This window comes from Xiphophorus hellerii, chromosome 13 (assembly GCF_003331165.1).
Source record: "Xiphophorus hellerii strain 12219 chromosome 13, Xiphophorus_hellerii-4.1, whole genome shotgun sequence".
In the NCBI taxonomy this organism is placed as follows: Eukaryota; Metazoa; Chordata; class Actinopteri; order Cyprinodontiformes; family Poeciliidae; genus Xiphophorus; species Xiphophorus hellerii.
Window position 1 is genome coordinate 7,949,057 of NC_045684.1, and position 72,089 is coordinate 8,021,145.

The following is a 72,089-nucleotide window of genomic DNA, read 5'->3' on the forward strand; positions in this document are numbered from 1 at the left end:
GCTTGGCTGCCACACCCGGTGCCTATCTGCACTAATAAGCCCGACAATGCTGTGAACCGGAAGTGAAGGTGGGGAAAAGCATAGACATAATATGATGAGTAGACCCCGCATGGCTGCTCTGGCGTAGGAAATACGGCGGCCATCTTGGAGCGGTCGTCCCTCCTACTTGGCTAAACCAAAACAGCAGAAGATGCCTCAGCACTGCCAGATATTTGTGTTCAGATCGACAGACTAATGACGCGAGATCTTGGACGATAACGTTTCACAAGTAAGATGGACATATTACAGTTTATATTTTGTGATTAGAATATTACTATACTGTATTTATGTCCACTGACAAAACAACAGCTAATATTAGCTATCAGCTTAGTGTAATACCGGGGTTCAGCCCCGCTATGAAGGCTAACCGAGATTTTGTAAATCTTAAGTTTTAATTATTCCCTAACATTGATTTAGATTATTCCACACAAGGTGGCAAAGACTCTTATTTATATGAAATTCTTTCACTCTGTCTAAAGTAAAATAGCTCCTGTTTTTGTTTTGAAGGTTTCATAAAGACCATGTGAGGAAGAAGTGGGGAATGTCTTTAAGGAGAGACGGATTCACTGCACTGATGAATCTCAGCTGCTGAATCTCTCTTAAGCTCCTCCTCAGCTGGAAAACATGAATAAAACCTATATAGATATTATGTATATACGCACGTCCATATAAATATGTGTAGTTTAGTGCATATTATGCAGCATTTATAATTATTTAAGCATCTTTATTTCTCTCTGATTGTATTATTTTGTGTTTGTATATTTATATGAATATGTATTGATATTACTAAATAACATATTTAAAAATTATGACTGGTTGTGTGCTTTGTAAAATAATCATAATACAGAAATATCAACACATTCTATTCTGACTCTATTCTGTTTTCCCCACTAAGAATAGTTAAATATGCTCAACCTTATATCAGTCATTCAAAAATACTTTAAAAATCATTTCCTTGTAAATCTTGCTAACATTTTAATAAGGTCTACAGAAAAATTGGTGAATATCTGTTTAGTATTTAGCGAGTTATGATTGATAAATGCGCTGATACGTCATTGAGTCTGTTAAACATAAAGCTGAGTGGAACGGTCGACCGCTCCAAGATGGCCGCCTTAAATCTCTTCAGTAACAATAGGCAAGAGCGGTCCATGAGGCGTTTATTTATAGTCTATGGGGAAAAAGGGCACAATGACGTATGGGCAAAGGTGCATTCATGGGCCCAATATGGGTGGGAATTTACAGTTTTTTTATGTTTACGCTGTTTTCAACTAATACACCAAACAGTTACATAAATAAAAGAAGTTCAATGTCCAAAAAACTTGAAAATTGCTTTTATAGTTTATTTTTTCCAGTTTGACAAGCAAATAACAAAGATCAAACTTTTCATTAGTGATGTGTTGAGTAATGAAGCGGGTAAGACAGAGAACTCACCTAAACCTGAGCAGTTAAAGTTTTTATTTTTTAGTAATAAATCGTTGTCCCTGGTGACATAGCGAGTAACAAGCCAATCACAAGCCTCTTTTCTATTTGTTTCAAGTTTCTTTTGGATCCAGCCATTGTTTCATACAACCAGATTAATCAGAATTTATGTATCAGAATCACAAACATTTTAAACTTGTTTATTCCTTGTAAAGCTTCGTGTTGTTTTCACGTTGCCTATTTGGGGCCTGCCATGCAAAGCAATGGCAGGAACCTATTACTATTCTCCCAATTCTTTATTTTTCATCCGTAACCGTTAATGCGGCTCATACCGCTGCGTGCACACCTACAAATGAGGTATCAAAACGTGCAGAAAATTCACGCCATTGGAGCTATTACTTTTGGTGGGATTCGGGGTTAACATGGCGACATAATTCGCAAAAAACTACGAAAAAAACCCCCTTATAAGTCAATGGGAAAAATCCTTCAAATACCCTATTTTTGAGGATTTTCTGTGTCGTCACGAATTCACGTAGAAATGCCATTCAAATTTCATTTTGTAGATACGTCTGTGATCTCTTCGAAAGTGAAGACGGCTCGTCGATACCAATTACGGTTTGTCCACAATTTGTCTCTAAGCGACCCAAAGTTTTTCATTTTTCCTAAAATTAGAGTGAGAGTCAGGGCCTTTAGATCTCCGCTAGAGTGAGAAATGAAGAGAATTTTTCACCCCAAAATAATTTTGAAATCGCCATCACGCCCACAAATATCGCACGATTGGTATCAAAATCGGTCCTGACATTGATACGCATGTCTGCTCCGATAAAATGTTTTCGAAATTTATCTAGACCGTACGGTTTTCTGTCACGGTGCTTCAGAGCAAAGTCATTTCGACAGGATTTTCTCAGGCTGTCTCAGGCTCTCTCCCATATATTTCTCAAACATTTCAGATCTGGGCAAACCATTTCTTTCTCTCATCGCTGTAAATGCTCCGAGTGAGGTAGAGATATGAATCTCGGGACTATCGCAGAAGACACATTGCCCTCTCATACGCTTCAAACTGTTTTTGCATATGTATTACGGTTCCCGAATGGAAAGGAGTTGTTTTCAATGCTTTTTTTCAGTAAAACTGGCTGGCTCAAAGAGAGTATTCTCTGCCCCAGCCTCTCTCACTAACAGTTCACACTTTGCTGAGAAAATTATTTACCATAGCAACGGAACTCAAGAGGCTATTGGCTGCTGATTAGGACTACAAATACGCATCACTGTAGTTCTAACTATAGTGGAACCCTCAGTTGAAACAGATCAGGACTGAACTGGCCTTTAGAACTACTTGCTGCTATGGGCTGTATATAACTGATTTAACTCAGTAACTGTTACACATGGGATTAGTTCAAAACTTTAAAATGAAGCATAATAATAATTTCAAAATAAAAGCCTTGAATATTTTTAAATCAGGTAATTGCTCTGTTGAGCATTATATAACTGATTTAACCCAATGACTGTTATACATGGGATTAGTTTGGCCCTTTGAAATGAAGTTTAACAAAAATTGCAAAATAAAAGCCTTGACAAATTTTAAATCATACTGAATGGTGCACGTCCACCTTACTTAACGTTCTTGTGATTCTCCACATGCTATTGATTACATTGCAGAGTTCTTTAGCATCGATGCTAATTTCTAGCATGATAACGCCGGGCCCATACCGACGGACACGCTTTGGCAGGCCCCAGTTAAATTTCTTCAGAAATTTTCTAGTTTACATATATTGTCCAGTTGATGTCACAGTAGAGCAAATGAAGCACCGCGGTGCATCGGCTCATGAGTCGAATGATTGGATGGAGTTCCTCAGGGCTTTTAAAAATGTGGACTAAAATGAAATTTGAATATAATTTATAGTATTTGTTTAAAATCCGTTCATTTGAGAATTCTCCAAATGTCAGCTGGATATGTCGATTCATCTATATCTCTGTCTACGCTCTTGAATTTTCAAATGGATTTTTGTTAATTTCTGCCTTAAACGATTTACTTCAGTAAAGTTAACAATTACTCTTTTGCTCTATTTTCTTGTCCAGATTCCCTGAAGTGTAACGTTTATAACCAGGAGAGGAGATCCACTCTGGACCAGGAGGAGTTAGAACCTGTGCAGGTGAAACAAGAACAGGAAGAGCCTGAAGATCATCAGATAAAAGAAGAGCAGGAGGATCTGAAACACCAGCAGATAAAAGTGGAAGAGAAAGAAGTTTACTGCAGTCAGGCTGAAGAACAGATTGAATTAAAACAGGAGACTGATACCTGCATGTTGGTTCCTGTTGATGAGCAAACAGACCACACTGAATCAGAACCAAACAGGAACCAAGTCATCTTCCAGGAAGCTAAGAACCAAAATCAGGAAAGAAGAAAACCTTTCTCATGTGTCATCTGTAAAAAGCGTTTGACTTTCAAATCTGTTTTTGATGTTCATATGAGAACTCATACGGGTGAAAAGCCGTTTTCATGTGTGACCTGTGGAAAAAGTTTTAGTGAAAAAGGTCATTTAACTCAGCACATGATGATTCACACAGGTGAAAAGCCGTTTTCATGTGTGAACTGTGGAAAAAGTTTTAGTCGAAAACAGGATTTAACTCAGCACATGATTATTCACACTGGTGAAAAGCCGTTTTCATGTGTGAATTGTGGAAAAGCTTTTAGTCACAAACAGCATTTAACTCAGCACATGATGATTCACACTGGTGAAAAGCCGTTTTCATGTGTGAAGTGTCGAAAAAGTTTTAGTCAAAAACAGGATTTAATTCAGCACATGATGATTCACACTGGTGAAAAGCCGTTTTCATGTGTGAAATGTGGAAAAAGTTTTAGTCGAAAACAGGATTTAACTCGGCACATGATGATTCACACCGGTGAAAAGCCATTTTCATGTGTGAATTGTGGAAAAAGTTTTAGTCAAAAACGGCATTTAACTCCGCACATGATGATTCACACAGGTGAAAAGCCATTTTCATGTGTGAATTGTGGAAAAGGTTTTAGTCAAAAACAGGTTTTAACTCGGCACATGATGATTCACACTGGTGAAAAGCCGTTTTCATGTGTGAACTGTGGAAAAGGTTTTAGTCGAAAACAGAATTTAACTCATCACATGAGGATTCACACAGGTGAAAAGCAGTAGAAGTATTTTCCATACATGTCCTATATTGAGGTTCACTAAAGAACTGATTTGGTTTAAAACTAGAATGAAAGACTGGAGGGGTTTCATGTCTATAAAGCTGAAAGTTGTTGTATTTGTTAAATGTGTTCATTTGGATACTTAGAGATGTGCAACCATGACACATTTTCCTTCAGAGATGCTTTCTTGTTCTTTTTGGTATATTCTTTATCAAGAAACAATAATGTTAAACTGTATGTTATTGTATTAAAATACTGTTTATGTCAAACTGTATGTTGTGTGTGTACAACGTGAAGAGCAGAGGGCTCAGCACACAGCCCTGAGGAGTGCCAGTACTGATGCTGATAGATGAAGAGGCTTGGGGGCCCACTGACTATTTCATGCATTAACAGAGTTTGACCGGACATGGACTCCCTTCCAGAACATTCTCACATGATTGGACTTGAGGGATTGATTTGTATTATTCTGTACAATAGAGAGTTTGTGGGGTTTATTTTTGTAGTTTTTGAAATCAACAATAGAATGTACAGAATTGAGTGTTTTCAAAACATCTGCAAAAAAAGTATTTGTGATATTTTTGTCTTTAAAGTAAAATGAGATTTCTTTCAACTTATTGTAACCAGTTTTACTCTACCTAATTAAAATCTTTTCAAATGAAAGAAAACGCATTTGTACTTTAAAGAAAATGCAAGATTCACCACAAACTAATTTTCATGCATTGATTGCACAAAGTACATGTGATTATTTTTAATATTTTGCTTTTTTTATCTAGTTTTAGCTGTAATATTTTGCTCTTTTTTGCTGCATGCATTTATGTTGAAACAATTTTTATGTGTATTTATATATGTATTTTAGAAAGAAGTTAAAGTGTAACATTTCATTGAAGATTAAAAGTTTTGAGTTTTCTTTTAGTGTATGTTGTTCCTCATACTTGAACCCAGTAGATGGTGGTACTACAGCTAAACTGGTTGTAGCCACTGTGGTTCCTGTAACTGATGGGTTGCCGGTTCAAACTCCCCACATCCATCTCAGTTGTTGAGTCCTTGAGCAAGGCACCAAACCTGCCTTGCCTGCTGTTAGTCAAAGGTCCGATGGCGCCGATTGTGTAGCAGCTTCTATCAGTCTGCCCTGCTCAAAAAGACAACCATACACAAGTTATTTCAAAAAAATGCATTACAGAAACTACTGCCGATCGATTTATTCAGGCTGTTCCTTCAACTGCTATACACTCCTGTACTTCTCTGAGTGATTTAACAGACAAGTTTATTTTTACAATTCAGAAGGTTATTGACACCATTGCTCCTGTTACTACAAAAGTAATCTCTGGGAAACGTAAACCACCTTGGAGAAATTTTGAGTCAGTTAGAAAAGGGGAAAAAAAAAGAGTCCCGGAAAGCAGAACGTCGGTGGCGTAAAACTAAAGTACAAACCCATTTAGATATCTTCAAAGATAAACTGAGAAATGCAAGAGTTTTTTTTTTCCCAAATGTCATCTCTACCTCTGTCAACAATTCTCGTGCTCTGTTCTTGATTGTTGACAGATTGACAAATCCACCTTCTTCTGTTAACTGTAAATTTTTCTCCTCTGAGGCCTGTGACAAATTGACCACCTTTTTCATTAATAAAACGGTGAAAATAAGGGAGACAGTGAACTCCTCTGTGTCTGTTGTTAGGAAACAATTAACTATATTTTCCAACAAACAGGACTTACCTAGGATCACAGCAAAAAGCCCAGTGTTAATTTAACTCCCACAGAGTGGATTTTAACACTTTTTCAGTGTTTATATAGTCCACACTCTTCAGAGTTAAATTAACACTTTCAATATAGTTAAAATTTTAACACTTTATCAGAGTTACTTATTTAACTCACAAAACAGGGTTCATCCATATAATGGATAACACTGATCCAAGAACAAAATGTACCACTTTTAGTGTTGATTTAACACTTTCAAGTTTTATTTACTCCAAAAAAAGTTACTTTATGATTATGATTAATTATAATTATTAAGAAAAAATTTTGACACAAGTACATCAATTTTGAACACTTTATTTTTGCAGCTGTGTTTCCAACATTTTAAATTGTGGTACGATGAACAAGCATTCATTAGAAACGCCATAAGAGTTTTGAATATCAAAAGGCTTATGAAATTTAAGTTTTCTTTACTAAATGCCTTTCTTCACTTTGAACAATCCTGAAAGCATGATGATGATCATCAAATGTTTCTGTGAATAGCTGTTTAGATAACAAAAGAAAGGTATTGTCAACTAAAAGTACATCACTTATCTGACAAAACACTGGCATCTCATCTTGAATTGTGCTGCAAACAGCAAGTCCTGGTCTGTATTCAACACCCTCAACTCTAACCCAGCTGGTTGAGAAAACATCTCCTGATGAAATCATTTGAAGCATTTCTTTGTTGACCACATCTTCATCTTTAAGTGAAAATGGTTTGAGAGGCCCATGCTCATTTTCTTTAATACTTATTGTTTCCCAATGATAAGCTGTGGCCATCTGATGCTTTTTCGCAAGTGATTTGGTTATATTTTTAAAGTTTTTAAAATATTCTTTAAACATTTTGTGTTTAGCCTCAAACCTCATAGACCACATATGTAACAATGGACCTATTTTCCTAATGGAAGATGGATAGTGGATCATAAAATGATGCTTAGGTATCAAATTTCGATGTGAATATAAGAACTTAAAAAGTTTATGGTGTTCAACAATCAAATGCTTCAAATATATCGTCATACCCATAGGGAGAATAGGAGAAAAGACAATGTTCACAAAATGTGCTTTGAATAGCTCATCAAATGCTCCAAGAGAACCGTTTGTCTGGCATGGGATGAGGCACTTATCCATGACGACGTAGAAGCTGTCAATCTTGCTTCTCTGACGCCCAACAGCAAGGAGGTATGGCTGCAGACCCTGTTGACCCCGGAGATGCTCCTCTAAACTGCAGCATGACTAAAATTAAAAAGATATACACCAAACATACAAGACAAGAAACAAGAAACAAAACATACAGCTTTACGATACACGTTACATCCAAAATAAATGTAAGTATGCCCAGACATCTTCAAAGCTGTCATTCAAACATCTGTATTTATGCATGTCTATAAAAGGAAATAGACAGATAATTTTGCATATTTTAAACTTCAATTACCTTATGAAAGACAACAAGTCTCTCAACTGCATCACTTGCACTGATTTTTGGAGACTTCTGTCCTCCTGGTTGCGGTGGAAGGAGATGTAAGAGAAGTAACAGCGAGGCCGTTTCTTGGTCATAGCCTGAGGACAAATTTACAAAAGTTTTCAGATATAATATCAGAACTTTATGAGTCAACTATCTTCAGATATATCTAGGTACTTACTAGATGTGTTAGCAGACAAAAAATATTGTTACATTCTTAGCAGACACTGAGTTATTAGGATTGTCAGTTTTGTGGAAATATTAAAATGATAAATTATTATAATCCATGTAAAAATCTTGATAATGAAATATTTAAGGAAATAGGGAAAATACATAGAAGAGAAGTTTGGTGTGGAGATTTTAATGCTCACAATAGTCTATGGGGTAGCAAGAAGACAGATCATAATGGTGAAATAGTGGAAGAATTAATGGATGAAAGGTCATTAGTTTGTCTTAATAATGGAAAAGGTACAAGAGTAAATATACATAAAAATGCAGTTTCATGTCTTGATATTACATTAATATCAGACTGTCTTGTTAATGCATGTGAATGGGATGTTAATTGGGAGTCTACAATAGGGAGTGATCATTTTCCAGTAAGTACAATAATTGATGACAATATAAATAGACAAGAAGAGTTAACATTAATAAGATGGTGCTTTAATAAAGCTAATTGGTTTAAATTTAAAACAAAATGTGAAGAAACAAGTCATGTAGTAACATTAAAAGGTAATTGTCAGGTCTAAAATACCTATTAGAGACAATTTAACAAACACAAGAAAGACAAGAGAGTTAGATTCTGTTATACTCGCGAGGAGAGCAGACAGAGATGTGCTTTTAGTCACAAATCTCCAACCACTCTGCCACACATCTGTCTGTTCCTCTCTTTTATTGATCTTTAGGAACCCTGCCACAAGGGGCGCTGCAACTCTAAAAGGGTGGAGTCAAAGCATTCATCACATGGTTGCAGCGCTAAATAACATTCACTTCTAGACACATGTTATCTATACTCTAGATCCCTTTTGCTTCCAAGAACGGCGTTGAATAAGACACGTTGCATAGCTTCAAAGCAGCGGCTTTGTATCACAAAGAAGCACAGAGCAGAGTTTATTGTCAGGCATGTAAAACTCTGCTGGGAGCAATTAACACCTCTGTCTTGTAGGAAGTCCTGCAGGGCAACATCTGCTGAGAGTAGCTGTCACCCCTATTTCCCAGGGAAGTCTCAGGATAGAATCAAAGTTATTTAACACACAGAAACATTATCTAAATGTAACTACAAGACTACATGATACAACAAATATTTGATAATACTAATAATACAATTTACCTAACATTTCCGCCCTGTTTAACAAATATTTGTTGCACTGCTCATATAACTCCAAAAAAACAAACAGTCTCTTCAAATGATTTTCAGATCTGTGCCATCTGGTCCTCCATGGGTGAAATCGCTGTGGTAATGAGACGGTTAAACAAAGAACGCAGGCACAGAACAAAACAAGAAAAGAATAAGAAGAGGCATCATTAATTTCAACAGCAGATTCCACCATAGTCCAGATATGAGCCAAAAAAAAACTTCTCCATATGAGGGAACTGCATCCTGTGACATGGCCTGTTGCAGATTTTTCAAAACAGACATTGTCATCAAAATGAGTTTCATTAGCATCAGAAATATAAGTACAACATTCTCTAGTGTCATCTTCATCAGTGTCAGCATAATCAAACAATGGTTTAACTCAAAAATAAATTTTGCTTTGTTATTGTCCATCAGGGGAATTACTTTAATCTTTTATCAAAGAACGCAGACTTTGAATGAGATCACATCCAGACAGCACCGGAACAACAGCTGCCAACTGGAACGAGAAAGCAGAGTTCAGATTTTCCAAAAGCATCATTCATTTTGTGTATTCAACACAAACATCTTCAAGTCACTCCGTGTCATGAGTGAATCCTCCACTGCTCGTGACTCTGTGGCTGCTATCGTCGAAAAAGTGTGAAACCGCTCCTCCAAGCAGCCGCACTCCTCCTCTAACGACAGCTTGTGTGACAGAGTCCAGAGTCCCACCTGGAGCTCGGAACTCCAGGGCAGTCTGTGTGTAAAACCATGAGCAACACATCACGTGAAACCTTATCTCCTAGTTTGTCCAGTTCTGCTCATCAAGTGGTGGATGTGATCCCTTCAATTTACGTTTCTATTAGTCGAAACTATAGTTCCTACCCGATGGAAAATACCAAAACCTTGTAATCACCCGCTTCAAAAGACATGTTTCCAAAGTAACGTTTTGCCAGAATATCAAACAAATGCAGATCTTTTCTTAAAGCAATCTTGTAAAAATAGGATTAAACAAACGAAACAAAACAATCACAAAAACTTAAAAATGTAGTTGTAAAGCTTACAGTTACCATCAAAAAATGAAAATCACTGTTAATTAAACTGTCCAGTTTAAATTTTTATAGAACAAACTAGATCTTACTGGTTGTTTGTCTAAACCATTTTACATGCGTTCCTTAAACAAAATTCAAAAGAGTTAAACTTGGAGAAATTATAATGTCAATGTATAATTTAACAAATCTAGACATTTTCAGAATATACCAATTTTACCTAGGTCTTTACTTGTCGTCGAATTTAAAGTTTTATTCAAAATCGTTTTAAATGGATGTAAATCAAAACAAAAATCGAGTTCAGAAAAATCATTATAATCCCACCTGAGTACTTTTACTGATTAGTGATAACTTTAATCAATAACAGATTCTTCAAAACATTTCTTAAAGCATTCTTGCTCCATCAAATTAATGCTCTGAAAATGGCTAACACAATAATATTTTTAATTTCTATAATTTTTTCCCAAGTTAATTTACCAAAATATGCTTCAGTAATCGCTATAAATTTGTTATCTATTGGTTACAAAATATTTTAGCCCCCTTGTCAGAACATCTTTTAATGGAGAACGACTCAAATCCATTCAAAAGAAACATATATTTCACCAGACCATATCTTTCCTTTCACTTTTTTTATGTGTAACACAGATCAAACATGTTCTTCAAATTTTTTTGTTTAGGTAATATAAAAGATAAACCTATAACATATTCTCCCCCCGGATGATGCATTATCTGCTAACGCATCACATTTCTACTACTTTTAAATAACGATGTTGATAAAACAGGTTTATGATGGTCCCTGAGAAATTCTACCAAATTCAATTCTGCCTTTTTCCCAAAAGGTAAAACTCGTCAAAACAAACAAAACAATTTATGTTAGCATGCTTTAAATCTTCAAGATTACTATTTTCCCAAAACGTTACAGTTTTAAAGCTCCTTATCTCATTTTACTCTTACGATTGTCAGATATTTTATTTTACAAACTCCTCAAAAATTTTCACTAGTGTTTAACAAGGCGTGTTCACCAATTAAAACTCTGTGAAGGTTTTGCATTAACCAGCCAGAGAGACGTTGAAGAAAATTCAAAAACTATAGTCTACAAAGAAAATCCAAAAATAATAAATTGAGCCCAAACTAAAATCAACATAACAAATACAAGTCAGTTGGTAACAGAACAAACTCAAACACAAACTGACCTAACAAACAAGACATGAGGGGAACTTAAATAGTGGCTGATCAGACCATTAACACATAATAGAGGTAATTAACACACAAAAACCTAACAAATACTGGTCAAAATATTACCAAATCTACTAATGAAAGAAATTAAACTAAAAACCAAATTTCCCCCTCCCTGGGTGAACAAATGGAATGGCCCGCTAAGGAAGTTTGACACCCATATATGGACACCAATCAGCTGGAGCTCATCTGTATGATGAGCAACAGGTCCAGAGGAAACTGATAACTCAAAAGAAAGAAATTAATTTGTTATATTTAACAAATATAAAGACCGGACACTTAAAGTTAACTAAATGAGTGCATAACAAATAGCCAACCAAAAAGTCAGACCAACGAAAACAAATTCAAAAATAAAAAAAATCCAAACTACTCACTAATCAATATATAAAGTAATATTAAAGGAAAACAGTAAATCAGTGTTTGGATGCAAAAAACTTATATTTAACATTTTCCACATTATTCCTTGCTCACTAAGTATTTACTTGCTTAAACTATTTACACTAAAGAGAAAATGTTTCACTAAATCTAAGCACAAACCTGCCTTATGTAATGATAAAGACTCTCTAAAATTTATGAAATCCGTATATGCTTATATTTCACAAGTTATATTTTAAAGTCACTACACTATTCTGAGCAATCTCTATTGTCAGACCATAAAACAAATTCTGAAGCCCACCATAAAACCCCCTTTCACCTCTCGGAGGAACTGACTTATATGGCAGGAAAGAGAGCCGATAAGGATGTCAGGAAGAACTCCCAATTCTTTAAATACTTTAGTAGGCTTTGGCACGTAAAGCATCAGATATGTTTTAGTCTCTAATTATAAAATTTGAACTTAAAAAAAACCTTTCGTCGTACCACTACTGATATTTTGTCAGGAGGTACTTTTAGATGTTGGGAGCGAAAGTGATTTACATCACACCCTCTCGTTCTGTCTTGCGAAGCTACTGCAAGTGGGGGTTACTTCACACTTAAAAAATAATGGTATGCAAAAAGGCTTCACATGTTAATTAGTTGAATCTTGTGGGGTAGCAGTTACAGCCCAGCTCTGTGGCCCTCCTGGAGCGGCTGCAAGGGGGGCTGCAAGTCCCCTGATCTCTACAAAAGTTCCATATGATCTTTACCATTAACCCATAAGGTATTTCAAACTTAATATTATCCTTTAACAACAAATTTGTACAGTGTAGCAAACTTTTTCTATATTCAATCAATTTCTAGTCAACAAATGAGTTACTTCTATTTTATTCTGTCTTATTCATCCATAATTCCTGTAGATTTAATAATATTTTATCTATCCTAAAGTTTTGGTCAGTTTAAAAAGACTGATTGTGAAACTATCTAGAATCGGTTGCATACTACAATTTGTTGTTATCGGAGCAATGTCTCTTACAGTTAGAGCCTGCTTCTCTAAAGATTTTTTTATCTATATCCTCTACCCATTTAAAAAGTCCCATTATAGCTAATTGTATTTTATTTTTTTTTCCTTATTTCATTTGCAGCCCTCTCTTCTTTCTGTAGGCACTTTTGAAATGAAGTGACCTTTTGTAATACATTAAAAGTTCTTGAAAAAGAAATAAATCCATACATAGAGTAATGTTAATGTATCTATCTTACCATCCCCCCAGTTGAGACATGCAAAAACGCCATGGCTCAATATAGCAGCCCACTTATACAAGTTGTTTTTTTAACAGGAAAAATAGGAGTGTTACATGAAGAATTTTCACACTGCACTATGACTCCTGCCACAATAAGATCTTTAATTTCTAGTTTTATACCCTCCTGTGCATCTGTTTTTAAAGGATATTGCTTAACTTTTGGTCTAAACTCTGTTTTGGGTATTGTTAAGGAAATATGGCTATTTTTGATGGTTTAATATAGTTAAGCTAATGCCATGTGCGTTTAAGTAGATCAACATTCCTATCTGGACAAGCTGATGCAAGGTAGGACTTCAGAGACAAACATTGTCCTGGCAAGGCTGTAACTTAAAGCAGCCATAAAATAACATGCTCCTGAAAGGCTTTAAATTAGGAGGCCATAAAGAGTATCTTCCCCGGCTCACAGGTCAGAGGTCGGGGTTTCCCAGGAGCTTAGAGTTGCATCTGGAGTTGATCACAAACTTAGGAATCTTGGAAACACTTAGGTTTAATTTCTGATATACTTTCTTAATATTAATAGCAATAGTGTGTCAGATTAAAGTATATTACCAAAGCTACAAGTACTAATCTAGTATATGGAATGTATTTGAAAATGTACTAACTATAACAATATCGGAATCAAGAGAAACGCCTTCACTAGAAAAGGGAATGCTCAATAATAAGAATGCAGACAACTGTCCTGTTTTTGCTTTTAAGCATCAGCTGTCTCCAAAGGCGCCTTTGTTCTTATTCTTCTAATTCTTTTGTCATTCACAGGCTGTATTCGTCAAACGATTCTTCCTCCTTCTGTTTGACTCTACTTATCTCAGTGTAGTTTGCTCTGCGTTGATATCTTTGAACTGTCCTTGCTGCTAAAGCATTAACTCTGTTTGTTAATTCGTTACTATTGTGTGCAAGAACTTGAGGAGGGTTCCCTGCTAATAATGGGGTCCAGTCTCCTCGAACATGATGCCAGTCACTGCCTAAAGCAGTCATCCAGACTTGTTGAACCTCATTTCCGTTTAAATGATAAGATTCACGTATGTTATTCATGTCTTCAACAAAGCGGTTCACATCCTCTTTAAGAGGTGTGATCCCTTCTAGCGCCTTTTTTATATCCTCCAGGGTCCACGTTCTATATACTAGAATCGTGGGCGCTGCTCCATCTTCTCCTGCATTAAGATTTGCTACTTGTATCATAGGATAAAGATCAGTCGTGTGTGGCTGACTATTTGCCTCTTCTGAAGGGCAACATGGGGGAGGGAGAAAAAGCCCAGTGGGAGCTACAGCTCCCTGCACCAAAATTTCTCCCCAGTTCTTAGACCACTTAAAGTTTGCTTTTTGTGATCTAGTAATAGGTCCCTCACTACCTTTTTCCTCATATTGTGGGGGTGAGGGCAAGTCGGGGTATAGTTTTGCATTTTGTATTATTTGTTTCTCTCCTTCTGTTTTGTTATTTTGGTATTTGGTAACTTCAGCTACGTCCCCTCCCCCTCCTGCTGCTCCCTGCTCGTCTGCCTGCCTTTTCACACTTCTGAAACTTGTCTCATCATCCTCCCTTCTATAAAACATCAAATTCTTTGATTTCTGTGGGTTTTACTTTGTTTTTATTTTATTTTATCCTGCAATACTGTTAGTTTCTGTGAATTTAGACGGCCGTCAAAATTGTAGTTTGTTAACCATTTATCTAAATATTTTATTTTATGCGGATCCTGATTTTCAACATATTTCCAGTCATTTGATTTCAAACTGTGTGTTGGCTTATTCTTGCTTATACTTTGCCCATTTTTTTTTTTTTTTATACAATTTAGCCCAGTTTGTCCGACTCATAGGGAATCCTATAAACTGGAGATCTTTTCAGTAGGCCAGCAATTAAAAATACCTGTAGTGGTAACCCCCGCTTCAACTCTTTCGAGTGGGGGGTTCTTACCTCTGCATCCAAGACAGGTTTGCTGGTTACAACCCTACTGTTTTTTTTATATGAGATAAAACACCAAATGGTATTTATATCTCCAATCACACTCACAATCATACGTTTGTTGCGGAACTTAAGCGCCTGCTCCGCCGGACTCCGCCATCCGTTCCAATTACAATTTTAATGCCTGATTTAAATATTTTTATTATTGATTAAATTTTATTATTATATATCGAATTGAGGAAATTTTATTATTTTTATTTTTATCGGCTAATTGATTAAATTTTATTATTTTTATTTTTTATCTTCCAATTTATTAAATTTTACTGCAGGTTTATACTAGGCTCCGTGCGCCTTCTTTTTTTCCACGAAATTTTGGCCAAGGACTTCGGACGCCCTTCACGGATGTTATGTTTTATTTTTACCTGTTAGAGTCTAGAATTGACAGGGTTTTCTTATTCGCGCAATGACCCTCAGTCATTCGCCACACATTTAAACAAGAATCTACTCACCCTCTCCTGTCTTCCCCTCAGAGCCGTCAACCGTAAGATCCCAGCAGGCAGGCAGAGCGCCAGCCCTTGAACAGGTTCTGATAAGCTTCCACTAGGAAACTTGCCGTGCGCACGGTCTTTACTGGGGTCCACCATGCCCGCTGGAATCCTTCCGGTATATTGGCCTCCGGCTCGAAGGACCAAATAATGTCAGGTCTAAAATACCTATTAGAGACAATTTAACAAACACAAGAAAGACAAGAGAGTTAGATTCTGTTATACTCGCGAGGAGAGCAGACAGAGATGTGCTTTTAGTCACAAATCTCCAACCACTCTGCCACACATCTGTCTGTTCCTCTCTTTTATTGATCTTTAGGAACCCTGCCACAAGGGGCGCTGCAACTCTAAAAGGGTGGAGTCAAAGCATTCATCACATGGTTGCAGCGCTAAATAACATTCACTTCTAGACACATGTTATCTATACTCTAGATCCCTTTTGCTTCCAAGAACGGCGTTGAATAAGACACGTTGCATAGCTTCAAAGCAGCGGCTTTGTATCACAAAGAAGCACAGAGCAGAGTTTATTGTCAGGCATGTAAAACTCTGCTGGGAGCAATTAACACCTCTGTCTTGTAGGAAGTCCTGCAGGGCAACATCTGCTGAGAGTAGCTGTCACCCCTATTTCCCAGGGAAGTCTCAGGATAGAATCAAAGTTATTTAACACACAGAAACATTATCTAAATGTAACTACAAGACTACATGATACAACAAATATTTGATAATACTAATAATACAATTTACCTAACAGTAATATTGAAGAATGTACAAATCAAATAACAGAACATATCTTAAATGCTGCAAATTATAGTATACCAAAAATAAAAGTGAAAGGTCAGAAGAAAGTAGTTCCTTGGTGGAATAATGAATGTAGTAAAACAATTAAAGATCATAATAAAGCATTTAAAATATTACAGAAAAATGTAACAATCGAAAACAGGAAGATCAACAATGGATGCTCTAACTAGAGTCAGTAATGAAATAGAGAAAGCTTTAAAAATGAAGGAACTAATGATTATAGTATTTTTTGATATAGAAAAAGCGTATGACTCACTATTTAAAGAAGGATTACTTATAAAAATGAAACAGATGGGAATAGGTGGGAGAATGTATAATTGGATAGCAAATTTTCTGCTAGATAGAAAAATAAGAGTAAAATTTGGGAATGATTATTCAAAAGAATTTAATGTTGAAAATGGAATACCTCACGGTAGTGTAATTAGTCCAATTTTATTTAATATTATGATCAATGATATTTTCTATGATACTGATAAATGTATAAAATCTGCACTATATGCAGATGATGGGGTCATATGGATGAAGGGGAAAAATATTAAATATGTGGTAGGAAATATTAAAAAAGCAATTAGTAAAGTAGAAAAATGGTCTTATGAATGGGGTTTTAAATTATCAGCAAGCAAGTCTTGTTATATGGTTGTCACAAAGAAGAGAAATATTAATATAGAAACAATAACATTATATGGACAAACGTTAGAAAGAGTAACAGAATATAAATATCTAGGTTTATGGTTGGATAGTTCGTATTCATGGAAAACACATTTAGATAACTTAGAAACCAAGTGTAAAAAAGTTATTAATCTATTAAAGGCTGTGGCTGGAAATAATTGGGGTGCAGATAGACAGTCATTATTAAGCATATACAGGGCTCTCATGAGATCAATAATAGATTATGGCAGTATAATATATGGAGCAGCAGCTAAAACATCATTACAAAAAATAGACAGATTACAGTGTAGGGCTTTACGTATATGTACAGGAGCAGTAAAAACAACACCTATTAATGCTCTTTTAATTGAAACTGGGGAAACTCCACTGGAAATGAGGAGAATTAAATTAGCTTTAGCATATTGGATGAAAATCAAAAGTAATAAAGATGATAATGTGAATTCAATTATTTTACAGAATTGTTGGGAATATTTGAAGTTCCAAAGTAATGGATTTGGATGGATGGTTAGGAAATGGATTAAAATGTATGGATTAGAGGACAAGGAAATAGCTCATTTTAATCCAATTAGCGTTATTCCTCCATGGTTAATACCAGAGGTTAACGTAGATTTGAAAATTAATACAATGAAAAATGATTGGAATTTAAATGAAATAGGGATCAAGACTGATATTTATTTAAGAAATACATATAACAATTATCTCAAAATTTATACAGATGGATCTAAGAATCTAAAAGGATATGTGGGAATAGGAATATATATATCAGAGTTTAAAAAATGTATTTTTAAAAGAATATCAGATCGTCGGTTTTTACAGCAGAAATGGTGGCAGTTATATTAAGCTTGCAATGGGTTGAGGAGGTCCGACCAGACAGGGTGGTGGTGTGCACAGATTCCAAAGCAGTAGTAGAAAGTATTAAGGGAGAAGGAAACGATAGAAAAGATTTAGTATTAGAAATTCATCATATTTTATTTAGATTATATAGGGGTGGCATTGATGTTTGGTTTTGTTGGGTGCCAGCACATGAAGGAGGAAAAGGCAATGAAAAGGCAGATAAATTAGCAAAAAGGGCTTTAGAGGGGAAATAACAATTTCAATTCCTTTTGGGAAAGGGGAAGGGAAATCACTTATTAAAAGTAAAGAAATGGAGAAATGGCAAAAAATGTGGAATGAAGATAAGAAAGGAAGAAGATTATATGAAGTACAAAAGTCAGTTCGAACTCGAAGCATTAATGAAAGAAACAGAAGAGAAGAAATAATAGTTAGTAGATTAAGAGTAGGTCATACCTACTTAAATGACATGCTTTATACAATAGGGAGGAAAAATAATGATAAATGTGAGAGAGGTGGAGAGAAAGAAAATGTAGAACACATATTGATGAACTGTAAGTCATATGAACTCGAAAGGGAAGAATTAAAGAGAATAGTTAGAAACATAAGGCATGAATGGAAACTTAAAGGTATATTAGGAAATGAAGGAAACATAACAGATATTCACAAATTAAGGAAAGCATTGTTTATTTATCTTAAGAATACAAAATAAAAAAATAGAATTTAATAGACGTGAAGTAATGCTGCTACACACTCATGTACAGTAGGTGGCGGTATGCACCTTAAAGTTGCTTGTGATCCGCCATAATAGAAAAGAAGAAGAAGAAGAAGAAGAAGAACTCCGAACAAAGCAGCAGCGATCATTGTGGATATACGGAAACTATAGGAAAGGTTCTGATCTGGTGGAGTGAAGAAACTGTGAAACATGTTGCGGGATGTAGGAGATACGAATCAGAAGACAATATTAACTTTGGATTTGTGGAAAACTGGAATACTAATATTGTATTTGTTTTATTTAGATAAAGTGGAAGAAAAGATTTTACGTCTTTCAAAGAGAACTGGCACTGTATGAGAAATCTTTAGATGTGATGATCGTAAGATCCACAAGGTGGCGGTAATGCAATGACATGAATGAACGACAGTCATAAAATCCCAAAGAAGAAGAAGAAGAAGACAAAGAAAATGGCGCATGGTCTGTTTGGTTGAATGTTCGACTGTTTCTCTAAACGAGTTTATCAACGAGCCGTTAACTGCTGCTGAAGAAACATTCACAGAGTTTAAAGAAATCATCGTCAAGTCGGAGGAAGAGATGGATGATCATCGCAGACTGCTGGATTTCTCCCGGAGGCCCCAGATAATCTTACACCGAATAGGTAGGAACCACCAGCGTTTGGATGCAGGTTAAGGTCTAAATGTCTGCACCTTTCTGTATGAGGATCATTTTAGTAAATGTTCTTTTCCCGTATAAATGTTTTGTTAACCGGTAAATGAACGCAGGAATCACAATTACGCTGTGAAAATGGCTTATTGATGTAGAAATAAAATGACCTTTTATGGCTTTTCCTCCTTTAACTACACGAAGCTGAAGTTGGTTTCCGATTCCACCTAATTTTTCACTTCCTTTCGCATCTTTAATAGACTCTGGTTTAAAAACTGCAAGAACTACACTCTTCAAAACCTGGACTGGATTATTCTGCTCTAATAGCAGAATATTTAAATCCATGTTTGGGATTTGTGAAACTTTTTTCTGATTTGTGAAACTTTATGTAACAGACGGCTGCAGAAGATCTTTCCTTCCAACAACCATCTCCATCTACAATAACTCTTGGAAGAATTCATGAGTAACACCAACATTTAATTTCCCATTAGGATTAATAAAGTGGTTTTGAATTAGAATTGAATTGGAATTTTAAAAAACTGCATGGAACAAGTGTGAATAGTAATCTAAACTTTAGTGAAGTTTCACAAATCCCAAACATGAATTAAAATATTCTGCTATTAGAGAAGAATAATCTAGTCCAAGTTTGAAATACGTAGTTGTTGTAGTTTTGGCATTAGAGCAGTTTTAATATGAGCTGGATGCAAAGATGGGTAAAAATGGCATTTTATTGAAGTTCCACAAATCGGATAAAAGTTTCACAAATCACAGACATGGTTTTAAATATTCTGCTGTTAGTTGAAAATAATCTTGTCCAGGTTTCAAGAGTTTAGGTGTTATGGTAGTTTGGGAATTTGAGCAGTTATACTATAACAGAGATTAAAAAGTGGTGAAATCAACCTTTATTGAAGTTTCACAAATCAGAAACATGGTTATAAATATTCTGCTGTGAGAGCAGATTAACCCAGTCCAGGTCAGAAGAGTCTAGCTGTCGCAGTTTTTAAACTAGAGTCGATTAAAGATGTGGAAGGTAGTGAAAAATTAAGTGGACTCGCCCTTTAGCCATTTCCTGAATCAGAAGCTGGAATCGGAAACCAACTTCAGCTTCGTCCAATGATCTCAGGTAATTACTAACTGGAACGTGCATATATAAGCTAGTAAAGCCTTGCAATGCAAACAGCATGAAACAATAATAGAGGTGTTATTATCTGTCAAACTAAACCTCATATAAAAGTCCAATCAACAAGCCACTGCTGCATTGAGGTGATGTTTCATACGTAGGTGTAACACATGAGAAAACCCGGATCGTGACAGACGACGTGGAGTTTCAAATAATATCAAGTGGCCTAGGCTCTCCCTATTAAAAGTACACAGGCAAGTCTGGCTTAAAATTATGAAACAGAAGTAGTATACAAAATATATTTTATTTATACATACTTTTATAATATTAAAAATAGACTTTATTATTCTAATTTAAAACCCAATGAAGCACAGCAACCCAGAACAAACACTAGGAGCAGTCTGAGACTTAAAACAACTGCAAACCAAATTAGTAGCACACACCACACACTACAGGATGATCGGTTACGAAATCGCAAGCGACAATCTTAGAGAACGATCAACGTTCTAAAATTGTCGTATGGAGAGGGGGGGGGGATTGTGTAGTGTGAACTATTGCATCGGGTAGTCGATGTGCCCATCTTCTCTATTTAAATCTAATTATTACTATAGGGCAACATGATATACAGACTTTATAATCTGCCCTCTTTTGGTTGAATGCAGTATTTATTTCCACTTTGGCTTTATGTTGTTTAATTTTTGTTCAAGTAGATTTTTTATTAATGGAGACTGAGAATCCATTTTATTTATGGTTTTGGTTGTTTTGTTTTGTTCATCAGTTCCAGTGTTAAATGTTCTTTTGAAAATAAAGTGTATCTATCTTTGGCAGAAAATCGCATGCATTATTACGTCATTTCCATTAAATCAGTGTAAAATGGTCTTCAAACAATATTATCGTTTATCGCAATAATTTTTGAGACGATTAATCGTTCAGCAAAATTTGTTATCGTGACAGGCCTAGTAGCAACAATATAAAAAGCGACACTGACGTTACACAGAACCAGCCACAAGTGACACATCAAAAATCCATTTATCCTACCAGCAGCACATATATTGATGATCCTGCGGCGCCAGCGCTCATCCGACAGACATCCAACTGCACACAACAACACTCATAGCTTGGCTGCCACACTCGGTGCCTATCTGCACTAATAAGCCCGACAATGCTGTGAACCGGAAGTGAAGGTGGGGAAAAGCATAGACATAATATAATGAGTAGACCCCGCATGGCTGCTCTGGCGTAGGAAATACGGCGGCCATCTTGGAACGGTCGTCCCTCCTACTTGGCTAAACCAAAACAGCAGAAGATGCCTCAGCACTGCCAGATATTTGTGTTCAGATCGACAGACTAATGACGCGAGATCTCGGACGATAACGTTTCACAAGTAAGATGGACATATTACAGTTTATATTTTGTGATTAGAATATTACTATACTGTATTTATGTCCACTGACAAAACAACAGCTAATATTAGCTATCAGCTTACTGTAATACCGGGGTTCAGCCCCGCTATGAAGGCTAACCGAGATTTTGTAAATGTTAAAAAGTTTTAAATATTCCCTAACATTGATTTAGATTATTCCACACAAGGTGGCAAAGACTCTTATTTATATGAAATTCTTTCACTCTGTCTAAAGTAAAATAGCTCCTGTTTTTGTTTTGAAGGTTTCATAAAGACCTTGTGAGGAAGAAGTGGGGAATGTCTTTAAGGAGAGACGGATTCACTGCACTGATGAATCTCAGCTGCTGAATCTCTCTTAAGCTCCTCCTCAGCTGGAAAACATGAATAAAACCTATATAGATATTATGTATATACGCATGTCCATATAAATATGTGTAGTTTAATGCATATTATTCAGCATTAATAATTATTTAAGCATCTTTATTTCTCTCTGATTGTATTATTTTGTGTTTGTATATTTATATGAATATGTATTGATATTACTAAATAACATATTTAAAAATTATGACTGGTTGTGTGCTTTGTAAAATAATCATAATACAGAAATATCAACACATTCTATTCTGACTCTATTCTGTTTTCCCCACTAAGAATAGTTAAATATGCTCAACCTTATATCAGTCATTCAAAAATACTTTAAAAATCATTTCCTTGTAAATGTTGCTAACCTTTTAATAAGGTTTACAGAAAAATTGGTGAATATCTGTTTAGTATTTAGCGAGTTATGATTGATAAATGCGCTGATACGTCATTGAGTCTGTTAAACATAAAGCTGAGTGGAACGGTCGACCGCTCCAAGATGGCCGCCTTAAATCTCTTCAGTAACAATAGGCAAGAGCGGTCCATGAGGCGTTTATTTATAGTCTATGGGGAAAAGGGGCACAATGACTATGGGCAAAGGTGCATTCATGGGCCCAATATGAGTGGGAATTTACAGCTACTTCATGTAAACACATTTTTCAACTAATATACCACCCAGTTACATAAATAAAAGAAGTTCAATGTCCAAAAAACTTGAAAATTGCTTTTATAGTTTATTTTTTCCCGTTTGACAAGCAAATAACAAAGATCAAACTTTTCATTAGTGATGTGTTGAGTAATGAAGCGGGTAAGACAGAGAACTCACCTAAACCTGAGCAGTTAAAGTTTTTATTTTTTAGTAATAAATCGTTGTCCCTGGTGACATAGCGAGTAACAAGCCAATCACAACCCTCTTTTCTTTTTGTTTCTAGTTTTCTTTTGGATCCAGCCATTGTTTCATACAACCAGATTAATCAGAATTTATGTATCAGAATCACAAACATTTTAAACTTGTTTATTCATTGTAAAGCTTCGTGTTGTTTTCACGTTGCCTATTTGGGGCCTGCCATGCAAAGCAATGGCAGGAACCTATTACTATTCTCCCAATTCTTTATTTTTCTTCCGTAACCGTTAATGCGGCTCATACCGCTGCGTGCACACCTACAAATGAGGTATCAAAACGTGCAGAAAATTCACGCCATTGGAGCTATTACTTTTGGTGGGATTCGGGGTTAACATGGCGACATAATTCGCAAAAAACTACGAAAAAAACCCCATTATAAGTCAATGGGAAAAATCCTTCAAATACCCTATTTTTGAGGATTTTCTGTGTCGTCACGAATTCACGTAGAAATGCCATTCAAATTTCATTTTGTAGATACGTCTGTGATCTCTTCGAAAGTGAAGACGGCTCGTCGATACCAATTACGGTTTGTCCACAATTTGTCTCTAAGCGACCCAAAGTTTTTCATTTTTCCTAAAATTAGAGTGAGAGTCAGGGCCTTTAGATCTCCGCTAGAGTGAGAAATGAAGAGAATTTTTCACCCCAAAATAATTTTGAAATCGCCATCACGCCCACAAATATCGCACGATTGGTATCAAAATCGGTCCTGACATTGATACGCATGTCTGCTCCAGTAAAATGTTTTCGAAATTTATCTAGACCGTACGGTTTTCTGTCACGGTGCTTCAGAGCAAAGTCATTTCGACAGGATTTTCTCAGGCTGTCTCAGGCTCTCTCCCATATATTTCTCAAACATTTCAGATCTGGGCAAACCATTTCTTTCTCTCATCGCTGTAAATGCTCTGAGTGAGGTAGAGATATGAATCTCGGGACTATCGCAGAAGACACATTGCCCTCTCATACGCTTCAAACGGTTTTTGAATATGTATTACGGTTCCCGAATGGAAAGGAGTTGTTTCCAATGCTTTTTTTGGGTAAAACTGGCTGGCTCAAATAGAGTATTCTCTGCCCCAGCCTCTCTCACTAACAGTTCACACTTTGCTGAGAAAATTATTTACCATAGCAACGGAACTCAAGAGGCTATTGGCTGCTGATTAGGACTACAAATACGCATCACTGTAGTTCTAACTATAGTGGAATACTCAGTTGAAACAGATCAGGACTGAACTGGCCTTTAGAACTACTTGCTGCTATGGGCTGTATATAACTGATTTAACTCAGTAACTGTTACACATGGGATTAGTTCAAAACTTTAAAATGAAGCATAATAATAATTTCAAAATAAAAGCCTTGAATATTTTTAAATCAGGTAATTTCTCTGTTGAGCATTATATAACTGATTTTATCCAATGACTGTTATACATGGGATTAGTTTGGCCCTTTCAAATGAAGCATACTGAAAATTTCAAATTAAAAGCCTTGAAAATTTTTAGATCAGGTATTTGCTCTTTTGGGCATTATGTGAATTTTTTTATCCAAAGCACTGATACACATAGGATTAGATTGGTGCTTTGAAATGAAGCTTAACAAAAATTTCAAAATAAAAGCCTTGAATATTTTTACATCAACTACTTGTGTTTTGAGCATTATATAACTGATTTAACCCAATGACTATTACACATGGGATTAGTTTGGCCCTTTGAAATGAAGTTACATATATTGTCCAGTTGATGTCACTGTAGAGCAAATGAAGCACCGCGGTGCATCGGCTCATGAGTCGAATGATTGGATGGAGTTCCTCAGGGCTTTTAAAAAAGTGGACTAAAATGAAATTTGAATATAATTTATAGTATTTGTTTAAAATCCGTTCATTTGAGAATTCTCCAAATGTCAGCTGGATATGTCGATTCATCTATATCTCTGTCTACGCTCTTGAATTTTCAAATGGATTTTTGTTCATTTCTGCCGTAAACGATTTACTTCAGTAAAGGTAACAATTACTCTTTTTCTCTGTTTTCTTCTCCAGATTCCCTGAAGTGTAACGTTTATAACCTGGAGAGGAGATCCACTCTGGACCAGGAGGAGTTGGAACCTCTGCAGGTGAAACAAGAACAGGAAGAGCCAGAAGATCATCAGATAAAAGTGGAAGAGAAAGAAGTTTACTGCAGTCAGGCTGAAGAACAGATTGGATTAAAACAGGAGACTGATACCTGCATGTTGTTTCCTGTTGATGAGCAAACAGACCACAGTGAATCAGAACCAAACAGGAACCAAGTCATCTTCCAGGAAGCTGCTGAAGCTGAGAACCAAAATCAGGAAAGAAGAAAACCTTTCTCATGTGACATCTGTAAAAAGTGTTTTGCTTTCAAATCTGCTTTTGATGCTCACATGAGAACTCATACGGGTGAAAAGCCGTTTTCATGTGTGAACTGTGGAAAATGTTTTAGTCACAAACAGCATTTAACTCGGCACGTGATGATTCACACAGGTGAAAAGCCGTTTTCATGTGTGAACTGTGGAAAAGGTTTTAGTCGAAAACTTAGTTTAACTCAGCACATGATGATTCACACTGGTGAAAAGCCGTTTTCATGTGTGACCTGTGGAAAAGGTTTTTGTCAAAAACAGGTTTTAACTCAGCACATGATGATTCACACAGGTGAAAAGCCGTTTTCATGTGTGACCTGTGGAAAAGGTTTTTGTCAAAAACAGGTTTTAACTCAGCACATGATGATTCACACAGGTGAAAAGCCGTTTTCATGTGTGACCTGTGGAAAAGGTTTTTCTCACAAACAGGTTTTAACTTGGCACATGATGACTCACACTGGTGAAAAGCCGTTTTCATGTGTGAAATGTGGAAAAGGTTTTAGTCGAAAACTTAGTTTAACTCAGCACATGATGATTCACACTGGTGAAAAGCCGTTTTCATGTGTGAACTGTGGAAAAGGTTTTAGTCGAAAACTTAGTTTAACTGAACACATGATGATTCACACTGGTGAAAAGCCGTTTTCATGTGTGACCTGTGGAAAAGGTTTTTGTCAAAAACAGGTTTTAACTCTGCACATGAGGATTCACACTGGTGAAAAGCCGTTTTCATGTGTGACCTGTGGAAAAGGTTTTAGTCAAAAACATCATTTAACTCAGCACATGATGATTCACACTGGTGAAAAGCCGTTTTCATGTGTGAACTGTGGAAAAGGTTTTAGTCAAAAACAGAATTTAACTCAGCACATGATGATTCACACTGGTGAAAAGCCGTTTTCATGTGTGAAATGTGGAAAAGGTTTTAGTCAAAAACAGGATATAACTCGGCACATGATGATTCACACTGGTGAAAAGCCGTTTTCATGTGTGAAATGTGGAAAAGGTTTTAGTCAAAAACAGGATATAACTCGGCACATGATGATTCACACTGGTGAAAAGCCGTTTTCATGTGTGAACTGTGGAAAAAGTTTTAGTAATAAACAGCATTTAACTCAGCACATGATGATTCACACTGGTGAAAAGCCGTTTTCATGTGTAACCTGTGGAAAAAGTTTTAGTAATAAACAGAATTTAACTCGGCACATGATAATTCACACTGGTGAAAAGCCGTTTTCATGTGTGAACTGTGGAAAAAGTTTTAGTCAAAAACGGATTTTAACTGAACACATCATGAGTCACACAGGTGAAAAGCCGTTTTCATGTGTGAACTGTGGAAAAAGTTTTAGTAATAAACAGCATTTAACTCAGCACATGATGATTCACACTGGTGAAAAGCCGTTTTCATGTGGCAATTGTGGAAAAAGTTTTAGTCAAAAACAGTATTTAACTCGGCACATGACGATTCACAATGGTGAAAAGCCGTTTTCATGTGTGAACTGTGGAAAAAGTTTTAGTCAAAAACAGCATTTAACTCGGCACATGATGATTCACACTGGTGAAAAGCCGTTTTCATGTGTGAACTGTGGAAAAAGTTTTAGTCAAAAACAGGATTTAACTAAGCATATGATGATTCACACAGGTGAAAAGCCGTTTTCATGTGTGAAATGTGGAAAAAGTTTTAGTCATAAACAGGATTTAACTCGGCACATGATGATTCACACTGGTGAAAAGCCGTTTTCATGTGTGAAATGTGGAAAAAGTTTTAGTCAAAAACAGCATTTAACTCGGCACATGATGATTCACACTGGTGAAAAGCCGTTTTCATGTGTGAACTGTGGAAAAATCTTTAGTTTCAAAGGTAGTTTGACTCGCCACGAGGCGTCACACAGTTGAAAAGCAGTAGAAGTATTTTCCATACATGTTCTATGTTGAGGTTCACTATAGAACTGATTTGGTTTAAAACTAGAATGAAAGACTGGAGGGGTTTCATGTCTATAAAGCTGAAAATTGTTGTATTTGTTAAATGTGATCATTTGGATAATTGGAGATGTGCAACCATGACACATTTTCCTTCAGAGATGCTTTCTTTTTTTTTTTTTTGGCATATTCTTTATCAAAAAACAATAATGATAAACTGTATGTTGTTGTATTAACATACTGTTTATGTCAAACTGTATGTTGTGTGTGTACAACGTGAAGAGCAGAGGGCTCAGCACACAGCCCTGAGGAGTGCCAGTACTGATGCTGATAGATGAAGAGGCTTGGGGGCCCACTGACTATTTCATGCATTAACAGAGTTTGACCGGACATGGACTCCCTTCCAGAACATTCTCACATGATTGGACTTGAGGGATTGATTTGTATTATTCTGTACCATAGAGAGTGTTTGTGGGGTTTATTTTTGTAGTTTTTTAAATCAACAATAGAATGTACAGAATTGAGTGTTTTCAAAACATCTGCAAAAAAAGTATTTGTGATAGTTTTGTCTTTAAAGTAAAATGAGATTTCTTTCAAATTATTGTGACCAGTTTTACTCTACCTAATTAAAATCTTTTCAAATGAAAGAAAACACATTTGTACTGTAAAGAAAATGCAAGATTCACCACAAACTAATTTTCATGCATTGATTGCACAAAGTACATGTGATTATTTTTAATATTTTGCTTTTTTTCTCTAGTTTTAGCTGCAATATTTTGCTCTTTTTTGCTGCATGCATTTATGTTGAAACAATTTTTATGTGTATTTATATGTATTTTAGAAAGAAGTTAAAGTGTAACATTTCATTGAAGATTAAAAGTTTTGAGTTTTCCTTTAGTGTATGTTGTGCCTCATACTTGAACCCAGTAGATGGTGGTACTACAGCTAAACTGGTTGTAGCCACTGTGGTTCCTGTAACTGATGGGTTGCCGGTTCAAACTCCCCACATCCATCTCAGTTGTTGAGTCCTTGAGCAAGGCACCAAACCTGCCTTGCCTGCTGTTAGTCAGAAGTCCGATGGCGCCGATTGTGTAGCAGCTTCTATCAGTCTGCCCTGCTCAAAAAGACAACCATACACAAGTTATTTCTAAAAGATGCATTACAGAAACTACTGCCGATCGATTTATTCAGGCTGTTCCTTCAACTCCTATACACTCCTGTACTTCTCTGAGTGATTTAACAGACAAGTTTATTTTTAAAATTCAGAAGGTTATTGACACCATTGCTCCTGTTACTACAAAAGTAATCTCTGGGAAACGTAAACCACCTTGGAGAAATTTTGAGTCAGTAAGAAAAGGGAAAAAAAAAAGAGTCCCGGAAAGCAGAACGTCGGTGGCGTAAAACTAAAGTACAAACCCATTTAGATATCTTCAAAGATAAACTGAGAAATGCAAGAGTTTTTGTTTTTTTTTCAAATGTCATCTCTACCTCTGTCAACAATTCTCGTGCTCTGTTCTTGATTGTTGACAGATTGACAAATCCACCTTCTTCTGTTAACTGTAAATTTTTCGCCTCTGAGGCCTGTGACAAATTGACCACCTTTTTCATTAATAAAACGGTGAAAATAAGGGAGACAGTGAACTCCTCTGTGTCTGTTGTTAGGAAACAATTAACTATATTTTCCACCAAACAGGACTTACCTAGGATCACAGCAAAAAGCCCAGTGTTAATTTAACTCCCACAGAGTGGATTTTAACACTTTTTCAGTGTTTATATAGTCCACACTCTTCAGAGTTAAATTAACACTTTCAATATAGTTAAAATTTTAACACTTTATCAGAGTTACTTATTTAACTCACAAAACAGGGTTCATCCATATAATGGATAACACTAATCCAAGAACAAAATGTACCACTTTGTTAGTGTTGATTTAACACTTTCAAGTGTTATTTACTCCAAAAAAAGTTACTTTATGATTATGATTAATTATAATAATTATTAAGAAAAAAAATTGACACAAGTACATTAATTTTGAACACTTTATTTTTGCAGCTGTGTTTCCAACATTTTAAATTGTGGTACGATGAACAAGCATTCATTAGAAACGCCATAAGAGTTTTGAATATCAAAAGGCTTATGAAATTTAAGTTTTCTTTACTAAATTCTTCACTTTGAACAATCCTGAAAGCATGATGATGATCATCAAATGTTTCTGTGAATAGCTGTTTAGATAACAAAAGAAAGGTATTGTCAACTAAAAGTACATCACTTATCTGACAAAACACTGGCATCTCATCTTGAATTGTGCTGCAAACAGCAAGTCCTGGTCTGTATTCAACACCCTCAACTCTAACCCAGCTGGTTGAGAAAACATCTCCTGATGAAATCATTTGAAGCATTTCTTTGTTGACCACATCTTCATCTTTAAGTGAAAATGGTTTGAGAGGCCCATGCTCATTTTCTTTAATACTTATTGTTTCCCAATGATAAGCTGTGGCCATCTGATGCTTTTTCGCAAGTGATTTGGTTATATTTTTAAAGTTTTTAAAATATTCTTTAAACATTTTGTGTTTAGCCTCAAACCTCATAGATCACATATGTAACAATGGACCTATTTTCCTAATGGAAGATGGATAGTGGATCATAAAATGATGCTTAGGTATCAAATTTCGATGTGAATATAAGAACTTAAAGAGTTTATGGTGTTCAACAATCAAATGCTTCAAATATATCGTCATACCCATAGTGAGAGTAGGAGAAAAGACAATGTTCACAAAATGTGCTTTGAATAGCTCATCAAATGCTCCAAGAGAACCGTTTGTCTGGCGTGGGATGAGGCACTTATCCATGACGATGTAGAAGCTGTCAATCTTGCTTCTCTGACGCCCAACAGCAAGGAGGTATGGCTGCAGACCCTGTTGACCCCGGAGATGCTCCTCTAAACTGCAGCATGACTCAAATTAAAAAGATATACACCAAACATAAGAAACAAAACATACAGCTTTACGATACACGTTACATCGAAAATAAATGTAAGTATGCCCAGACATCTTCAAAGCTGTCATTCAAACATCTGTATTTATGCATGTCTATAAAAGGAAATAGACAGATAATTTTGCATATTTTAAATTTCAATTACCTTATGAAAGACAACAAGTCTCTCAACTGCATCACTTGCACTGATTTTTGGAGACTTCTGTCCTCCTGGTTGCGGTGGAAGGAGATGTAAGAGAAGTAACAGCGAGGCCGTTTCTTGGTCATAGCCTGAGGACAAATTTATAAAAGTTTTCAGATATAATATCAGAACTTTATGAGTACTCTGAACAGTCAACTATCTTCAGATATATCTAGGTACTTACTAGATGTGTTAGCAGACAAAAAATATTGTTACATTCTTAGCAGACACTGAGTTATTAGGATTCTCAGGTTTTTGCTTCTTGCGTGGTATCTCACCCATTAGTATTGTTGATGTTGATGCATTTGAGTCGAAGCTCGAGTCAGACTCAGAAGCAGATGACCATTCTGAGAACTCTGAAGAAAGAGACAATAGACATCAGTGACATTCTTTGGTAAAATCTGTATAACAGTTGATTTAATTTGCTTTGGTATCTCACCATCATAGCAGAAAACTGTCAGTACCACATTGCCTTGTCTAAGGAGGTCACTGAATATTTCTTCGTCAACTTCAGTACCTGTTTGTATGTAACTTTGCCTTCAGGTGGCAGGCAAAATCGTTCAATGACTGAAAAAACGAGGCAAGATTTAGAGCCTAATTCTGTAATTAGCTGGATTTTTTTTAACTAACAGTTACTTGATATGGATCATGTGATTAGTATAAAACATATTAATGAAAATACAATGGATTACTCTTTTTACTTACCACAAATGTGTAAAATATGTGTTAAATAGAACATTGAAAAGAATAATGCCCATGCCCCACACACGTCTTAAATAAATAACAAACCTTTCTCATGAAACTGATTAAAGTCATCCATCTGTTCCCTTGACTTTATACCCACAAGTTTATTCCTAAAGGTCTTTTATGTTTTTGCTCCTGATCTTTTACAAAAAATTAATAAGTCACTCTCCTCTGGAGTCTTCCCTCAGGCTTTAAAGACAAGTGGTTATGGGATTTTTTACGGGATAGAAATATTCAAGTAAAAATAGGATGTCAGTTTTCGAAATTATGTAAAATAGAAAATGGAACACCTCTAGGAAGTGTGGTAAGTCCAACATTATTTTCAGTTATGATCAACGACATTTTTAAAGAATTATCCATCGGTTTTGGTTAAGTCACTTTTTGCTGATGATGGAGCATTATGGAAAAGGGGAAGAAATGTGGACCATCTTATTGTTAAAATACAGGAAGGTATAGATAAAGTGGGTAAGTGGGGAGTAAAGTGGGGCTTTAAATTTTGAAAAGACAAAAGTAATGTTTTTCACAAATAAAAAAGTAGGGGTTGAAAAACAGTTGTGTTTATATGGGAAAGAGTTAGAAAGGGTTGATTGGTTTTGTTTTTTGGGAGTAGTTTTTGATAAGAAACTAACTTGGGGAAATCATATAGAACATATTATGGAGAAGAATAAAAAGGTTCTAAACATTATGAGGTGTTTAGCTGGGTTGACATGGGGTGCGAATTTCGATTCCCTTAAAAATATATGTGTGTCTCTAATTAGATCAAGAATAGATTATGGGAGTGTGGTGTATGGATCAGCAGCTAAAACTAGGTTAAAAAAGTTAGATGTTATTCAAGCCAGAGCACTGAGAATATGTTTAGGGGCAGTTAAATCAACACCAATATGTGCATTACAAGTAGAGTCAGGAGAAATGCCATTATGCATTAGAAGACAGCAGCTAATGGTCAATTATTGGATAAGTTTAAAAGGACATAATGCAGATCACCCGGTTAAGAAATTATTAGGAGAGTGTTGGGAAAGAGGAAAGAAACAAATTGATAGCTTTGGGTGGGTTGGGGATGATAGAGCGGAAATGTTTAATGTATATTATAAGGAATTTAGTCCAACTGTATTGTGGCCTTTGAGACCGACATGGACTTGGAAATATATTAATGTAGACAGAACACTAACAAATATTAGGAAAAGGAACACATTAGATACTTGCCAAGAATTTTATAATCAAATGCAGAATAAATATAATGAATATTTGCAAATTTATACGGATGGGTCGAAAGACCCTAAAAGTGAAGCAACCAGTATAGCCATAGTGATTCCTGAATTAAAGATTAGTATTTCAAAAAGAACATCTGATTATTTGAGTGTATTCGCGGTAGAACTAGGTGCTATTTTAGTAGCTTTAGAATGGGTGGAGGAAACTGATAGGAATAAAATAATAGTTTGTAGTGACTCTCTATCTGCGTTGACGAGTATCGGAAAGGGACGTACAAAAAATCATCAAAATATTTTATATGAGATTATGGCGGTTCATCATAGGATATGTGAACAAAATAAACATGTTGTATTATTCTGGACTCCTGCTCATGTAGGTATTATGGGGAATGAAAGAGCGGACAGGCTGGCGAAGGAGACAATTAAAAAAGATGATATTGATATGCAAATAAAGTTATCTAAATCTGAAGGCAAAAGTATAATTTGGAAAGAAAGCAAGAAGATATGGGAAGTTAGGTGGGTAAATGAAATAAATGGAAGACATTTATTTAGAATACAAAATACAGTCGATGTAGAAAGGATCAGAGGATTAAACAGGAGGGAAGAGATAATTATAAATAGAATAAGAACTGGGCATAGTTTCCTAAACGGAACTCTTTTTAAGATGGGGAAACACCTTACTGGTTTATGTAGATGGTGTGATGAAGTAGAAACAGTGGAACATGTTTTGATTAAATGTAGGAAATACGCAAGTCAAAGAAGATTATTAAAAACAGAACTAGGTGTTAGTAGGGAATTGAAATTTGACAAGGTGATCGATCAGCTGAATAGTATTGAGGGGAAAAAGAAGAATTTTCGTTTTTTAAAAAACACTGGGATTTTTAAGAGTCTTTGAGGAGTAGGTGGTAGGAGGCAATAGAGGGCAGTAGTGCAACATAATTGGATGCAAGCTGCCGTTAGAATCTAAAGAAGAAGAAGAAGAAGACAAAGAAAATGGCGCATGGTCTGTTTGGTTGAATGTTCGACTGTTTCTCTAAACGAGTTTATCAACGAGCCGTTAACTGCTGCTGAAGAAACATTCACAGAGTTTAAAGAAATCATCGTCAAGTCGGAGGAAGAGATGGATGATCATCGCAGACTGCTGGATTTCTCCCGGAGGCCCCAGATAATCTTACACCGAATAGGTAGGAACCACCAGCGTTTGGATGCAGGTTAAGGTCTAAATGTCTGCACCTTTCTGTATGAGGATCATTTTAGTAAATGTTCTTTTCCCGTATAAATGTTTTGTTAACCGGTAAATGAACGCAGGAATCACAATTACGCTGTGAAAATGGCTTATTGATGTAGAAATAAAATAACCTTTTATGGCTTTTCCTCCTTTAACTACACGAAGCTGAAGTTGGTTTCCGATTCCACCTAATTTTTCACTTCCTTTCGCATCTTTAATAGACTCTGGTTTAAAAACTGCAAGAACTACACTCTTCAAAACCTGGACTGGATTATTCTGCTCTAATGGCAGAATATTTAAATCCATGTTTGGGATTTGTGAAACTTTTTTCTGATTTGTGAAACTTTATGTAACAGACGGCTGCAGAAGATCTTTCCTTCCAACAACCATCTCCATCTACAATAACTCTTGGAAGAATTCATGAGTAACACCAACATTTAATTTCCCATTAGGATTAATAAAGTGGTTTTGAATTAGAATTGAATTGGAATTTTAAAAAACTGCATGGAACAAGTGTGAATAGTAATCTAAACTTTAGTGAAGTTTCACAAATCCCAAACATGAATTAAAATATTCTGCTATTAGAGAAGAATAATCTAGTCCAAGTTTGAAATACGTAGTTGTTGTAGTTTTGCATTAGAGCAGTTTTAATATGAGCTGGATGCAAAGATGGGTAAAAATGGCATTTTATTGAAGTTCCACAAATCGGATAAAAGTTTCACAAATCACAAAGATGGTTTTAAATATTCTGCTGTTAGTTGAAAATAATCTTGTCCAGGTTTCAAGAGTTTAGGTGTTATGGTAGTTTTGGAATTTGAGCAGTTATACTATAACAGAGATTAAAAAGTGGTGAAATCAACCTTTATTGAAGTTACATAAATCAGAAACATGGTTATAAATATTCTGCTGTGAGAGCAGATTAACCCAGTCCAGGTCAGAAGAGTCTAGCTGTTGTAGTTTTTAAACTAGACTCTATTAAAGATGTGGAAGGTAGTGAAAAATTAAGTGGACTCGCCCTTTAGCCATTTCCTGAATCAGAAGCTGGAATCGGAAACCAACTTCAGCTTCATCCAATGATCTCAGGTAATTACTAATTGGAACGTGCATATATAAGCTAGTAAAGCCTTGCAATGCAAACTGCATGAAACAATAATAGAGGTGTTATTATCTGTCAAACTAAACCTCATATAAAAGTCCAATCAACAAGCCACTGCTGCATTGAGGTGATGTTTCATACGTAGGTGTAACACATGAGAAAACCCGGATCGTGACAGACGACGTGGAGTTTCAAATAATATCAAGTGGCCTAGGCTCTCCCTATTAAAAGTACCCAGGCAAGTCTGGCTTAAAATTATGAAACAGAAGTAGCATACAAAATATATTTTATTTATACATACTTTTATAATATTAAAAATAGACTTTATTATTCTAATTTAAAACCCAATGAAGCACAGCAACCCAGAACAAACACTAGGAGCAGTCTGAGACTTAAAACAACTGCAAACCAAATTAGTAGCACACACCACACACTACAGGATGATCGGTTACGAAATCGCAAGCGACAATCTTAGAGAACGATCAACGTTCTAAAATTGTCGTATGGAGAGGGGGGGGATTGTGTAGTGTGAACTATTGCATCGGGTAGTCGATGTGCCCATTTTCTCTATTTAAATCTAATTATTACTATAGGGCAACATGATATACAGACTTTATAATCTGCACTCTTTTGGTTGAATGCAGTATTTATTTCCACTTTGGCTTTATGTTGTTTAGTTTTTGTTCAAGTAGATTTTTTATTAATGGAGACTGAGAATCCATGTTATTTATGGTTTTGGTTGTTTTGTTTTGTTCATCAGTTCCAGTGTTTAGTGTTCTTTTGAAAATAAAGTGTATCTATCTTTGGCAGAAAATCGCATGCATTATTACGTCATTTCCATTAAATCAGTGTAAAATGGTCTTCAAACAATATTATCGTTTATCGCAATAATTTTTGAGACGATTAATCGTTCAGCAAAATTTGTTATCGTGACAGGCCTAGTAGCAACAATATAAAAAGCAACACTGACGTTACACAGAACCAGCCACAAGTGACACATCAAAAATCCATTTATCCTACCAGCAGCACATATATTGATGATCCTGCGGCGCCAGCGCTCATCCGACAGACATCCAACTGCACACAACAACACTCATAGCTTGGCTGCCACACTCGGTGCCTATCTGCACTAATAAGCCCGACAATGCTGTGAACCGGAAGTGAAGGTGGGGAAAAGCATAGACATAATATAATGAGTAGACCCCGCATGGCTGCTCTGGCGTAGGAAATACGGCGGCCATCTTGGAGCGGTCGTCCCTCCTACTTGGCTAAACCAAAACAGCAGAAGATGCCTCAGCACTGCCAGATATTTGTGTTCAGATCGACAGACTAATGACGCGAGATCTCGGACGATAACGTTTCACAAGTAAGATGGACATATTACAGTTTATATTTTGTGATTAGAATATTACTATACTGTATTTATGTCCACTGACAAAACAACAGCTAATATTAGCTATCAGCTTAGTGTAATACCGGGGTTCAGCCCCGCTATGAAGGCTAACCGAGATTTTGTAAATCTTAAAAAGTTTTAAATATTCCCTAACATTGATTTAGATTATTCCACACAAGGTGGCAAAGACTCTTATTTATATGAAATTCTTTCACTCTGTCTAAAGTAAAATAGCTCCTGTTTTTGTTTTGAAGGTTTCATAAAGACCATGTGAGGAAGAAGTGGGGAATGTCTTTAAGGAGAGACGGATTCACTGCACTGATGAATCTCAGCTGCTGAATCTCTCTTAAGCTCCTCCTCGGCTGGAAAACATGAATAAAACCTATATAGATATTATGTATATACGCACGTCCATATAAATATGTGTAGCTTAATGCATATTATTCAGCATTAATAATTATTTAAGCATCTTTATTTCTCTGATTGTATTATTTTGTGTTTGTATATTTATATAAATATGTATTGATATTACTAAATAATATATTTAAAAAATTATGACTGGTTGTGTGCTTTGTAAAATAATCATAATACAGAAATATCAACACATTCTATTCTGACTCTATTCTGTTTTCCCCACTAAGAATAGTTAAATATGCTCAACCTTATATCAGTCATTCAAAAATACTTTAAAAATAATTTCCTTGTAAATGTTGCTAACCTTTTAATAAGGTTTACAGAAAAATTGGTAAATATCTGTTTAGTATTTAGCGAGTTATGATTGATAAATGCGCTGATACGTCATTGAGTCTGTTAAACATAAAGCTGAGTGGAACGGTCGACCGCTCCAAGATGGCCGCCTTAAATCTCTTCAGTAACAATAGGCAAGAGCGGTCCATGAGGCGTTTATTTATAGTCTATGGGGAAAAGGGGCACAATGACTATGGGCAAAGGTGCATTCATGGGCCCAATATGGGTGGGAATTTACAGCTACTTCATGTAAACACATTTTTCAACTAATACACCAAACAGTTACATAAATAAAAGAAGTTCAATGTCCAAAAAACTTGAAGATTGCTTTTATAGTTTATTTTTTCCCGTTTGACAAGCAAATAACAAAGATCAAACTTTTCATTAGTGATGTGTTGAGTAATCCGGGATGAGTTTTATGACGCGCGTAAAACAGAGAACTCACCTAAACCTGAGCACAGTTAAATTTTTATTTTTAAATAATAAATCGTTGTCCCTGGTGTCATAGCGAGTAACAAGCCAATCACAACTCTCTCTTTTCTATTTGTTTCAAGTTTCTTTTGGATCCAGCCATTGTTTCATACAACCAGATTAATCAGAATTTATGTATCAGAATCACAAACATTTTAAACTTGTTTATTCCTTGTAAAGCTTCATGTTGTTTTCACGTTGCCTATTTTACATATATTGTCCAGTTGATGTCACATTAGAGCAAATGAAGCACCGCGGTGCATCGGCTCATGAGTCGAATGATTGGATGGAGTTCCTCAGGGCTTTTAAAAAAGTGGACTAAAATGAAATTTGAATATAATTTATAGTATTTGTTTAAAATCCGTTCATTTGAGAATTCTCCAAATGTCAGCTGGATATGTCGATTCATCTATATCTCTGTCTACGCTCTTGAATTTTCAAATGGATTTTTGTTCATTTCTGCCTTAAACGATTTACTTCAGTAAAGTTAACAATTACTCTTTTTCTCTGTTTTCTTCCCCAGATTCCCTGAAGTGTAACGTTTATAACCTGGAGAGGAGATCCACTCTGGACCAGGAGGAGTTAGAACCTGTGCAGGTGAAACAAGAACAGGAAGAGCCAGAAGATCATCACATAAAAGAAGAGCTGGAGGATCTCATACACCAGCAGATAAAAGTGGAAGAGAAAGAAGTTTACTGCAGTCAGGCTGAAGAACAGATTGGATTAAAACAGGAGACTGATACCTGCATGTTGTTTCCTGTTGATGAGCAAACAGACCACACTGAATCAGAACCAAACAGGAACCAAGTCATCTTCCAGGAAGCTGCTGAAGCTGAGAACCAAAATCAGGAAAGAAGAAAACCTTTCTCATGTGACATCTGTAAAAAGTGTTTTGCTTTCAAATCTGCTTTTGATGCTCACATGAGAACTCATACGGGTGAAAAGCCGTTTTCATGTGTGAACTGTGGAAAAGGTTTTAGTCACAAACAGGTTTTAATTCGGCACATGATGATTCACACTGGTGAAAAGCCGTTTTCATGTGTGAAATGTGGAAAAGGTTTTAGTCAAAAACAGGTTTTAACTCAGCACATGATGATTCACACTGGTGAAAAGCCGTTTTCATGTGTGAAATGTGGAAAAAGTTTTAGTCACAAACAGCATTTAACTCAGCACATGATGATTCACACTGGTGAAAAGCCGTTTTCATGTGTGAACTGTGGAAAAGGTTTTAGTCGTAAACAGCATTTGACTCAGCACATGATGATTCACACAGGTGAAAAGCCGTTTTCATGTGTGAACTGTGGAAAAGGTTTTAGTCAAAAACAGCATTTAACTCAGCACATGATGATTCACACAGGTGAAAAGCCGTTTTCATGTGTGAACTGTGGAGAAGGTTTTAGTCAAAAACAGCATTTAACTCAGCACATGATGATTCACACTGGTGAAAAGCCGTTTTCATGTGTGAACTGTGGAAAAGGTTTTAGTCGTAAACAGCATTTGACTCTGCACATGATGATTCACACTGGTGAAAAGCCGTTTTCATGTGTGAACTGTGGAAAAGGTTTTAGTCGTAAACAGCATTTGACTCTGCACATGATGATTCACACTGGTGAAAAGCCGTTTTCATGTGTCAACTGTGGAAAAAGTTTGTCAAAAACGGGATTTAACTCGGCACATGATGATTCACACTGGTGAAAAGCCGTTTTCATGTGTCAACTGTGGAAAAAGTTTTAGTCAAAAACGGGATTTAACTCGGCACATGATGATTCACACTGGTGAAAAGCCGTTTTCATGTGTGAACTGTGGAAAAAGTTTTAGTCGAAAACTTAGTTTTACTCGGCACATGATGATTCACACTGGTGAAAAGCCGTTTTCATGTGTGACCTGTGGAGAAAGTTTTCGTCTCAAGGTGAGTTTAATTCACCACTTGAGGCGTCACACAGGTGAAAAGCAGTAGAAGCATTTTCCATACATGTTCTATGTTGAGGTTCACTATAGAACTGATTTGGTTTAAAACTAGAATGAAAGACTGGAGGGGTTTCATGTCTATAAAGCTGAAAATTGTTGTATTTGTTAAATGTGATCATTTGGATACTTGGAGATGTGCAACCATGACACATTTTCCTTCAGAGATGTTTTCTTGTTCTTTTTTTGGCATAGTCTTTATCAAAAAACAATAATGATAAACTGTATGTTATTGTATTAACATACAGTTTATGTCAAACTGTATGTTGTGTGTGAACATCGTGAAGAGCAGAGGGCTCAGCACACAGCCCTGAGGAGTGCCAGTACTGATGCTGATAGATGAAGAGGCTTGGGGGCCCACTGACTATTTCATGCATTAACAGAGTTTGACCGGACATGGACTCCCTTCCAGAACATTCTCACATGATTGGACTTGAGGGATTGATTTGTATTATTCTGTACAATAGAGAGAGTTAGTGGGGTTTATTTTAAAAGTTTTTAAAATCAAAACTAGAATGTACAGAATTTAGTGGGGTTTTTTTTAAATCTGGAAAAAAATATTTGCGATAGTTTTGTCTTTAAAGTAAAATGAGATTGAGTTTTCTTTCAAATTATATTTACCAGTTTTACTCTGATTAAAATCTTTTCAAATGAAATAAAATGGATTTGTACTTGAAGGAAAATGCAAGATTCACCACAAATTAAATTTCCTGCTTTCATTGCCAGAGCCGGCACAAGTCATAGCAAACTAAGCAGCCACTAAGGGCCCCAGGGCCACTAGGGGGCCCCCTCAGTGGAGCTGATTTTATTTATTTTTCTTAGTAATAATTTCTGTCATAATATCAAAACCACACAATGTCACTATGAAGTGGTTTGTTTTTACAATAATATATATTTGATAATGTACATAGAAATAATTTTTTATTGATAGAAAGAAACAATATGGAAGAATAGAAAAAAGCCAAGATAAAGGTTTGTTTTAATGTGTCTTGGTAATGTCATGTAAAAGATTTGTAAAGCTGCTAACAGAAAATTAGCTTGAATGGTCCAGTTCAACAGCCCAACATTTATAGGGTCTTTGTGTTTGTGTGAACCTGAGTTTAAACTTTAAACGAGTTGATTCTCATGGTTGGCTCTGTATATTTCTCAGGTATTTTTGGCTTCAAAACTCCGTGTTTGATAAGGTTTGATAACAATAACTTAAACTTCTCAATGTTTGACATTGTCTAGCAAAATGTTTTTACGTCAGGCTACATAGCTGCTACATGGATGAGCTGCTCTATGCTGTAGTTGGTGATTTGTTGTTTGCTGCTGAGCATAATCATTTTGTGGCCAAAACAAACATTATTTTTACATCAACTTCTAAGTTATGTTAAAATCATTTGAAGGATCAGAATCAGTCCAGTACTGGTACCGGTCCACATTGTAGGGGAGAAAGACTCACCTGGTATAAATTACAATTTTTAGCTATTTGTTAGATTTTAAATTTCTTATTTTCATATGTACTCATTTATCTTACTTTAATTTGCTTTTTCTAGCAGCTGTTAACTTCTGTAACTAGGGTTTCCCAAGTCTGAATAAAAAGAGGAGCAGCGAGAGGGGAAATTTAGAGTGAATTGCAATAGACACTGTTTCAAAGTTATAATAATTTATTAAAATAAAAACAGTAAAATTAAATAATACCTCTATGTAGATGAGAAGAAGTTAGGAAAAACTAAGCTGAGTTGCCGAGGCTTGGCGGTAGGTGCTGACAGGTTCTGGATCGGAGGCTCCCGAGCAAAGAATCACCAAACACCGTGACGTCACACACTCGTTGGATTTCCCTCAATCGATTTATGTTGATCACGGGACAGCCACAGCAACAGGGGGCGCCACCATCTGGGCCAAACGCACCACCTTCAAGCCTCAGAGCTAAAAATGAAAAAAATACAAACTATTATTAAATTACCGGTAGAAAAATCAAATAGATAAAACCGGTAAAAGTCTTTTACACTCGACCACCAGCACCGCACAATTCAGTGAACAAGCCGGTGCTGATTGGCTCTCAATAAGCCACAGGATGGGCGGAACCAGCGGTAACTCCGAACAAAGCAGCAGCGATCATTGTGGATATACGGAAACTATAGGAAAGGTTCTGATCTGGTGGAGTGAAGAAACTGTGAAACATGTTGCGGGATGTAGGAGATACGAATCAGAAGACAATATTAACTTTGGATTTGTGGAAAACTGGAATACTAATATTGTATTTGTTTTATTTAGATAAAGTGGAAGAAAAGATTTTACGTCTTTCAAAGAGAACTGGCACTGTATGAGAAATCTTTAGATGTGATGATCGTAAGATCCACAAGGTGGCGGTAATGCAATGACATGAATGATCGACAGTCATAAAATCCCAAAGAAGAAGAAGAAGAAGAAAATGGCGCATGGTCTGTTTGGTTGAATGTTCGACTGTTTCTCTAAACGAGTTTATCAACGAGCCGTTAACTGCTGCTGAAGAAACATTCACAGAGTTTAAAGAAATCATCGTCAAGTCGGAGGAAGAGATGGATGATCATCGCAGACTGCTGGATTTCTCCCGGAGGCCCCAGATAATCTTACACCGAATAGGTAGGAACCACCAGCGTTTGGATGCAGGTTAAGGTCTAAATGTCTGCACCTTTCTGTATGAGGATCATTTTAGTAAATGTTCTTTTCCCGTATAAATGTTTTGTTAACCGGTAAATGAACGCAGGAATCACAATTACGCTGTGAAAATGGTTTATTGATGTAGAAATAAAATGACCTTTTATGGCTTTTCCTCCTTTAACTACACGAAGCTGAAGTTGGTTTCCGATTCCACCTAATTTTTCACTTCCTTTCGCATCTTTAATAGACTCTGGTTTAAAAACTGCAAGAACTACACTCTTCAAAACCTGGACTGGATTATTCTGCTCTAATGGCAGAATATTTAAATCCATGTTTGGGATTTGTGAAACTTTTTTCTGATTTGTGAAACTTTTTTCTGATTTGTGAAACTTTATGTAACAGACGGCTGCAGAAGATCTTTCCTTCCAACAACCATCTCCATCTACAATAACTCTTGGGAGAATTCATGAGTAACACCAACATTTAATTTCCCATTAGGATTAATAAAGTGGTTTTGAATTAGAATTGATTTGGAATTTTAAAAAACTGCATGGAACAAGTGTGAATAGTAATCTAAACTTTAGTGAAGTTTCACAAATCCCAAACATAAATTAAAATATTCTGCTATTAGAGAAGAATAATCTAGTCCAAGTTTGAAATACGTAGTTGTTGTAGTTTTGGCATTAGAGCAGTTTTAATATGAGCTGGATGCAAAGATGGGTAAAAATGGCATTTTATTGAAGTTCCACAAATCGGATAAAAGTTTCACAAATCACAAACATGGTTTTAAATATTCTGCTGTTAGTTGAAAATAATCTTGTCCAGGTTTCAAGAGTTTAGGTGTTATGGTAGTTTGGGAATTTGAGCAGTTATACTATAACAGAGATTTAAAAAAAAAGTGGTGAAATCAACCTTTATTGAAGTTTCACAAATCAGAAACATGGTTATAAATATTCTGCTGTGAGAGCAGATTAACCCAGTCCAGGTCAGAAGAGTCTAGCTGTTGTAGTTTTTAAACTAGACTCTATTAAAGATGTGGAAGGTAGTGAAAAATTAAGTGGACTCGCCCTTTAGCCATTTCCTGAATCAGAAGCTGGAATCGGAAACCAACTTCAGCTTCATCCAATGATCTCAGGTAATTACTAATTGGAACGTGCATATATAAGCTAGTTAAGCCTTGCAAAGCAAAAAGCATGAAACAATAATAGAGGTGTTATTATCTGTCAAACTAAACCTCATATAAAAGTCCAATCAACAAGCCACTGCTGCATTGAGGTGATGTTTCATACGTAGGTGTAACACATGAGAAAACCCGGATCGTGACAGACGACGTGGAGTTTCAAATAATATCAAGTGGCCTAGGCTCTCCCTATTAAAAGTACCCAGGCAAGTCTGGCTTAAAATTATGAAACAGAAGTAGTATACAAAATATATTTTATTTATACATACTTTTATAATATTAAAAATAGACTTTATTATTCTAATTTAAAACCCAATGAAGCACAGCAACCCAGAACAAACACTAGGAGCAGTCTGAGACTTAAAACAACTGCAAACCAAATTAGTAGCACACACCACACACTACAGGATGATCGGTTACGAAATCGCAAGCGACAATCTTAGAGAACGATCAACGTTCTAAAATTGTCGTATGGAGAGGGGGGGGGGATTGTGTAGTGTGAACTATTGCATCGGGTAGTCGATGTGCCCATCTTCTCTATTTAAATCTAATTATTACTATAGGGCAACATGATATACAGACTTTATAATCTGCACTCTTTTGGTTGAATGCAGTATTTATTTCCACTTTGGCTTTATGTTGTTTAATTTTTGTTCAAGTAGATTTTTTATTAATGGAGACTGAGAATCCATGTTATTTATGGTTTTGGTTGTTTTGTTTTGTTCATCAGTTCCAGTGTTTAGTGTTCTTTTGAAAATAAAGTGCATCTATCTTTGGCAGGAAATCGCATGCATTATTACGTCATTTCCATTAAATCAGTGTAAAATGGTCTTCAAACAATATTATCGTTTATCGCAATAATTTTTGAGACAATTAATCGTTCAGCAAAATTTGTTATCGTGACAGGCCTAGTAGCAACAATATAAAAAGCGACACTGACGTTACACAGAACCAGCCACAAGTGACACATCAAAAATCCATTTATCCTACCAGCAGCACATATATTGATGATCCTGCGGCGCCAGCGCTCATCCGACAGACATCCAACTGCACACAACAACACTCATAGCTTGGCTGCCACACCCGGTGCCTATCTGCACTAATAAGCCCGACAATGCTGTGAACCGGAAGTGAAGGTGGGGAAAAGCATAGACATAATATAATGAGTAGACCCCGCATGGCTGCTCTGGCGTAGGAAATACGGCGGCCATCTTGGAGCGGTCGTCCCTCCTACTTGGCTAAACCAAAACAGCAGAAGATGCCTCAGCACTGCCAGATATTTGTGTTCAGATCGACAGACTAATGACGCGAGATCTCGGGGGATAACGTTTCACAAGTAAGATGGACATATTACAGTTTATATTTTGTGATTAGAATATTACTATACTGTATTTATGTCCACTGACAAAACAACAGCTAATATTAGCTATCAGCTTAGTGTAATACCGGGGTTCAGCCCCGCTATGAAGGCTAACCGAGATTTTGTAAATCTTAAAAAGTTTTAAATATTCCCTAACATTGATTTAGATTATTCCACACAAGGTGGCAAAGACTCTTATTTATATGGAATTCTTTCACTCTGTCTAAAGTAAAATAGCTCCTGTTTTTGTTTTGAAGGTTTCATAAAGACCATGTGAGGAAGAAGTGGGGAATGTCTTTAAGGAGAGACGGATTCACTGCACTGATGAATCTCAGCTGCTGAATCTCTCTTAATCTCCTCCTCAGCTGGAAAACATGAATAAAACCTATATAGATATTATGTATATACGCACGTCCATATAAATATGTGTAGTTTAGTGCATATTATTCAGCATTAATAATTATTTAAGCATCTTTATTTCTCTCTGATTGTATTATTTTGTGTTTGTATATTTATATGAATATGTATTGATATTACTAAATAACATATTTAAAAATTATGACTGGTTGTGTGCTTTGTAAAATAATCATAATACAGAAATATCAACACATTCTATTCTGACTATTCTGTTTTCCCCACTAAGAATAGTTAAATATGCTCAACCTTATATCAGTCATTCAAAAATACTTTAAAAATCATTTCCTTGTAAATGTTGCTAACCTTTTAATAAGGTCTACAGAAAAATTGGTGAATATCTGTTTAGTATTTAGCGAGTTATGATTGATAAATGCGCTGATACGTCATTGAGTCTGTTAAACATAAAGCTGAGTGGAACGGTCGACCGCTCCAAGATGGCCGCCTTAAATCTCTTCAGTAACAATAGGCAAGAGCGGTCCATGAGGCGTTTAATTATAGTCTATGGGGAAAAGGGGCACAATGACTATGGGCAAAGGTGCATTCATGGGCCCAATATGAGTGGGAATTTACAGCTACTTCATGTAAACACATTTTTCAACTAATATACCACCCAGTTACATAAATAAAAGAAGTTCAATGTCCAAAAAACTTGAAAATTGCTTTTATAGTTTATTTTTTTCCGTTTGACAAGCAAATAACAAAGATCAAACTTTTCATTAGTGATGTGTTGAGTAATGAAGCGGGTAAGACAGAGAACTCACCTAAACCTGAGCACAGTTAAAGTTTTTATTTTTTAGTAATAAATCGTTTTCCCTGGTGACATAGCGAGTAACAAGCCAATCACAACCCTCTTTTCTTTTTGTTTCTAGTTTTCTTTTGGATCCAGCCATTGTTTCATACAACCAGATTAATCAGAATTTATGTATCAGAATCACAAAGATTTTAAACTTGTTTATTCATTGTAAAGCTTCATGTTGTTTTCACGTTGCCTATTTGGGGCCTGCCATGCAAAGCAATGGCAGGAACCTATTACTATTCTCCCAATTCTTTATTTTTCATCCGTAACCGTTAATGCGGCTCATACCGCTGCATGCACACCTACAAATGAGGAATCAAAACGTGCAGAAAATTCACGCCATTGGAGCTATTACTTTTGGTGGGATTCGGGGTTAACATGGCGACATAATTCGCAAAAAACTACGAAAAAAACCCCATTATAAGTCAATGGGAAAAATCCTTCAAATACCCTATTTTTGAGGATTTTCTGTGTCGTCACGAATTCACGTAGAAATGCCATTCAAATTTCATTTTGTAGATACGTCTGTGATCTCTTCGAAAGTGAAGACGGCTCGTCGATACCAATTACGGTTTGTCCACAATTTGTCTCTAAGCGACCCAAAGTTTTTCATTTTTCCTAAAATTAGAGTGAGAGTCAGGGCCTTTAGATCTCCGCTAGAGTGAGAAATGAAGAGAATTTTTCACCCCAAAATAATTTTGAAATCGCCATCACGCCCACAAATATCGCACGATTGGTATCAAAATCGGTCCTGACATTGATACGCATGTCTGCTCCGGTAAAATGTTTTCGAAATTTATCTAGACCGTACGGTTTTCTGTCACGGTGCTTCAGAGCAAAGTCATTTCGACAGGATTTTCTCAGGCTGTCTCAGGCTCTCTCCCATATATTTCTCAAACATTTCAGATCTGGGCAAACCATTTCTTTCTCTCATCGCTGTAAATGCTCTGAGTGAGGTAGAGATATGAATCTCGGGACTATCGCAGAAGACACATTGCCCTCTCATACGCTTCAAACGGTTTTTGAATATGTATTACGGTTCCCGAATGGAAAGGAGTTGTTTTCAATGCTTTTTTTCAGTAAAACTGGCTGGCTCAAAGAGAGTATTCTCTGCCCCAGCCTCTCTCACTAACAGTTCACACTTTGCTGAGAAAATTATTTACCATAGCAACGGAACTCAAGAGGCTATTGGCTGCTGATTATACGGTGGCCCTGAGGTGCAAAGCACAACAACATTAACGAAGCACAACGACATTAACGAAAACACAACGACATTAACGAAAACACAACGACATTAACGAAAACACAACGACATTAACAAAAACACAACGACATTAACGAAAACACAACGACATTAACGAAAACACAACGACATTAACGAAAACACAACGACATTAACGAAAACACAACGACATTAACGAAAACACAACGACATTAACGAAAACACAACGACATTAACGACAACACAACGACATTAACGACAACACAACGACATTAACGACAACACAACGACATTAACGAAAACACAACGACATTAACGAAAACACAACGACATTAACGAAAACACAACGACATTAACGAAAACACAACAACATTAACGAAAACACAACGGAAAAGGTATGTCCCAGTGGGAGACCTAAGAAATCGCTGATTGGACTACAGCTCGTTTTACTTTTGAACCGGAAGTTATTCTGGCTACAACGTGTTTTTTAATAACATGAATGTTCTCGGTGATCCAAACCTTACTACTGCTATTCGAGAGTCTTTTGACTCAGGACATACATATGAGGTGATACTGGACATGCTTCGGACTAACCACAAAGTGTCAGTTAGTATGCGTTCACTAAAGACTTATTTAAAAGAAGCGGGGCTACATAGAAGAGGCAACTACTCTCCACTTCGGGAAGTGAGGCGTGCCATTACGGCCGAGCTGAGAGGACCAGGGCAATTATTTGGCTATCGGACCATGTGGCAAGTTCTCAAACAAAAACACAACCTGTGTGTCAAACGTGATGTTGTAATGAGACTGCTGAGGCAGCTGAACCCTCAAGGCATCGCTCTGAGGACTCGCAGGAGATTTACAAGGCGCACCTATCACTCTATGGGGCCCAATTACATATGGCATGTAGACGGCTACGACAAACTGAAGCCATTCGGCTTGGCCGTCTCAGGATGCATTGATGGATTTTCGAGAAGAATGATGTGGCTTGTTTGTGGGGCAACAAACAACAATCCTTCTGTCATTGCCCAGCATTATATAAACTGTGTCAAGAGTCTTGGAGTGATACCAATGAGACTACGAACAGACCTCGGCACAGAGAACGGGACTGTGGCAGCAATACAGTGTACCCTCCGCCATGCGCATACGGATTATTATGCTGGGTCATCAAGCCACAGTTACGGATCATCCACAGGGAATCAACGCATCGAGTCATGGTGGTCTTTTTTCAGAAGAGGAAGGTGGGTACATATGTGTTTTTCAGATGTCAAGTACAGCGAAAGCTGATCACGGTCTGAAATCCGTGGAAGCATACAGTCTGAGTTTAAAAACGATTTGTAAAGTAGGTCCAAACTCTTCGTGTGAAAAACAAGGTTCTGGTGACTTTAGTAACATACAGTACACGTAAGCTCTATGTTAGTTAAGCAAATTTTGCAGGTTCTGCAGTAAGTACTACAATACATATTTGTGATATTAATTTTAGTATTACACACAGGTGGGTAGAGTACTCAAAAATCGTTATGGAGTAATAGACGTTACATACTTTTACTGTTTATAAATAAGGGATGAGGTGAAAGCTACTTCTAAGCTTGTGGTTTGTTTATTGTTGTCATGGCAACTCCATAGGAAGTGCCTATGGAGTTGGCAGTCACATAGCTGTCGTTTTGCCAGTTAACATGCCATATTGAATTAGTTTCAAACATTTATTTTCATAAGGCTTTAGCAAATATTTTGTTTCCAAATTAGAATTTTTCATTGTTTGGTTACAGATGCTATACAAATTTTTAGTTTGTACGTGGAAAATTAGGATGCGATATTCAGTTTGACATAGATTTAGAGCATGCTTTCAATGTTATGGACATGGAGAAAGACAGACAATCTTTTAATCATTTTAATATGAAAAAGAACAGAACCGTTTCTAATTCAATGTATCCTCAGGTCTCAGTTTTGGATGGACTTGTTTGGAGATTTAAGAGACTCCGGAAACTTCAACGGAAGTGTTGAGCACCAGTGCTTGCTCAGATTCTGCTTCACCAGAGTTCTGCAGAAAGACCTGGATGAATGCAAAAATCTCTGGAATAACCACAGGATCCGGCCAAGCAGACTTGCATCATGTCCTGGGGGGATTCCAAACGAACTCTATCTCTTGCCTCACAGGTAATTGACATCTTCACAAATAGAAATAATGCTTGACATTACATAATAATGCAGAAGTGCTGTTAGCACAAGTTAGGACATCTATTATCTATGTACAAGTAACCTATAACTGTTAATGTATAGTGTATCACAAAAGTAAGTACACCCCTCACATTTCTGCAGGTATTGAAGTATATGGGATGACACCAACAAAATGACACTTTGACACAATGAAAAGTAGTCTGATTACAGCTTATATAACAGTGTAAATTTATTCTTCCCACAAAATAACTCTATGTAAAGGCATTGATGTCTAAACCACCAGCAACAAAAGTGAGTACACCCCTAAGAGGTCCCTAAGAGTACTCGCCAAACGCCGCACACTACATCAAATTAGTCTGCATGGCTGTCACCCCAGAAGGAAGCTCTTAAGTCTGTACACAAGACAGCCCGCAAACAGTTTGCTGAAGACATATCAACAAAGGACATGGATTATTGGAACCAGGTCTTATGGTCTGATGAGACCAAAATTAATTTGTTTGGTTCAGATGGTCTCCAGCATGTGTGGCAGCTGTCAGGTGAGGAGTACAAAGAGAAGTGTGTGATGCCTACAGTCAAGCATGGTGGTGGGAATGCCATGGTCTCGGGCTGCAGGAGTGTAGCAGGTGTTGGGGAGTTACATTTCATGAACCCGAATATGTACTGTGAAATACTGAAGCAGAGCATGATCCCTTCCCTCTGGAAACTGGGTCACAGAGTAGCGTTCCAGCATGATAAAGCCCCCAAACACACCTCTAAGACGACCACTGCTTTACTGAAGAGGCTGAGGGTGAAGGTGATGGACTTGCCAAGCATGTCTCCACACCTAAACCCATTAAAACATCTTTGACATGTCCTCCAAGCCCAGGAGAGTTAAGGCAGTTTTGGTAAATAATGGTGGCCACACAAAATATTGACACTATAGAAATCTTCACTAAGGGTGTACTCACATTAGTTGCCATTAGTTTAGACATTAATGGCTGTATATAGTTAGTTTGCGGGAAGAATAAATTTACATTCTTATATAAGCTGCACTCAGGCTACTTTTCATTGTGTCAAAGCGTCATTTTGTCAGTGTTATCCCATAAAAATATATACTTAAATATCTGCAGAAATGTGAGGGGTGTACTCACTTTGTGATACACTGTATAAGCTGTCACTGATAGTGCTCACTTATACTGTGTCACACAGCCAGCAACCCCCCCCCCCCCCCAAAAAACAGACAATTACAAGTACTTGTACTAAATATATAAAATATCTGTCACAATTCTATTACTAATTATATTCTGACTTTGCAGATATGGTTCAAGAGATTGTGGATTTCCTGTTGAGGACAGTGATCTGGATGTTTTCCCAGAAGCAAGTCAGGTGACAGAGTTGTGTGGTGATAAAGACATCGAGGAATACCTACAGCAAGTCATGCAACAACATGGACAACAGCAGTCACAAAACTGGGAGTCAGCTATGGAACTGTATTTATTCCTCAAACACATAGCAAGGCTGTAGACACAAACAACCTGAATAAATTTTTTTTATATATTTTGTGTCCTGTTCATTTTACTCAAATGAAAACTCATTGTTATGGTAAGAACATATAACATAAAATATTATCTATTTTTAGATATTTTCATATGATAGCAAAATCATATGAAATCATGCTGATAACTATGAATAAACTGCCACTTTAGAAGGATAGCCCTTCTAAAGTGGCAGTTTATTCATAGTTATCAGCTCATGAAGTCAACAATCCCTTTGGGCAAATTCTGTTATTTGAGACTGGTGTATGTCTGGTTTAGGCTCACGATACGGGCATTTGTCAAAGCTCTACAATATAAAATTTTGTATCATTTTAAAAGGGAATACACTCGGCTTTCATTTAAGCCAAGCTTCGAATCTGACCAACTCAGAGGTCACCACAGCTTGTTAAACAGAAATAACACAAACTCTTTTTGCCTTACCAAGAAACATTGTTTTTAGTCCAGTGGTATCCAGGGACATCAGGGACACAAGAGTTGACAACTGAAATACTCAGACTAAGAAATCTGGAAATGTATACCATATACTGTTTTTTAGATTAGCCTACCATTATGTAATCCATAATAACCACATAAAAACATGACTGCATGGTAGTATAGATTTGGTACATTTCAGGATTTCTTAGTCTGAGTATTTCAGTTGTCAACTCTTGTGTCCCTAGATACCATTGGATTACAAACAATGTTTTTGGTTAAGCGAAAAGGATTCATATTATTTTGTTTTAACAAGCTCTGGTGACCTGAGTTGGTCAGATTCAAAACTTGGCTTAAATGAAAGCCGAGTGTATCCCCTTTAAAGATGATATAAAAAAACTATATTATGGACATATTAGAAATGCCCGGACCGTGAACCTAAACCAGACATACACCACTCTAAAAAAAAATACAGAATTTGCCCTAACGGATTGTTGACTTCATGAGCTGATGTCCCTTTCAAAGCTATCACTTTGAAAAGGACATCATATTATCTAATCTTTTCAGAAATTATGGCAAGGCTTTGCCACCCAGAAATGGAGAACAACATGGACCCTGTATTCACATTCACAAAATTAGCTGAATGCCAACAGCATTAGAACAAGACTGCCAAGAAATCTCTTCTTTCAGTTTCAGTAGCATCCGAATCCCGGAGCATTTTGTATTCCAAAGTCCATGTTAGCCCTAAAAGCAGCGTAAGATTCCAAAAGTGGCAGTTTCAGTATATTTGCACAGGTGTTTGCAACAGGAAAGGGTGAATCACTCAAAAACTCAAGATGTGGGGATGGCATCATGCCTGCTGGTGGAATCGCTGTCAGACCTGTAGCAAACATCAGGACTTCCTCTAGACATACAGCAGTGTTTTTCTCTGAAAAATTAAAAACAATGTAGTTAATAGATAATGCATTGCACAAATGATTTATTTTTATGTATGCTTTCCTCCTAATAAAACAAAGGAAAAAAAACAATTTTAGAATAAAACACAATCTGTCCTTACTAACCTTCGCAATCAAGCAAATAATCTGCCCAGAAGACGATTGTTTTGCCCTCCTTTTGCCGCCTATTGGTTCCTACTGGGCTGAGATCTGGTTTGAACATGGTCTCCAAGTCTGAAGCAGTCAGGGCCTTGGCAGAGAAACATAGGACTGGGGACAGGACACTGGAATGCTGTTGCAGTGCAGCGAAAAACCCCAGACTTGCCAGTCCATCTTTGAATCTGTTAAGGATAAAAACATACGCACTGCACTTTATTCATAGCATAGATATGAAGTATTCTAAGTCCTGTGTAAATGTGAACCACATTGTAGTACAATATGTCTAAAAAGAAAAGAAAATTAAATATACAAAGTAAAGCTAACCTTTCACAGTGCTCAAAAATCATCATTAAAAGTAAAAATTTATCATTTCAAACTTTAAAAAAAAAATGTTTTCACTGTGCAAAAAAAACAAAATTGTGTCATGCAACAGTATATTTTTAGAAATCACATTGAAAAATTATTTATGTGCCATACCTATGATTAATCTGACAATGATTAAAAATATATATATATTTATGATGACAAAAGAAGATTATACCTATTGTACATAAAATTCTGAATGGATGATAAAAGTGGTGAAACTCAGAATTTGGAAAGTATTGCTCAATATATTACAACATTTCACATAATTTTTCAGAAGGACACACAAAGAGGTTAACAACCAACGATAAAAAACAAAATCAATTAAGGAAAGAAGCTTGTTAAATTTGATATCTGATCAAGTAATTTCATATCTATAATTTGATCACAATTTTTTTATACCCAATTAGTTTTTCATAGTAAATTACAACGTCATGATATCAGTGGCAGGTGTGAACAACTGGAAATATGTCATTGATCTTGAGTATTGAGCATCGAACTTTAGAATAGTTTTAAAATCTTTATAACATAATATAATATTAATAGCTCACTGTTTAGTAATTACCGTTGAATGGCACTGTGGTTTCTGTCAAGGATGTACCATCTGAGATACTCCTCTACAAAAGCTTTCTTCTCAGAAGTCTTCACACTTCTGAAGCAACCAGCAGTTTGGAACATCCCGCTGTTTTGAAAAATTATATTTAGCAGAGATTCATCTGATTCAGCTTCCAGGACCTATAAAACAAGCAGTTTATTATAAGAAGAAGTACAGAACTATCAATTAGACAACTTCTTCGTTATGAATACAAAAATAGCATAAACATTTTGTGCAATTGTGATTTCACATTTCTTGAGATAGGCTGAAATCAGGCCTTTCAAAACAAAAAGATTTGTCAAGCTTTGAGAAAACGAAATTACTATTTTGTTATAATAATTTCCTAATCTTAATCTGAACGTGAAAATAATCTCCAGTTGGCATACAATAAATCTATTTCCTAAACCTAGGTCATTTCCTACCTGCTTTAGAACTTTCCCTATCTCCTCATCTTGAACATCTTCAACAGTGGCGCTGAAACTTGGATTCCCTATCATGTAGTTGACCAGGTTCTTTGAGAGAAAATGTGGTGCCGGTCCCCCATGTACAATCGATACAGCAATCATCTTTCCTGCTAAAAAATACTCATCTTCCCTGGCAGCTGTTGTACAGAGCAAATTATTACGGTGGGTAATTAAATCTTAGATCTGCTTATGACAGACACATAAGCACATGTTTCTGCAAATTTTTATTTTAGAAGTACTACCACTTCACTAACTAAGGTTAGTTAGGTTCACTAACCCAAAAATGACTCACCTCTCGAATTGCACCCAACGTAACGAGCTTCTGGGGGTCCATCAAAGATAGGACGATTTCTCAGAATGGCCATAAGAAGCGTGAGAAACTCACGCCTCGGGCCACCTGTGTCCAACCCTTCCTCCAAACAGCCAGCATCATCGTTAAATTTGATGAACATGTCGTTCTTGTCGGAGTATGTGCTCCTCTGAAAGCCCCGAACAGCTCAGCTCCATCCCACACATCAGTACAACATATGTTGAACCGGCTGACTTTCTTGTGGTCAATATTCTTGGCCAGTTCTGCAATAATATCATGTGGCTGCACGTTTGTTTGTCTAGAAAAAAATAAACTTATTTTAAAACAGTTGATTGATCACACTTAGCATTATGTAATTACGTTCAGGACCAGGATGCAGATTAATTTAATACAAAATATTAAAATTACTAACAAATGTTCTTCTGGGGGCAGGTCCTGCTTTTTGTCTTCTGTAAAATATTCAATCTCATCATCATCATCAATAACAATGGGCTCAAAGAGAGTGGTGTAGTCTCTGTGGAGAAAAAACATGCACAATATAGATGAGGTAAAAAAAAAAAAAGCATAAAGGTGTACTTCCAACTTTTCTTCACAAAACATTCAATTTATGTCAGAAATTACATATACAACATCCAAAGTACATAAATTTACAATAGATGTATCAGGTATTACTTTGTCATGATGACACTACAAACACACTTCTTTTTTATGACAGAAGCCCCTACACACCTGTAACAGGAGCTCTGGACAGTGAGACATTGACTGGTGCCTGGATTGTTGCCATTGTTATCCAAGTCCATAACCTGAAAACAGAGAAAAGACAAGAGTAAAACTTAATGATTGACTAACCTGCAGTTATTTTAATATTTAAATATTTTACTTAAAGGTTTGAGATAAAAATCTGTGGATTGTTGTGTGAGATAATAAAAAGTTTGTACCTGTTGTACTTCATTTGCAAGTACAAGATCCCCAACACCATTCCTTAGAGGACAATGAAAAAACATATTATTGGGTATTTTGAGCATATGCTGTCAAAGTATAAATTATGGGATCACCCAGTTTTCTTCAATGTCTCAATCATTTTATTGCACTGTAACTCCTCTGTCCGTCATCTGACTAAAACAGACATAACTTAAAACATGGAATGCCTAAAAGCAGTTTTGGCACTACAATGCCATCTTTATAGAAGCAAAGTGATTTTACTCATTATCGCAAAAAACATGCAAAACTATTTGACAAAAGTTATTTACTGAAACTCTTGTGAACCTTTTTGTTATATTTATCTAAACAACTGTATACTTGTAAAATGTATAAGACATTGAAGAAAGCAAGGGTAGTGTAATAATTATTTCCACGCCAGTATATTCAACATTTAAAAACAAACATCTTGAAAAAAAATACAAATACTTCCCAGGACATGTTCCCATAACCACATAATTTAAAAATATCCACATTCAACATGTCACCAGTACATACTGTATGAAAATTCACTGAAGGCTATAATACTTTTGATACATATACACACACCATGCTATGGCATGTACCTAAAATATAACTTACTCTGTTTCTGCCACCTTTTGCAAAGGACTGCTTTCATCCATAGGTTCCCATGGCTGAAGAAAATGAAACACAATTTCACATAAAAACATCGGCATAATCCTATGAAGCTTAGGTAAAATGCTCTTGTTGTGGTCACTCAACCAAATAAAAACAAAAGACCAAATACATTTTAAGTTGTACTTACCAGTGTATCAGCAAGATCAAACTCGGAGTTTTTTCTAATAACAACCTCTGGGTCGGAATCGGACGAGTCTGACAATTTTCCAACTGATAAACAAGGAAAAAAAGACAAAACAAGCCAATTTAACTTCTACTAAGTGATAGTACCGTGTTCGGTCAACTATATTACATTGTATCTGGAAGCATAAACACAGCACTGGTAAAAACTAATAACTGAGTGTCTAGCTATCAAGTTTCCAGGAAGTAAGTTTACATTTAGGAGCCAATCTATGTATACTTTTTACTTGATTGGTTCATGCCACCAATGCTTAATTGCACAGTTTTAAAATGTACATGTATTGAAGTTAGTGCAATGTGCCAAACAATACACACAAACAGCTGGGCTTACCTTCTTCAAAGTCCCTTTTCAAGCAGAGGAAAAGAGAGATCCTTTGGTATGACTTGCCAATTTCAGCCTTATAAGCTGCAAGAGTAAACGGTGTTTGTGTCCCAGGGATATTAATAACCTCTGTCCCATCTGGGTACAGAAGGAGGAAAGGTCCATCTTTTATATCTTTGTTGAAGTCCTTCATTTTTTTAGCAGCAAGACTGAGCAGAGGTGTGGCAGAGACATCTGGATCTGTTGCAAGGAAAATGGTTTTTCCACGCTGTGGCTTTAGACCATTCTTGTGAATGGTCATCAAGCCAATATTTATCTGAAAACAAAAAAAAAAATATGTGGAAGACTGAGCAATGTTTTGTTTTAGAGAATACTCTGTTGTTTTCTTTTTGTTTTTAATTCCTCCTGTATTATGTTACAATAACATCCAAATAGATCCATTAACTATTATCAGTCATTTTCAAGCTTTTACTTTTGAACTGATGCAAACAGAACAATGATTGGAAAATTATTATGCAATAATTAATCAGTAGATGATTTACTGTTTTGACTTATCATTAATTGACAGTTTGCTGTTACTGTTAAACAATTATTCTGTATAGTTTTGCTACCTGGAACTTTCTTTAAGCAAGTCTACTTAAAAGCTGCTTGTTTTTGGTCGGAACAAAACCGGACCTACCCGAACTTTCATTTTTTCCTTTTGCTTTAACCCCTTTTTCCCAAGAGAATACTTTTGTCGCTCCTCATTTTTCTTTTTTCTGTATTCAAGGAAGGTGCTGAGGGTTGGTGCAGGGCAGGATGGAACAGGCTGTTGTGCTAGAAGTAAAGTAAAGAAAAAATGTTGCACATCACAATCATGCAAACAGACGATATGTATTACGAACGACACAAATTACCTAAGGCTGTAACGGACCTTAACGGACCACAGCCTTAAGCAGTGCCTAAGGCTGTAACGGACCTTACTATTTTTAATTTAATTGGTTTATTTGGTAGGGACAGACATACAGCCACATGGACAAACTGAACAAAACAGCAGTCTCATGTTTACGTCATAGTGCAATAGCAACAGCTAATTCGCAGCACTTGTCCCTAGATGGGCTTTTTCTATATATGGCTAATACCATGCTGCTGTATTATATCGAGTTTGTGTACTTTTAACTGCATTTACAATGAACAACTAAATGACAGTGGACACGGTCTGGAGACCACTAACGTTAGCAAGTTGCTACATCCATAAGAAACATAAATATTTCTTTATGCTTATTAACTTACTTGAACATTGCGGAGTATCTTCCATAAATATTTCCTGAAGTAGAAGCGTCTTTCCGCAATTGCTGCAGAAGTTTGGTGACGGCTCAACCAGCTCTTTCCCGCAGTTTGGGCAAAACATTGCGACGTGACCGTATTCCCGCTTCTCATTAAAACGAAGCACACCAGAATAACTTCCGGTTCAAAAGTAAAACGAGCTGAAGTCCAATCAGCGATTTCTTAGGTCTCCCACTGGGACATACCTTTTCCGTTGTGTTTTCGTTAATGTCGTTGTGTTTTCGTTAATGTTGTTGTGTTTTCGTTAATGTCGTTGTGTTTTCGTTAATGTCGTTGTGTTTTCGTTAATGTCGTTGTGTTTTCGTTAATGTCGTTGTGTTTTCGTTAATGTTGTTGTGTTTTCGTTAATGTTGTTGTGTTTTCGTTAATGTTGTTGTGTTTTTGAATTTGTAATTGTGCTTCGTTAATGTTGTTGTGCTTTGCACCTCAGGGCCACCGTAAGGAGCAGAGCCACGTTGTAGACAATTTCAACACAGCTAATGTTGAAGAGGTTCAGAGGACTACAGTATGTTGTCCTTAGACCAGCAGTGTAGCACCAAGAATCTCATGTTTAATGTGATTCACTTACATTGAGCACAAGAAAAATTCATTTGAGAGTCTAGACAAGACTTTCACCTGAGCTGCAAGCATATTTTTGATACAGGCCTGAGAGCACAGGTGTCAAACTCCAGTTCTCAAGGGCCCCTGTCCTGCAGTTTTTAGATGTGCCACAAATACAAAACACTGGAATGAAATGGCTTAATGACCTCCTCCTTGTGTAGATCAGTTCTCCAGAGTCTTAATGACCTAATTATTCCATTCAGGTGGTGCAGCAGAGGCACATCTAAAAGTTGTAGGACAGCAGCCCTTGAGGACTGGAGTTTGACCCTCTTGCCTTAGAGGTATGGGATTAAAGTGATGATAGGACATAGGATAGGAAATTAAAAAAAAAAATCTTTTAAAAATCAATCCCCTACTATCATAATTATGTAACTCAGTAAATAACGCTGCCAAGCTATGTCCGAGTAAAGAAAATAATCTGATATCAAAAACAATAAAAGTCAAGTCAAAGTTTAATTATTTATAGCACAGTTTACAACAGTCTCAACTGACCAAAGTGCTTCACAACAATCACAACATAAAAATAAAAGATAATGTCAGAAAACTGATGAGCAGAGACCTAGGGTGTTTTCCACTTGATAGTCTGGAAGACTCGGTTGGTCTGGGGAACAAAATTGCCAGATTTGTTATACACTGCCTGGCCAAAAAAAAAGTCGCCACCTGGATTTAACTAAGCAAATAGGTACAAGCCTCCTATTGGATAAGTACTGCATAGGCGATTATCTTTCAGCTGGCAACAAGTTATTTAACCCCAGCTGATGCAATGAGTAACTCCTCATTTCTTAAACAACCATGGCAAAAGTGGTCGTGGAAAAGACGTTAGTCTGTTTAAGAAGGGTCAAATCATTGGCATGCATCAAGCAGAGAAAACATCTAAGGAGATTGCAGAAACTACTAGAATTGGGTTAAGAACTGTCCAACGCATCATTAAAAACTGGAAGGATGGTGGGGAACCATCGTCTTCCAGGAAGAAATGTGGTCGGAAAAAAATCCTGAATGATCGTGATCGGCGATTACTTAAACGTTTGGTCAAATCGAAGAAAAACAACAGCAGAACTCAGGAGTATGTTTAATTGTGAACGCAAAAGCATTTCCACACGCACAATGCGAAGGGAACTCAAGGGGTTGGGATTGAACAGCTGTGTAGCCATAAGAAAACCTCTAATCAGTAAGGCTAACCAGAAAAAAAGGCTTCAGTTTGCTAGGGAGCATAAAGATTGGACTCTGGAGGAATGGAAGAGGGTCATGTGGTCTGATGAGTCCAGATTTACCCTGTTCCAGAGTGATGGGCGCATCAGGGTAAGAAGAGAGGCAGGTGAAGTGATGCATCCATCATGCCTAGTGCCTACTGTACAAGCCTGTGGGGGCAGTGCTATGATCTGGGGTTGCTGCAGTTGGTCAGGTCTAGGTTCAGCAACATTGTGTGCCCAAAGAATGAGGTCAGCTGACTACCTGAATATACTGAATGACCAGGTTATTCCATCAATGGATTTTGTCTTCCCAAATGGAACGGGCATATTCCAAGATGACAATGCCAGGATTCATCGGGCTCACATTGTGAAAGAGTGGTTCAGGGAGCATGAGACATCTTTTTCACACATGGATTGGCCACCACAGAGTCCAGACCTTAACCCCATTGAGAATCTTTGGGATGTGCTGGAGAAGGCTTTGCGCAGTGGTCAGACTCTCCCATCATCAATACAAGATCTTGGTGAAAGATTAATGCAACACTGGATGGAAATAAATCTTGTGACACTGCAGAAGCTTATTGAAACAATGCCACAGCGAATGCGGGCTGTAATCAAAGCTAAAGGCGGTCCAACAAAATATTAGAGAGTGTGACCATTTTTTGGTGGCGACTTTTTTTTTGGCCAGGCAGTGTATTTTCAGCTGCTGCAGTTCTCTTTCACATTGCAACCAAACCCTTTGAAAAGCCTGTTCATCTCGTCGTTTGTGGGGCGCTGTACCAAGAACTACTGAACAACACAAAAATCTCTGAAGAAAATACTGAATGCAATTTCCTTCTTCGCAAATGTAAACAAAAATAGAATGGCATCAGATTTTAGTGGTTATAGGAACACCATGAGCCATTTCTCCCACTAGTACATTTGTGTTAGTTGCATTTATCCAGAATGCCTTGTGCTGTCCACTTCATTTGATTGATGCATTTAAACCCCACCAGAATTCACTTCAACTGAATCAAGGCCTAGGCTTGTAGGTGGAGCGTAGTTTGTTTTTGTTTGAGTTTGATTTGGAAATTAACACTTCCCCAAATGAATCGGACTTTCTAGACAAACAAACTAGAGTTTGATTAAAGTGGACTAAGCAGGGCTGGTGTAAACACACCTTGACAGAGTTCAGTAGGGAGTGAATAAAATGTCCTGCAATAAAGCTCTGAATGTCATTAACTGTTATCAGAAACTATACACTAAACAAAGACATAGCTTACACTTTATAAAATCCACCTCACAAGAATAAAACATCAGATAATCACAATTCAACTTTATTGTTCTTTTAACCTAAACGAAACATTTTAATCAATAACTAATAAAACAAGTCAAAACACAAAGCTAAAGCTGTCAACAGCTGTTTTGGGAGAGGTGCTCAGAAGAATTTAAGGTTACGTTCTACTTCTAATGCTATCTACATCTAAAATTTCTATGTTTTAATAAACCCAAACAAAAGTCTGTACATCATCTCATTTGATAAAGCCACTTGGTCAACAGGTGTCTTCTGACTAGAAGTAATATTATTTTGGAGTGACCCAGTCAGAGCCCTGCCTTGAATCTCAGGCAGTTAAAGATTAGGGTGATGGTAAGGAGGCCTTCCAACCTCTAAGACTTAGAGCTCAAAATCATTGAGATACCTAGAGGAAACATGTGAAAAGCTGCTCTTTAGTCATAAGAACAACTGTTTATTAAGAAGGGTAAAAATTAATTTTATTACAACATAACAAAACCGTAAATAAAAAGATTCTACATTGTTACATTACATTGTTTTTATTATCTTTTTATTCCTGCCTCATTTCCAGGCAGAAACAAACTTATTGGTTGAATGAAAATTATTGTAATCTAAAACTGCTTCAGACCCTGAAGCAGCACACAGATGCCATTAATCCCCGCTGGAGGGGAAGGGAGAGGATTTGTGGACAACAGCCCAGGATGTAACACTGGCGTCAGCTGAGCAGGAAGCACTTCCTCCTCCTTTGTGAAACACTGGGCATCTTTGAATATACGGTGGCTTTCAAAGGTATTCATACCTTAAGTTTTTTCTTATTTTGTCACAGAACAACCAAAGACATTAATATATTTTGTTGAAATTTGATGTGAAAGACAAAACACAAAGTGATAGACAGTTGTGAAGTAAAATATATATATATATATACAGTACAGACCAAAAGTTTGGACACACCTTTCTAATTCAATGGGTTTTTTTTATTTTCATGACTATTTATAAGGCAAGAAATCCCACTTATTAACCTGACAGGGCACACCTATGAAGTGAAAACCATTTCAGGTGACTACCTGTTGAAGCTCATCAAGAAAATGCAGAGTGTGTGCAAAGCAGTAATCACAGCAAAATGTTGCTACTTTGAAGAAACTAGAATATAAGGGCTATTTTCAGTTGTTTTACACTTTTTTGTTTAGTGCATATTTCCACATGTGTTATTCATAGTTGCCTTCAGTGTGAATCTACAATGTCAATGGTCATGAAAATAAAGGAAACTCATTGAATTAAAAGGTGTGTCCAAACTTTTGGTCTGTACTGTATATCTACGTATATAATACATATATATATATACAGTATATAAGTGATATACTGTCAGGGGAGGCAGGTGAGGCAGAGCCTCACCTATCATCATGGAAGAATAATATAACGATAAGATAATTTTATTAAAAAATTTCAGTCACATCTAGTGACTGAAATTTTTGCTCATTCTCCTTTGCAAATTTATATTTCTATTTTCATCCTGTGTTTTGTACTGCAAAGTATTTATTTTTCATTTAGCTTTACCAATTTTGATTATTTTTTTCTTAAAAATCGCAGAATTTTTGCATTCTGTGTGTGTGTGTGTATATATATATATATATATGATTTAAAACATCTTTACAAATAAAAAACCGACAAGTGCAGTGTGCAGTAGTATTCAGCCCCCTTTAGTCAAAACTTTGTGGAAACACCTTTTGCTGTAATTCAAGCTGCTAGTCTTTAGGATTTATCTCCATTATCTTTGCACATCTAGTGACTGAAACTTTTGCTCATTCTTCTTTGCAAAACAGCTGAAGCTCAGTCAGACTAGATCGAGAGTGTTTGTGAAAAGCAGTTTTCAGATTCACAGATTCTTGGGTTTGGACTCTGGACTTTGGGCCATTCTAACATAAGAATATGTTTTGTTGTAACCATCGGAGTGCTGGCTTTATTTTTAGGGTGGTTGTCCGGCGCCGCAGTCTCAACCTTGGATGAACTTGGTAGAAATTTTGTTGTGTTACAAATTTTTAGCAAGAAAGTTTTTTTGTTTTGCTTAAATTCAGCCGTGAAGGCCAAGAGGGGGACAAACATCCTGAATTCTTTGAGTGTCAGTCAATTCCCTTGACAGCAACAGTACACTGGGGGCCCGTTCCAACCCAGAAAGATAGTCAGCTGATGAAACCTGATTTACAGGGCTGACCCAGGCCTCCGTGCGGCCCTAAGCAAAATTTGGTTCTTGGGCCCTCTATTTCCGCTAATAATGTGAATTTCTGCAGACGGCAGTCAGATGATTAGATTATTCGCACACTTCCTATAAACTTATTGCATCTCTGTCACAGTGCTGTTTACATTATATCCTATATGAATGAATCATATAGGATACATTTATTGGCCAGCCGATGTATCTGCACCAATTTTCTGAATTTTGAGAGATTGGTGATCGGCTGATACTTACACATGAAGCCAATCTTATCCCAAATCTTATTTACCTCAGCAAAGATTTAAAAGTAAATCACCCACTGTCCTCTTCTGCTCTTCCGTCAGAGGTTTGACTGACAAATCGGCCACCAGCTTATGTCTGCACTTCTGCTTTAACAATAGTCACCCCACTGTTGCCAGCTCAGTGACTTTCTTGCAATATTTAACGACATATCCAAGAAAAAAAATGCTATCAACCAAAATCTGAATCGTCAGGTAAGGCTTTTTAAAGATCCCCAATTGACGATCACCAAGAAAACTGCAATCGATGCACCCCTACTTAAGATGGAATACATACACACATATTTATGACATACTTTGATTGAATTCATTTCTCTTAGGTGTGATTCCAGTAGCTAAAAATTACATTTACACCAGGTGAGTCCTCACCAGGTGAGGCCAGTACCAGTCCCCCTAAGAATGGGGACCGGTACTGGCCTGATTTTGTGCCGTCAAATAATTTTGGCAGTGCTCCTGGAGAAGCTTCTCATAATTTATAAGTACATGTAAAATTAATATTTGCTTTAGATACATCATGATCAGCAGCAAACAACACATTGCCAATGTAATAGAACATTTCATTTTTATCCTTATTTTACCTTTGATGGAACTCATGATATTTATTACCATTTATTTACTGATTGTATCTGCTGTGTTTTGCAATTTCTGCAACATGTGTTTTTCCATTAAAGAAGTTTCCAGATAATGTTTAGATGCTTCAACAGCTGTGATAGTATAAGAGACCTGAAGACATCTTGGGTAAAATGCTTGATCTGGCAATTGTCTTAAAGGACTGACATGTGCGGAATGTAGTTTGTATCCTGCACCCATGAGTGCAAAGAAAAATGAGAAGTTTGTCCTGAAATTATTATCGGCTCTCTTTCCTGCCATAAAATCGTCCCCCCAAGAGGTGAGGGACGGTTTATGAGGTGGGGGTTAGGATTGTCTCTGTGGTCCATCTGGCAATAGAGATAAGATCAGACTTTGGGTGGGTCTTTGCCTTGCTGTGACTATATAACGATGTGATGTGTGTTGTTCAGGGCTCTTCTCCTGACTGTGTTCAGTGAGACGGGTCTTCGAACACTTTTGCCTTCGAATAAAGAAACTTAAAGACAAAGATTAATCTTTCTCTACTTTTTGAAACAGATTCTCATTCCTTAATAATACAATTCTATAACACCAACTACAGCTTACAGTAGCTCATTGATATGTTATATCAGGCTATATGTATGCCATATAGCCTGATGTAAAGACATTTTTCTAGATAATGTCAAACATTGAGAAGTTTTAATTATTGTCATCAATGTTATCAAACACACCGTTTTGAAACCACGAGGGCCAACCAATGTCAGTGGTGAACTCTGAAATGGCAGACAAATGCTGTTGTTACCGAGCCGACCATGGTTCAGAAACTTTTGCCATAGCAAAAGTGAGAGGCTTGTGGTCAACAAAAGCAGTAAAGTCCCTGCCCTCCAACATAGAATAGAGTAGAATAGAATTCAACTTTATTGTCATTGCACTGTCACAAGTACAAGCAACGAGATGTAGTTTGCATCTATCCAGAAGTGCTCTACGAGATATAAATATTTATTTACAGATGTACAAGACTATGTATGTATGGACTATAAGGGGTTATAACAAAGAGATATACTGTAGATATTGTGTATAAATATAAATATGGGAGCTATATGCACAGATTATACAGAATATACAAGAATGTTAGGGAATGGATTATATACAGTATGTATACAATATAATACAAGATAAATAATGGCAGATAAAATTTACAGGTTGTATGTGTGTGTGAAGAAAACAGTCCGTGATGTGTGTGTGTGAGGATAGTCCATGTGTTATTGTTGTATGAGAGGATAGGGGAGTACAGTCCTTATAGTTTATGTTTTATGTCAGGAGGCATTCAAAAGCATGACAGCTGTGGGGAAGAAGCTGTTCCGGTGCCTGGTGGTTCTGGTCCGTAGGCTTCTGTAACGCCTCCCAGAGGGCAGGAGGGAAAAGAGTGTGTGTGCTGGGTGAGTGGAGTCCTTTGTGATTTTCCCGGCCCTTTTCAAACACTGCTTCCTGTAGATGTCCTTGATGGCAGGGAGCGGTGTCCCGGTGATATACTGGGCAGTTTTCACCACCCTCTGCAGCGCCTGCCGGTCGGAGACAGAGCAGTTCCCGTACCAATGTAATGGTGAGGATGCTCTCAATGGTGCAGCGGTAGAAGTTCGTGAGGATCTCTGAGGACAGGTGGTTCTTCCTCAGGGTCCTCATGAAGAAGAGGCGCTGATGTGCCTTCTTAATGAGTTTGGAGCAGCTGGTCGTCCAAGTCACGTCCTCGGAGATGTGGACTCCCAGGAACTTAAAGGTGTCCACACGCTCCACCACTGTCCCCTTAATGTGGATGGGTGGATGTAGGTCAGCGTTCCTCCTGAAGTCCACGATAAGCTCCTTGGTCTTCTCAGTGTTCAGCTGCAGGTTGTTTTTGTCGCACCACTCAGCCAGACGGTCTACCGCCTCCCTGTAAGCGGCCTCATCATTATCTCTGATGAGGCAGATCACCGTGGTGTCGTCTGCGAACTTGATGATGGCGTTAGAGCCATGGACAGGTCTGCAGTCGTAGGTGAAGAGGGAGTAGAGAAAGGGACTCATCACACAGCCTTGTGGCACTCCGGTGTTTATGATGATGGTGGATGAGAAGTGGTTGTCCAGCCGGACATGTTGAAGCCGACTGGTCAGGAAGTCGAGCAACCAGTTACACATGAGTGGACTGATGCCGAGGTCTGTGAGTTTGGTAATGAGTTGTGATGGGATGACAGTGTTGAATGCTGAACTAAAATCTAAGAACAGCAGTCTGGTGTAAGTGTTCTTACTGTCCAGGTGAGAAAGGACAGAGTGCAGCGCTATAGAGACTGCATCCTCTGTGCTCCTGTTCTGCCTGTATGCAAATTGGTGGGGGTCTAGTGTGGGGGGAAGACAGGATCTGAGGTGTGCTAGGACCAGCCGCTCCAAGCACTTGGTAATGATGGGGGTAAGGGCTACCGGGCGGTAGTCATTGAGTCTGCATGGGTTGGGATTCTTTGGGATTGGGACGATGGAGGTAGACTTGAACCAGGTCGGTACTACAGCGCGGGCCAGGGCCAGGGACAGGTTGAAGATGTCCGTCAGCACTCCTCCAAGCTGCCGCGGAGCACGTTCTGAGGACACGTCCAGGTATGCCATCAGGACCCGCAGCCTTGTGGGATTTAATCCTGCTCAGAGCCGCTCCTACGTCAGTGGGGAGGAAAGTCAGTGGCTGTTGGCCTGGGGTGGTAGCTGCTTTGGTTGCAGTTGTGGTATTCCCTCTCTCAAAACGAGCATAGAAGTTGTTAAGTTCGTTGAGGAAGGAGACATCAGTAGAAGCGGGGGAGGTATTGGGGTTCTTGTAGTCTGTGAGAATCTGAAGGCCTTGCCACATACGTCGGGGGTTGGAGTTAGAAAAATGATCCTCCACCTTCCTTTTGTAGTGGTGTTTGGCCTTCTTGATTCCCTTCTTCAGCTCAGCCCTGGCTGCACTGTATGTGCATGAAGTGGAAATGGCGTGTTGCCAGAAAAAGGGCAAGCAGTTCCCTATCAAAGGTGCTATAATTTTTTCGGCATCCTGGAGTTTCCTGCTAAAAAAAGTGAGGCGTTGCCATCCATCCATCCATCTATCTTCTTTCGCTTATCCGGGGTCGGGTTGCGGGGGTAGCAGCTTCAGAAGGGAGGCCCAGACTTCCCTCTCCCTGGCCACTTCTTCCAGCTCTTCCGGGGGAATCCCAAGGCGTTCCCAGGCCAGCCGAGAGACATAGTCCCTCCAGCGTGTCCTGGGTCTTCCCCGGGGCCTCCTCCTGGTGGGCCGTGCCCGGAACACCTCACCAGGGAGGCGTCCAGGAGGCATCCTGACCAGATGCCCGAGCCACCTCAACTGGCTCCTCTCGATGTGAAGGAGCTGCGCCTCTACTCTGAGTCTCAGTCTGAGACTGAGCTTCTCACCCTATCTCTAAGGGAGAGCCCAGACACCCTGAGGAGAAAACCCATTTTGGCCGCTTGTATCCGTGACCTCGTTCTTTCGGTCATGACCCAAAGCTCATGATCATAGATGAGGGTGGGAACGTAGATCGACCGGTAAATCGAGAGCTTCGCTTTTTGGCTCAGTTCTCTCTTCACCACGACGGACCGGTACAGCGCCCGCTTGACGGCAGATGCTGTGCCAATCCGCCTGTAGATCTCCCGCTCCCTTCTTCCCTCATTCGTGAACAAGATCCCGAGATACTTGAACTCCTCCACAGGGCAGAACATCCCCCCCGACCAGGAGAAGGCACTCTACCCTTTTCCGGCTCAAGACCATGGCGTCGGATTTGGAGGCACTGATCGCCATCCCAGCTGCTTCACACTTGGCTGCGAACCGCTCCAGCGAACTGCCCCGACTACATAATTAGAGGCATCAGTTGTTAGATGCCTCTAATTAATGTTCAACCCCATACTTTGCCGGTAGAAGAAAATGTGGAAACCGTTAAAGATGGGAACTCTGCTAACAAACGCTGATACTCATCACCTGTGGCAAGCATGTTGGCGAGGGGTCGATGGTCGGGACCGCCAAGTTTACAGGAGAATGTATCAAAAGACACAGCATCTATTAAGCAGCTATTAGCAACATGTACTAATAACCTAAAAGCACACAAAAAATCTGCACCCAAAATAGGTAAAGACACAGAAGCTAGTACAAAGTCCCACTGAAACTGACGTCTGTTGAAACACAGTCACCAACAGGCATCAACAGGCTCCGACTCTCCTTGAGTCACACCTGGTAGAAGTGCATTCATACTGTAGTGCCTGGAAGCCAACAAAATCCGGTCCGCTTCTTCAGCCAGGGAGCGATAATCTTTTGTCCGGATCAGCGGGAAGCTGGCCAGCGCGGTGCGAACAGGTGGAGGAAGCTGGTACAGAAACAGATGTGTAAAAAGGAAGGAAACATCTCCCGAGCCAAGTAATGCCAGCATGTTCTCCATCAGCTCGGAGGGCTTGCGATCCCCCAAGCCATTCAGAGAGAGCAAGCGATCAGCCCGCTCCACGTCAGACAGTTGGTAGAGCCGAAGCATATTCTCCTTGAGCAGCTGTACTTGTTAGCGGTTGGTGGGTTCCTCAGCAGACCCATCAGACGGCAGAGACGGAATCCAACGCAGCAACTACATGGAAGTACTTGGTCTCATCTGTGGTTATCCCACGGAGATGGAACTGGGCTTCCACATCCTGGAACCATGGTCCTGGATCGTGCTGCCAGAACTCTGGAAGCTTGATAATGGCAGCAAAAACAGAAGCGGAGGTTTGAGTAACGGCCGCCTGGCAAGAAACTGGGTCCGAAACCACAGCTGGCGGCAGCATCTGGTGAGTTCTCATTAAAAAACATGTTCAGATGTTCTCAGGGGCGCAACTACATACTTTCTGAGGTGTATGCGAACATGTAATTGACGCCCCTGAAAATGGATTTCTCTAACAAACAAGAAAAGCATTTCTTGTTTGTTAGAGAAATCCATCTTATGTTTGTGGTCATAAAATGGTTCTGTCATTTTCCAAACAGCAAATAATGCATGAATTCCCATAGATTACAAAAGTGAAAGTTGATTACTTGTGGTAACAAGATATTTGCCATCACAAAAAATCATTTTCAAAGTCACGATGGTGTAAGATCTGTGTTTGAGCTCCTGGATTGCTTTCAGTAGCTGTACAGGCAGAGTGGTAAAATACAATAAAAGTGTCTGGAATCAGACAACTCTCAAGAGCTAATAAAGAAAAAAGGAGAATAAAGTTTTTCCCATTTATGTCTGTTCCAGAACCAGGTGGAGGAGATTAATATGTCTCATATTTTACTGTCATGACACAGTGACAGTTGTAGCAAATATTCAAAAAATTAGGAGCGCACCGATTTATCAACCAGCCAATGCCGGTGCCGATTTCCCTAATTTTGGGAGATCAGTGATCGGCCGATTTTTACATGTGTAGCCGATATTATCTAGCTTGGCAAAGGTTCTGTCCTCTTTTGCTCTCTGGCGAGAAAGGTTTGACTGACAGACCGGCCCACAAAGTTATGTCTGGGCATTTATAATTAACAATAGTTACCCAACTGTTGTCAACTCACCAACTTTCTTGCTATATTAAGCAACATTTTAGACCAAAAAAATTGGTATCGGCTAAAATCAGAATCGGCAGGTTAAGCTTTTTAAAAGATTGGTAATCGGCGATCGGCTAGAAAACTGCAGTCGGTACAACCCTACAAAAAATGTAAGAATGTATGATAGATGCTACAAACAGAAAATGGAGATTTCACTCTACACAAAACATTATTATTTGCTCCTAATAATTTTTTTGTCCCCAACTCTTCGTCAGCCTGCACCAGGGCTGGTGCTGCGGTGGTCTCTGCAGAGCTTCCCAGATCTGCTGAGACAATGAGGACCTCTCATCAACCACACTAAAAATAGCAGCAGCTGCAGAGGGCTCACACAAATGGCAGCCTCCCTCCAGCAGCACAGGGAACCAGATTTCTGAAGTGTGAGCATTGCATCTAAATGTCTGTTAATAAGGATAAAACCCTTTTACAACCATACTGATGCAGAATCTACTTCAGCTAAATTGTTTTAATTCGTCCAATGGGATTTACTGTCATGTTCTGTGTTTTTCTGTGTATTTATTTAGAGTTTTCTGTGTCCCTGAGTCTCCGTGTTGTCCTGTCCTCCCTTTGATTACTCCCAGGTGTTTCTCATTCTCTGATTACCCCCTGTGTATTTAGTGTCACCTGTGTGTCTGTGTCTTTGTCGGGTCCTCGTCTAATATGCTCTCAGTCCTTCGTGTTGTCCTTTCGTAAAACCAATTGCTACTGGCGTTGAGCCCTGGCTTCCGCTCAGTCGTGCTGCCTGTGTTTTTGGACTGTTTTGACTTCATTCCTTATTAAAAACCATCATTTCTCACTGCATCCTGGGTCTGCTGCGTCTGCCTCACCACCCTCACCCCCACACCGTTACATGACATTTACACTGGAACACAACCAAATTCAGGAATCTTAACCACACAAGAAGGCCTACTTGGACTTCTGTGTATCTGCATGTTCTGAGTAAATATTAAATTATAATTATCACCTCAGTTAACTTTGTTTTACAGCTCACAGCCTCAGAGGAAAAAGGGTGAGACAGTTGACATTACAGCAGTAAAAATACACTGTGCACAATTATTAGGCAAATTTTAGTTTTGACCATATTTGCATATTTTTGAATTCTGTATAAATTTGAATGCTTATTGAATATAAACATATCAGCTGATAGGGTATTTGTTTAATGAGGGAGGGTGGGACCTATGGAGATCAACACCTTATATCAAGATGTGCAAAATTATTAGGAAGCTTCTTTTCCTCAGGCAAAATGGGCCAAAAGAGAGATTTAAGTGACTCTGAAAAGTCCAAAATTGTAAAGAGCCTTTCAGAGGGATTCAGCATTCCCTCTGAAATGTCTGGTGAGTCATCTCACCAGACCTGCTCTGGTAAGGTAACTTGACCTCACCAGAGCAGGTCAAGTTACTTTTGACCTGCTATTTCTCATCAGTGGGTTGACAGGACCAAGTTGAGGAATTTGGTTAATGCATTGAATCAGATTCTTGTGTTATTTCTGAATTATGATGTAATACAACTTCGTAATAAGATAGAGAAATTATTGATGGTTCTGTGATCATCATTTGAGAAAAAAAGGCATAAATTAACTGCCAAAAATTTGAATCAAACGTGAAGCTACCAGGAACCCATTATCTTCCAGAGCTGTCATATTCCACAACTGCAACGTACCGTAAGGAAGGCTGAAACCCGGCCACCACTGAACAAGATACATAAGTTGAAGCGTCAAGACTGGGTCAAGACAGATCTGAAGACAGATTTTTCAAAGGTTTAATGGACTGATGAGATGAGAGTGGCTTGTGACGAATCAGATAGATGGACCTGTTGATGGATCAGTAATGGGCACAGAGCTCCTCTTCGCATCAGATGCCAGCTAGATAAAGGCCGGGTACTGGTATGTGCTGGTATTATTAAAGATGACATAGTTGGACCTTTTCAGGTTGAAGATGGTCTCAAAATCAACTCCTGAACCTACTGTCAGGTTTTAGAAGACACTTTCTTCAAGCAGTGTTACGGGAAAATGTCTGCATTTTTCAGGAAGACCGTGATTTTTATGCAGGACAATGCTCCATTACATGCATCAAACTACTCCACTATGTGACTAGTCAGTAAAGGCCTTAAAGATGAATGAATAATGAAGTGGCCCCCTTCCTCACCAGACCTAAACTCCATTGAGAACCTGTGGGCCCTTATTAAATGGCAGATTTATGGTGAAGGAAAACAGTTCACATCTCTGATCAGTGTCTGGGAGGCTGTGGCTGCTGCTGCACACAAAGTTGATCTTCAACAGATCAAGGAGCTGACAGACTCCATGAAAAGAAGGCTTATAACTGTTATTGAAAAGAAAGGTGGCTATATTGGTCACTGAATTTTTTTTAAAATGTCAGAAATGTTTGTCAATTTTGAGTTGTATGTTTATTATTCTCACTTTAATGGATGACAATAAACAAAGGAGATGGGAAAATTTTCTGTTTAAATTAAGTTGTGTAATAATTTTGCACACTAAAAGTTGCCCAATAATCATGCACTCTTAGATATTGTCCTAAGAAAGTCAAAATCTCACTTTTACTTTCTTAAATTTTCAGGTTTGAGAGGTTATTAACATTTTGTATTGACCAAGAGCGCTGTAGTTCAACAACAGAATTAATTCTCAAAACTACAACTTGCAGAAGTTGTAGTTTTGAGGATCCATGCAAGGGTGTAAATCCCATCTCATTATTGGGGGGGGGACCATAAACAGGAAAATTTCTTAAGACCAATTTTGTGGGGGGGTGGGGTGTCAGTGTTTTTAAACCACATTCAAGCTGCTGGACCAAAAATTACAAGTAATGCTCATCAAACATGTTTTATTCTCAGTAAGCAAATTATTGAGAAATAAAACTAAAATTCAAATGTTGCTTCTATATGAGTTTTGTTCAATCTCACTGATCTAATCTCTGCTACACCTTTACAAAAATGTAAGATTCTAAATAAAAAAGCTTTAATGAGTAACTGTTCTTAATAAAATTCCTCATAAACATTGATTTATTGGAATGGCTCCCAATACAAGTTATGGGCTATTTAAATTATAACTTGTTAAGTTGCTG

At 37.4% G+C, this 72,089-nt stretch overlaps 6 protein-coding genes and 2 long non-coding RNA genes across 8 annotated transcripts; 5 read left to right on the top strand and 3 right to left on the bottom strand.

Moving 5' to 3' along the window:
* Positions 1–3,920: 3,920 nt before the first annotated feature.
* Positions 3,921–4,895, top strand: LOC116730983 (gastrula zinc finger protein XlCGF57.1-like; the record flags this gene model as incomplete). Its single annotated transcript, XM_032580559.1, has 1 exon — positions 3,921–4,895. A coding segment is annotated over one exon (705 nt), but the record flags the coding sequence as incomplete, so codon positions are not given.
* A 20,489-nt stretch (positions 4,896–25,384) lies between these two features.
* LOC116730925 (gastrula zinc finger protein XlCGF57.1-like) lies at positions 25,385–27,340 on the top strand (the record flags this gene model as incomplete). Its single annotated transcript, XM_032580499.1, has 2 exons — positions 25,385–26,567; positions 26,652–27,340. Coding segments are annotated over 2 exons (1,773 nt in total), but the record flags the coding sequence as incomplete, so codon positions are not given.
* Positions 27,341–29,290: 1,950 nt separating this feature from the next.
* Positions 29,291–31,049, bottom strand: LOC116731055 (uncharacterized). The gene is made up of 2 exons (XR_004341513.1): positions 30,405–31,049; positions 29,291–30,219 (listed from the first exon to the last, which is right to left on the bottom strand). It is a non-coding gene; the product is annotated as an uncharacterized LOC116731055 (long non-coding RNA).
* Positions 31,050–33,480: 2,431 nt separating this feature from the next.
* LOC116731043 (uncharacterized) lies at positions 33,481–36,474 on the top strand. The gene is made up of 2 exons (XR_004341499.1): positions 33,481–33,576; positions 36,364–36,474. It is a non-coding gene; the product is annotated as an uncharacterized LOC116731043 (long non-coding RNA).
* Positions 36,475–38,257: 1,783 nt separating this feature from the next.
* On the top strand, positions 38,258–39,359 carry LOC116730969 (gastrula zinc finger protein XlCGF8.2DB-like; the record flags this gene model as incomplete). The annotated part of the gene is made up of 2 exons (XM_032580543.1): positions 38,258–38,897; positions 38,974–39,359. Coding segments are annotated over 2 exons (951 nt in total), but the record flags the coding sequence as incomplete, so codon positions are not given.
* Positions 39,360–47,243: 7,884 nt separating this feature from the next.
* LOC116730921 (uncharacterized) lies at positions 47,244–50,657 on the top strand. The gene is made up of 3 exons (XM_032580494.1): positions 47,244–48,130; positions 48,828–49,046; positions 50,363–50,657. Exons 1-3 carry the CDS (start codon positions 47,388–47,390, stop codon positions 50,568–50,570), a joined length of 1,170 nt encoding a protein of 389 aa, XP_032436385.1. The 5' UTR covers positions 47,244–47,387; the 3' UTR covers positions 50,571–50,657.
* Positions 50,658–50,756: 99 nt separating this feature from the next.
* LOC116730949 (G2/M phase-specific E3 ubiquitin-protein ligase-like) lies at positions 50,757–53,931 on the bottom strand. Its single transcript, XM_032580522.1, has 4 exons — positions 53,822–53,931; positions 53,036–53,205; positions 52,075–52,289; positions 50,757–51,941 (listed from the first exon to the last, which is right to left on the bottom strand). Exons 1-4 carry the CDS (start codon positions 53,861–53,863, stop codon positions 51,706–51,708), a joined length of 663 nt encoding a protein of 220 aa, XP_032436413.1. The 5' UTR covers positions 53,864–53,931; the 3' UTR covers positions 50,757–51,705.
* Positions 53,932–54,060: 129 nt separating this feature from the next.
* Positions 54,061–56,798, bottom strand: LOC116730945 (uncharacterized). Its single transcript, XM_032580517.1, has 7 exons — positions 56,638–56,798; positions 55,968–56,274; positions 55,584–55,666; positions 55,400–55,452; positions 54,778–54,820; positions 54,569–54,642; positions 54,061–54,353 (listed from the first exon to the last, which is right to left on the bottom strand). The coding sequence occupies exons 1-7, from the start codon at positions 56,647–56,649 to the stop codon at positions 54,188–54,190; spliced, it is 738 nt and encodes a 245-aa protein (XP_032436408.1). The 5' UTR covers positions 56,650–56,798; the 3' UTR covers positions 54,061–54,187.
* Between the last annotated feature and the right edge of the window lie 15,291 nt (positions 56,799–72,089).

Coding starts and splice junctions, on each gene's coding strand:
- LOC116730921 (XM_032580494.1), top strand. CDS start 47,388: ATGAATGTTCTCGGTGATCCAAACCTTACTACTGCTATTCGAGAGTCT. Junction 48,131..48,827: donor TCTTTTTTCAGAAGAGGAAG/GTGGGTACATAT, acceptor ATGTATCCTCAG/GTCTCAGTTTTGGATGGACT. Junction 49,047..50,362: donor CTCTATCTCTTGCCTCACAG/GTAATTGACATC, acceptor CTGACTTTGCAG/ATATGGTTCAAGAGATTGTG.
- LOC116730945 (XM_032580517.1), bottom strand. Junction 55,453..55,583: donor TTGATCTTGCTGATACACTG/GTAAGTACAACT, acceptor CATTTTCTTCAG/CCATGGGAACCTATGGATGA. Junction 54,643..54,777: donor TTGCAAATGAAGTACAACAG/GTACAAACTTTT, acceptor CTCTGTTTTCAG/GTTATGGACTTGGATAACAA.
- LOC116730949 (XM_032580522.1), bottom strand. CDS start 53,863: ATGGACCCCCAGAAGCTCGTTACGTTGGGTGCAATTCGAGAG. Junction 52,290..53,035: donor AACCACAGTGCCATTCAACG/GTAATTACTAAA, acceptor TATCCTTAACAG/ATTCAAAGATGGACTGGCAA. Junction 51,942..52,074: donor TTATTTGCTTGATTGCGAAG/GTTAGTAAGGAC, acceptor TTAATTTTTCAG/AGAAAAACACTGCTGTATGT.